This window comes from Helianthus annuus, chromosome 1, assembly GCF_002127325.2.
Source record: "Helianthus annuus cultivar XRQ/B chromosome 1, HanXRQr2.0-SUNRISE, whole genome shotgun sequence".
Taxonomy (NCBI): Eukaryota; Viridiplantae; Streptophyta; class Magnoliopsida; order Asterales; family Asteraceae; genus Helianthus; species Helianthus annuus.
In genome coordinates this window covers 1,709,014-1,781,102 of record NC_035433.2, presented here as the reverse complement: position 1 = coordinate 1,781,102, position 72,089 = coordinate 1,709,014, and the positions used below count along the sequence as shown (strand labels likewise).

The 72,089-nt window shown below is 40.8% G+C and overlaps 1 protein-coding gene and 1 non-coding gene across 2 annotated transcripts; one reads left to right on the top strand and one right to left on the bottom strand.

Moving 5' to 3' along the window:
• The first annotated feature begins 52,717 nt into the window (after window positions 1–52,717).
• LOC110942106 (protein SCARECROW) lies at window positions 52,718–56,050 on the top strand. Its single transcript, XM_022183828.2, has 2 exons — window positions 52,718–54,921; window positions 55,297–56,050. Exons 1-2 carry the CDS (start codon window positions 53,222–53,224, stop codon window positions 55,718–55,720), a joined length of 2,124 nt encoding a protein of 707 aa, XP_022039520.1. The 5' UTR covers window positions 52,718–53,221; the 3' UTR covers window positions 55,721–56,050.
• A 912-nt stretch (window positions 56,051–56,962) lies between these two features.
• On the bottom strand, window positions 56,963–57,068 carry LOC118483173. Its single transcript, XR_004869781.1, has one exon. It is a non-coding gene; the product is annotated as a U6 spliceosomal RNA (small nuclear RNA).
• Between the last annotated feature and the right edge of the window lie 15,021 nt (window positions 57,069–72,089).

The following is a 72,089-nucleotide window of genomic DNA, read 5'->3' as shown; positions in this document are numbered from 1 at the left end:
TTGGAATCCATTTTGTGTTTAAAAGATATAAAAGTTTTAGAGTTTTGGTGTTGGTTTGTTGTGAATGTGGTAAAAAATGGATCAAGATTGGTTAGTATATATATTGTTTTAAAAAAAAATTGATTTTTTTTTTTTTAAATTTCGACCGTTTGTAACGGTCAAATCTCGATCATCGTGCCATTTCTCAGCGGTAAGCCCACACCCATTTCCTTCCCCGATTCGGGACCCCGCGGGGATGGCGGCGGTGTTCCCGATCGGGGAAATGGTTCACCGACTGCCTCCCCGAATGCGCCCCGTATACCCTAAAGGTTAGTCCTGCTTGTTAAAATCAAAATGATGGTGCTTCCTTCATCTTCATTAATGTCAAATCATGTTTGCTCATTATTTATCGGGCTGCTTTGTTAAAGCCGTTTCAATGTTTTTGGAGGCCCTAAACGAAATACAAAGTGGGGGCCTTTAAATTTGTATAATTTCAAAAAAAAAGAACATGCATCTAAAAATATGAACTTAAATCACGGTAAGTCGTAATGGTCAGCGATTCGCTGGCAACACACAGATGAGAAATAAGAACGATAATGACGGCTCAAGTTGAAAGATTTTATAATGAACCTGACGGATATAAGACCATGTATTAAATACGAGTTTATTTAAAAAAATATCAAATTTTATGTCAATCACGATCTATTACCACATCCCTTCAATGGCTATCATATTTGTGTTTTGACTTAAAAAAAAAAAAAAAAAAAAAAAAAAAAAAAAAAAAACCCAAACCGTTATAAGGTATCTAATTATTATTCGCCTTTCTATAGGCGTGGGAAATAAGGCCAGATGTTCGCACTAGCAGGCCTGCTCTGTACTTAACTGGGCTTACTTACTTCCATCATTAACAATCTTCTCTTTTCTTCCAACTTTGTAGGCCTGTCCTTTTTCTTAACAGATAAAATTAAAAAAAAAAAAACATTGCCTTATGTTTAACCCGTATGAAACTTGTATTTTTTTTATCTCCTACATCAACCTAGCAATAGAAAATTTCCTGTTATGAAGATGGCTTGATTTATGACTCGTGAAATACACCAACATGAAGTAAGAATTATCGTCTGTGCCGCTCTTCATTTAACCGCACCTTGGTGCACCGACTTGAGAAAATTTGTAGGCATGGCCTCATATGAAAACTTGTAGAAGAGTAATTAATAATTTTCCTTTTGAGTTTTTTTACTAGGCCCTATCCAAAGTCTTGTCTTGTAACTAATGAGATCAAATAAAACACAACTTGCGTTGAACAGATGACCTGGGGTTAAAAACGAAAAGCTAGTAATAATTTATTTAAATGTGCTAAACTAGTATATTGTTAAACGAATAAAAAATCAACTAAGTCGGGTCACAAACTCTTACATAATTTTACTTACAGATTGAATTAGTTTATTATTTCACTTCATTTCATAATCATATATAGTTTATTAATTATTAATAGTTAAAAAAATGTGTAAGAGAATTTTGATTTGCAATAGATCAATGATCCATTTCCCCCATCTACCCACCTCTAGCTGTTAAAAAATACATCTTCCCACGGTTACTTTCCGAATGCATTCTCTTAGTTGCGTTTGGTTTGTCAGAATCCAATGCAGTTGATATATGAATTCCAACTCTTAAGATGTTCGTTTCACATAATTTATTGGAGCTGGAATCTTTGTTGATGTGTTTGGTTAGCAAAAAAATTAGAATTTGACTCTAATTCCTCCAAATTCCCTTTTAATTAAAGAATTCAGTATCCCTCTAAAATGTGAAGGAATTCAAGTTATTGGACCCTTGACCGGTAACCATTGTCGCCGACATGTTGGGTCAGGGGCGGACCTATGTGGCAGTTAGGGTTTGCCCGGGACACCCCTCAACTTTCTTGACGAAGTACAATTTATTTTTAAAATTTTCGTTTATATGTATCGGGATACCCTTAAACAAATATTAGGATACCCCTAAATGTAGATGAACTGAAATGAGACAATAATTTCCGGTCAACGGAAACGAAATCTCCGATGGAAAGTTGAAGTTGCAGTGTATAAACTATGAAGAAGATGAAGTTATAATATGAAGAAGATAAAGTTGTAACTTATTATAATAATATTTAGTATTGGAAAACTCAAAAGTAAAGCCTGCAAAGTGTTGAGTCAATTTAAAATATTCTTACAATTTAACTTTTTTTCCGTTCAAAAATGTTAATGCATATTAACTATTAACTTTTTATTTTATTACTGTAAGTTATCCGTTTGTTTTTTTACTTTTTTTGTTTATCATTTTATTAAGTATTATATTTACTTTATTAATAATTTTCGGTCTTTTTTGTTGTTAAAAGACATTTTTATTACAAGCAAAATATTATCTATAAAACTTCTAAATAACATTTAATGTTTTATAAAAAAATTTGACAACGTTCTCGTGTGTGTTTGATACACCCATTAATAAAAAATGATAATCAACGTATGTTCTAGAATATAAAAATAAATTTATATTTGGATCCTATAATTAATTAGTTTTCATTCTCCCATTTTATCAGAGAGTAAACTTAATTTGGTTAACAATTTTACTTTAAAAATAGTTTTATAACACACCTATCTATACCTAGTCAGTATGTAATTTTAATTATATCTTATCTCATAATATTATATTATAATTTCTAAATTTTATTACTAACTTTTAAATTTTTTTATTCGACGCTTGTAATACACGGGTTTGTTTCCTAATAATTGTATATATTAAAGCTCATTTTTACAAGCCACCCAGGTCTTCTAAAGGTTGTCGATCTCTCACGGACGGGCCTAGGTTAAAAAAGTAATAAGGGCCCATTTTTACTAGCCGCACCGGTATCTTGAATTTTCAAGGGCGGCCCAAGGTAAAAAAAATAAGGATACTCCTTAATTTTCCTTCTAGTTCCGCCACTGTGTTGGGTGGTAGCGCGGGTTGGGTTGGTTCAGCGGAGCGAGTCGGTTTGAATCTATGGACCGAGGACGGTTCCGCAGTCCAAGGTCGGTTTAGGAAGGCGGTGCGAGTCTGGGACGACAGGTCGGTCAGCAGTGTTGGATGGGTCAGCGATCCGGGTCGAGTCGGGGTTGAATCAGTAGGCCAGGTTTGGTCTGGGTCGGGTAATTGGTTATTGGTGTAGGGTCGGGGTCGGGGTCGAAGGTTCGGATTGGGGCGACCGTGGTCAAGGCAAACGGTTGGGTCATGTTGAGGCAGAGCGGCCGTGGTCGAGGCGGGCAGTTGGGTCAAGGTAATTGCGTGTGGTCGGGTCAGAGGTGGCAGTGGCTGGGGGTGGGGTGGGGGTGGCGGTCCGTGACCAGATCAATACTCGGGTCGGGTTGGCAGCAGGGTGGAGGATGAGAGCCGAGGTGATAAATTTCAATACATTTGCCAACCAAACACATAAAGAATAGAATTAAGATGTCAATTCCAACAAATTACAATTCATGTTAGAATGTTTAAATCATCTAATTCCTTCAATTTCAAATTTCTATGCAAATTCAATTCTAATTCCAAAACTTTCAGCAAACCAAACACACCCTTAAGTTTTTTTTTTTTTTGAGTAAACTGCCATTTTGGTCCCTGAGATTTGGGCAATTTTGCCACTTTAGTCCAAATCTCAAACCTTTTTCATCTGGGTCCTGTGGTTTCAGTTTTGTTGCCATTTTGGTCCAAAAGTGAAATCAGCTCAAATTCCTGAAATTAAATCCTGATGTTTTGTCCTTTTCCTCAGGGATAATTTGGTCATTACAAATTCTTCAAGTTGATAACTTTTAATTTTGACCCCCATTATAGTATTATTGACCAAAACCAAAGACATCATACTCCCATGATATTGCATTTGATTCTCAATAGCAATCAGAACACTATTATACCAGAACCCATAAAAGTGATGATTTTCTATTTTGACCCAGCTTACATCCATATCAATCCTGCAAAATTGAGTTTGACTTCCCAAATTCATGATCAAATTCAAAGCATTTCCATAATCATGATCTTCGACCTGGATTCCTGCTGTAGAAACATTGACCAATTTCAAAGCTTTGGACTCCCATTGCCTCATCCGAGTTTTATTCAGCAGCATCCAACTTCTAATTGTAATCAAACTCATTGACTTTGAATCTGTAATAACTTCATTAACCTGATAACATGCATCCTCTGGGCTCTGACCTTTTATAACCCCCATCCCAAACCAAAGCTCCTAATGACCCCGATAAACCAGTACATGTTTGACTCAAAAGGAGTAAAAAAAAAAAAAGATGACACTTTTTATTTTCAATGTTGACCTGAACCAAACCCAGCAACATGAATCCTTCAAAAACTCCATCGGCTGCAGCGTTTTAACCCCATCCTCTTTTCCAACGGATCTGCAATTTCACAAATCTGATTCAAACGCTTGAAAGGGTTTCAATGGCTGTTGAAATCGGGCGAAGGGGAATTATAACGATGGACAGTAGTGGTGGGTTTCAATCGGTATAGATCGTTGTAGAGAGGAGAGAACAAGAGAAGAACATACCTGAGGGAGACGATGAACGACGGTGGTGAAGTGTTTCAGAGGTGTGCGGCGAGGGTTTGTGGTGTGTGGTGGTTCCCGAATGGAGATGGTGGCAAACGATGGGTGAAGGGGTGACGAGTGAGGCGAGCGGCAGTGGTTCAGCTAGGGTGATGTGGCAAAGCTGATATTATTAGGGTTGTTGATTCAGAGGTGAAGATGGAAGATGAGGATGGTGTTTGGTGATGGAGGTGTTATTTAGTTTATTTATTTTAATTAATAATAGGTTATAATAAAATGGTAATGACTAATTTACCCATGAGGAAAATGAAAAAAATATCATAATTAAATTTGTGGAATATGAGCTGATTTATTTTTGGATCGAAATGGCAACAAAACTGAAACCACAGGGACCCAGATGCAAAAGGTTTGAAATTTGGACTAAAGTGGCAAAATTACCCAAACCTCAGGAACCAAAATGGCAGTTTACTCTTTTTTTTTTTCCAAGTTTGGACCTATACTTTCTAGAAAACTTCAAGATCATTAGTTTCATTAAGACTTTCTAAACGATTAAGAAAACTTCAAGATCATTAGTGAAGGGGTGTCATTAAGATGGAAAAACAGGTCATTCAGGATTTGGGTTGAAGAGGACTCCAAACCTTGGGTCCCGGATTGCTTGGGATCAGCCAATGAGAAGAAGTCGGAAGATGGGACGTCGGACGTGTCACCACCGGTCGTCAGCTCGCCGGGTCTGGTTGATCGGACAGTCGGAGGGTCTCAGTCGGCGGGTCTCGAAGGGGGAGCTATGGAGCCTCAACGAGTTAATGCTGTTTTTCCCCATGCAGTGCCAACCCCCATGCACGTGGAAAGAGAAACGGGCGGCGGAAATGATGTCAGGGGGGGAGATGAAGAGGCTCTTTTGTCGGTTAGGAATGTTCCTGGTTCCAAGGAGGTGGGGCCCGAGGTGGTTACCAGTTTCAAAAGTGGGTCAGGTGAAAAATGTGGTAGGCCCAAAAGGAGGTCGGCTGTGGGTCTAAAGTCCAGGAAAGCCCACCTGCCTTCCAAAGGAATCTCGGTTGGGGCCCAACCTGTGTTGAGGCCCAACAAAAGGTCCAGGAATTCATTTGAGGATGCCGATCCTGGCTTTGGCTTTGTGGGTTTTACTGATAATCCTAAGATGGACCTCAATACTTCGGCTCGATCCCCGGAGTCGGCGGTGGAGGCGGATCAGCCATCTGGGGACGGCGTTCCAGACTCGGCTAATGCAGGTCGGAACCATGGCGGTGATTCAGAAGGTGAACTTGAAGCTACGATCAACGTCGGAGCGCAGGTGGGGGTCGATTTCGGTATTAAGACAGACCAAATCAGCAGGCTTTTTGGAATTACAGGTATTAATGAGGTGGATCCATGAATATTTTATCTTTCAATGCTCGAGGTTTGGGGGGGCGGAGAAACAGAGGTGGGTTAGGGATTTGAAATCAAAACACGGGATTTGTTTTATGGCCTTTCAAGAGTCTAAGAGGGAGTTGGTTTCGGTAGAAGACGTTGCTGGGTTTTGGGGCAATAAGAATTTTGGCCTTGAAAGTGTTGGCTCGGTTGGCTTGTCAGGCGGGTTGGTGTGTATGTGGGACTTGTCCAGGTTTCAAATGTCTAGTGTCAACAAGAGTAGAAACTTTCTGTTAATAAGGGGGAAGATGGCAGGTAGTGGGTCGGTCATCAATCTTCTAAATGTGTATGCCCCTCAGAGTGTTCCGGCTAAAAAGCTTCTCTGGGACGAGTTAGCTTTGTTGGTAGCGTCTCTCGATGGGTTTTGGGTTGTGATGGGGGACTTCAATGCGGTTCGGTTCCGTGAAGAGAAGAAGAATTGTGGCTTTAAGCTGTCTTGTGCCTCTAATTTCAACAGTTTTATCTTTGAGGTCGGCTTAATCGAGTATAAGTTGAGCGGCCGGAAGTTTACGTATTCTTCGTCCGACGGTAGGAAATTAAGCAAGTTAGATAGATTCCTTGTCAACGCTGATTTCTTCAATGAGTGGCCTGACGCTTGTGTCGAAGCCGTTCCGACTTTCTTGTCGGATCATTGTCCGATTATTTTGAAGACGGTAGCCGTGAACTTTGGGCCTAAGCCCTTTCGGGTCTTCGACTCCTGGTTTGACCTGCCAGGTTTTAAAGAGGCTGTGTTCAAAGTGCTGGGTTCGGCCCCGGACTCGGGGTGGAGTGGCCCGCCGGACTCTAGGCTGCTAAAAAAGTTAACCGTTCTTAGGGCTGAGCTTAAGGTTTGGAGGGACGAGATGTTGAAAAGGAACTCGGAGGAGGTTAGTGCGGCTTTGGAGGATCTTGATTTGGTTCAGGCTGTCATGGAAGAAAGGGCTATTAATGAGGACGAAGAGTGGATTTTGTTGGAAAGCAAGAAGGTGTTATTCGAGGAGGAACAGCGGAAGAGTAGCGATATTAAACAGAGGTCAAGAATAAAATGGGCTAAACATGGCGACGAAAATTCCAAGTACTTCCACGCCATGGTGAATTGTAGGAAAGCATCTAACTCGATTCATGGTTTGGAGGTTGATGGTAATTGGGTTTCCAAGCCGTCCCTAATTAAGAAGGAGGTGATGAGGTTCTTTAAGAATAAGTTCGTTGAAGAATGTGATGCTCGGCCCCGGCTTGTTTGCTCCAATGTTAAAAGGCTGTCGGATTCGGAGTCTTTATCTCTGGACTCCCGCTTCTCTAGGGAGGAAATCAAAGCTGCTGTTTTCGCTTGTGGTGATGATAGGGCCCCGGGTCCCGACGGTATTAATTTTCGGTTTGTTAAACGTTTCTGGGATTTGCTTGAAAATGATTTTGCAGATATTATGGCTGGGTTCTACTCGAGCGGGTCGATTAGCATGGGCTGCGGTTCTACGTTTATTACCTTAATTCCTAAGGTGATAGATCCGGTTGGGCTGAATGACTTCCGGCCAATTAGCTTGGTGGGAATTATTAATAAGGTTATATCCAAGATTTTGGCAAATAGGCTCAAAAGCGTGCTGAACCGTTTAATTTCGCCGAGCCAATCGGCTTTCATCAGCGGGCGTTATATTCTGGACGGCCCCCTCATTGTGAACGAAATTCTAAACTGGGCCAAAAAAACGAAGAAAAGGTTTTTTATGCTGAAGATTGACTTTGAAAAGGCCTACGACAACATTAATTGGAATTTTGTGTTGGACATTCTCGGTCAAATGGGCTTTTCGGGCAAATGGTGCTCTTGGATTAAGGGTGTCTTGTCGTCGGCTAGGGCTTCGGTTCTGATCAACGGCTCTCCCACCTTTGAATTCAAGTGTAATAAGGGTATGCGTCAAGGAGATCCCATTTCTCCTTTTCTGTTCATCATTGCGATGGAAGCTCTTTCCTGCATGATAAACAAAGCATGTGGTTTGGAGATTATCAAGGGGGTCATTCTTCCTAATGGAGGTTCTACCATCTCGCATTTATTCTATGCGGACGACGCAATTATCATGGGGGAGTGGAGTAGGGAGAACCTAAAAAATGTGGTGAGAATTTTGAGATGTTTCCACGTGTGTTCGGGTCTCAAAATAAATCTGGGTAAATCTAACCTTTTTGGGGTGGGAGTGCAGCCGGCTGAGGTGGAAGATATGGCTGAGCTGGTTGGGTGTAAAGCGGATGCCTTTCCGTTCAAGTTTTTGGGCCTTCCTGTCGGGGCCAACATGAACCGTATCTCTAACTGGAGACCCGTGTTTGACGTGTTTGAGAAACGCCTCTCGCTATGGAAAGCTTCTACTCTCTCGCTCGGAGGAAGGGTTACCCTGATTCGTTCTGTCCTAGAAAGTCTTCCGACCTATTTTTTTTCTCTTTACCGTGCCCCGGCCAAGGTGTTGAAGGATTTGGAGAGTTTAATTAGAAAATTTTTATGGGGGGGTGCTTCGGAGGTAAATAAAATCCATTGGGTGGCTTGGGAGAGGGTTGCCTCGCCAGTTAAGTCAGGAGGTTTGGGGTTGCAAAATCTTAAAGATGTTAATTTAGCCTTGTTATCCAAATGGGGATGGAGGTATAAAAACGATCTCGACAGCTTGTGGGTGAACGTTATAAACGCTTTTCATGTTGGTTCTAATGATTGGAATTTTCTCCCGGCGAAGAAGGCTTTAGGCGGGGTTTGGAGCAGTTTAGCGTCGGTCGTTAACCGGCCTATATGCGACGGGGTTCTTATCCGAAGTATGTTCAGAGGAGAGATCGGTAATGGGGACGCGATTTTATTCTGGCTCGATCCTTGGCTGTTCGACATCCCGTTAAAGGAAAAATATCCCGCTCTTTTTCAGCTCGAGGTGGTTAAAATCTGCAGTGTGCGGGACCGGCTTGAAGATAATGGGGTGTGGCTGTGGAAACATGACCCGGCGACGGATGATGAGTTAGCAGAATTACATGATTTACAAGCTGCAGTGGCTTCGGTTCTCTTATCTGAAGGCCCGGACAGGTGGAGGTGGAGGGGGTGCGGGTCTAGTGAATTCTCGGTTGCGGCTGTGAAGCTCCTTTTGGCGTCCAGACACGATTTCAGCAGCCGATACGTTATGGATCAGTGCAAATGGGTTCCTAAAAAGTGCAACTTGCTTGCTTGGCGGGCGGAGTTAAATAGGGTGCCAACGGTCGATGCCCTTGCCAGAAGGGGTGTGACTGTCATTGATGATATGTGTAATCTCTGTTGCGAAGGTTTAGACTCGGTGACTCACATTTTCACAGCTTGCCCGATGGCTTTGGGCGTTTGGGAGAAAATTAGTTTCTGGTGCAAGATTCAGAATTTTTTCGTTTTCTCGTTTAGAGATCTGCTAGAGATCCACAATCTTGGAGACAAAGGTAAGACGGAGAGGGAAGCGGTCCACGGCATCATTCTTACCGCGTGTTGGGTTCTGTGGAAGGCAAGGAACGATCAGAGGTTTAATGGTAAAAAGAGTAGTGTCGATGAAATTTTTTGTGAAATTAGAGTCGTTAGTTTCTTTTGGTATAAACATAGAGCTAGGAAAGGATCTCTGGATTGGAGGGATTGGTGTAGATTTGTGAATATGTAAGTTCGTTTTGTTTCCGGCCCGGTTTTCGGGTTCGGGGTTGTTAATGAAGTTCTCGTTTCAAAAAAAAATATATTTTATCGGGAAACAAAAAAGACTTAATAAATAGAAGGGTTAAAGGTTAGTTTAGTTTACACATCTGGTTTTACGTTTCAAACTATAGCTCATACTGTTAAAATATCAAACCAGTAAAATCGAACTGTAAATTAAATCGTATAGATCTAAAATCGGCCAACTTGCTTAAGTTTGAGCGTCTCGGTCGTTTATCAACAATTTTTGAACAACTTACATTAGATGTAATAAGATAGAGAAAGAGAGTGAATCATTCGGTTACATAATTATTTTTTATATCATGTGTGGAATATTTATGTACATGTTATACAGTCTTACATTTTTCTACTTAAAACTTATTTTATATGAGACAAATTTTCATGGATACACAATGGTTCTTGGCATTAACCGACATTAAAACTTATGTTAAGTTTTATGAAATTACAATTTTACCTTATTGAAATTCCTCTTCTTTGTCTTCTTCATCGGCTCCTTCTCCTTCGTCATGGTAGTGTACAAAATCCACTAGCATATGTTCTCGGTGGCCAGAGGTGGTGCAACGGTGCGGTCGATGGATTGTATAACCACTTTAAGTCATGGAGATCATATGAGCAGTAGTCGGACCCACATAAAAATCATTCAAATTTGACGCATACCTGCCATAGTGGCCCCTATTACGCAAGGAAAATGACACCCTTAGATGATAACATTTGATACGTGTTAAATCATTTCCCTATAACTATGCCCAACTCTACGACATCACCTTTTGCGAGACTGTCCAAAAGCTTTGTCGTAGATTTGATGACACTTTCAACCAAAAACTCAATAACAAAGTTCCTGAAAAAACTGATTTTTTTCTCGTGAGATATGATTTTTCTTGTTTCATTAAACTTCATGTTTAAATCATTAAAAACATGGAGAGATGAAGTGAGGACCAACAAAGGATAATGCTATGATACGAGTGAACAATTGAAACCAAAAGTTTAATTTTAATATTAAATTGTAGCATGATAACCACATGTATAAATAACTCTTAACTAAAGAATCCAGTTCTTAATAAATATTTTCATAAAATCTGTAGGAAGGAAATAAAAAAGGAAGTGAGATTGTGACATGACTAGGCAGGACTGGCAACAAAAACAAAAAGACGTTTAACTTTTCACGCCAGCACAGCAAAGCCCCCCCTCTGCACACTAAACTCTAAAATTCGTGTACGCTTTCTTCCAGAACTTTAACCATTTCTTCCTCAATAATTTCTCTAAGAAAGCTGATTTTACTTTATGTAATAATAGTTTTCACATTTATAGCTTTATACATATATCACCTTTTTTTAAATTACACATTGTTTTTCAAAAAAAAGCCATTGTTTTTAAAATCAGAGAATTTGATCCCATGCTATTTGAAGAAGCAAAGCCTTATTCGGGTAAGGAACGTTAGACCAAACGACATTTAAATTGGATTTAAATAATTCTAATTTTTCTAATTTACCCGATAATAATCTCAACTCAGTTATTTGTCGATAATAATTCGAACCCGTCCACTTTTGGCCGATAATAGTCTACGTTAAAAATAACTTAACCAAGTTAAGTTTTTTTTTTCGAATTACAAACCGATATTTTAGGGCTTTTGTTTAGAACGAGAATACGAGTTGATTGATATAAAATTTACCTAGAAATACTGCCTCAAACGACAATAACGGTGTTTGAATTCGTGTGTTTAAACTTTAAATTAACAAAAATCAAGTCGTTTGGAGCACCGTTTCGAGGTAAGTTTTACATAAATCGACTCGTATCCTCATTCTGATCAAAATCCCTAAAACATCGGTTTGTAATTCGGAAAAAAACTTAAGCTATTTTTAACGGCGGACTATTATCGGCCAAAAGTGGATCAGTTCGGATTATTATTGGCAAATAACTGAGTTGGGATTATTATCGAGCAAATTAAGAAAGTTGGGATTATTTAAATCCAATTTGCCTTATATATATCATCTATTGTTTTAAACTAGTAAGTGTACTCGTCGCGCGTTGTGGTGACGTTGGAACGTAAAATAACTCGAATTTATATCGTCAAATGAAAAAGTATTACATTTCACCCAACTCGTTTCGGAACAAAATTTACATCAAAACGTAGATTAACTGAAACGTAGATAGAAAAATAAGCACGAAAACGTATTATATTTGACCTAATCCATTTCCCAAAAAAAAATACGTTACAACGTAAATCAACTTGAATCTATATCGACAAATACTAAAATAAGCATGTATGAAAATAGTATTTTATAAGTTAATAAATTATATCCTTGAAACTTTAGAAACTTAGGAAGATTAAAATAACATTCTACATATCTTTTAAAAAGTAAAAAAAAGTGTAAGCGTCAATCTGAGAGTTAAGACCATGGGGTATGGTGGGGCTTGGGTTGGACATTGGTTGACACGTGGACTTTCAAAACTCAAGGGTTCAACCCACTTTTGAAGGTGGTATGGTGGGCGTGGCTTGGCTGGCGTGGCCAAGCCACATCAGCTTTATATATATATATATATATATATATATATATATATATATATATATTTATTTATAACCAAAAACTACTAAACATACAACATAATTATTAAAAAAACATACAAAATAATTATCAAAATAAAAACCTATCATTCTTCGTCGTCTTCGTCGGTTTCGAACCCAGGAATCGTTGAAACATGTTCCACCAAATCAGCTCGAAGGTTTTGATGTATATCCCTTAACTTTATTAAAAATTGATTTGCCGCTTTATCTTCGTCTGTTACGTTACCTGGTTGGGGGTCATCATCATCATAGTAGGTGACGACCGCTCTACCTTCATCCTCCAAAATCATGTTGTGAAGAATAATACATGTGTACATCACGTTTCCAATTTAATCCTTGTCCCATAGTCGACAAGGCATTGCCAATATTCGCCACCTTTTCTTCAAAACACCGAATGCTCGCTCGACGTCTTTACGTGCAGCCATCTGGACCCTGTTAAACTTTAATCTCTTTGGATCTGAGGTACCGTGCCTTGTGAACGATTTTACGAAAACCCCCCACTCTGGGTAAATCCCATCAACTAGGTAGTACCCGTACACGTACTCAACCCCGTTTATAAAGAAAGTTCCTTTGGGTCCTCTACCATTTACCCGATCATTGAAAAGAGGCGAGTGGTTTATGATGGTAATATCATTATGTGAACCTGGCATACCGAAAAACGCATGCCATATCCAAAGATCTTGGGACGCAACCACTTCAAGCATGATGGCTGGCACCCCGTGAAATCCACTAGTGTGAGCGCCTTGCCATTGGGTAGGACAAAGTTCCCAAGGCCATTTCATACAATCTAAACTACCTAGCATCCCGGGTAGCCCATGATAATCTGCGTGATGTTCCAATATTTGTTACATGTCACTGAAGGAGGGCTTTCTCAAATATCTTTTCCAATAAAGTTCTAGAATACACGAACAAAAGTTGTGAAGAGTTTCTCTAGCTACACGTGCAGACATTTTTAAATAGTCATCCATAATGTCCGAACTATTGCCGTACGCTAACTGCCTAAGTGCGGTCGTGACCTTTTGCCACGTACTAAATCCTAATTGCCCGGTTACATCGGGTTTTTGTTGGAAATAAACATATTTCTCCTCAAGATCTCTAGATATTCTTGAAAATAAGTTTCTACTCATACGAAAACGACGCCTAAACATTTTTTCATCATACTTAGGTTCCGCTGAGAAGTAATCGCTTACCAACAAATCGTTAGCGGTGTGTCGTTCACGAGCGATGTACCTTCTCCTCCGTTTAGGTTGTTGAGTCTCTTCCTCATCGTCTTCGTCTTCCACGATAGCTTTCACCACCGCCGCGATCGTTTGTAGAAATATTTCCGCACCATCGTCAGATGATGATGACGATTCACTATAACTTAAAGAACTCATGACAAGATTGTGTTTTATGTGTTTGATTTTGTGTGAGAAAAATGTTAAATGTGGTAAGTATTTATAAAGGAAAAAAGATTTTTTTTTTTAAGTAGCCCCCAACGGCTAGCCCAACGGCTAGTTTGAATGGCCCATTCACAAACCGCCATGTCACCTTGCTCCCCCGCCCCACGCCCGGCTTGAAACCCAAGCCCCAAGGGTTACGCCCCCAACCCAAGCCCACCCGGGGTGGTGCCTTGGACGTTTTTCCCCAACCCACGCCCCAACCCAAACCCCATACCCCATGGCCTAAGGAGGACGAAAACACAAACAAAAAAACAACCTTACTAAAAGACAAAATATATATTGTATGTTACACTTCAAGAATTGTTATATATAATAACTAGATTAGAGACATGTGTATTATACAGGTTAGATAGATGTTTCTTTTTAAATATTAATTTAAAATAACATGTCATATAGTTATTAAAATCTATAGTTCATTAGAAGTTGACGCGTGACATCGATTATTTAATATAAGAAAGAGACGGTAAACCCAAATTTTAGATGACTTACATAGCTAACGCATGACTTCCATTATATAAAAGATGACACCTGCGATACTAGATTGAACATATGTTGAACTTACCCTCTTGAAAATTAAATTATAACTACCATATATTATTTGTACATAAATGATGAAAATTGAATAATTATAATAGATAATTAAATTATTTGAACATTTAGTTATAACAATGATATGTATTTGTACATAAAGATTGTATATTGAATGCATACTATATAATTTTGAAAATGTATAATTTTACATACTAAGTAAATAAAAAAAGTTATATCTTTAAAAAAAACATGTGTTGGCACGGGTTAAATGTAATGTAATCGGTTAACACATATAGTCGTCAAGACATGTATTTAAAAAAATGAACTTTAAGTTAGGTTATTATTTGTGTATCTTATATTTAACATTTTAACAGATGGTTAAATTATTTGAAAATATAGTAATAACAATAATAAGTATTTATACATAAATGTTATAAATTGAATGCATAGTGTATAATTTTGAATACGTGTAATTTCTAAGTAAATAAAATAAGAAAGCCACATGAACTCAAATAAATAATTTACGCTTAAAATTGCAAAACACATGTGCCTACATTTTGTTTAATTAAAGGTTAAAAAATCAAGTACTATGAATACTAAAAGTTAAGTATTAATAATTATAAGATTTGGAATATTTTTAAAAGTTAAGTATTTTATTATTTTCAAAATGATTTGTCTTTTAAAGTATTAATGAATATTAATAGGTAAGTTTTTAAATATTTTTTAAAATGTTTTAGTTTCTTATTTCTCATACATTTTTTGAAAAACGTTAATCACAAGACAAGATTAACATATTCTTGCGTACACAATACACATTGCTAGTTGCTCGCTGATGAAACACCGATTAACACAAGGTTTATCGATGGGGTTATTTCGTCTGTGGGGTTCAATCTCTTTTCTTGCTCGTAACAATGGCTTGAGATCTGCAAAACAGTAAACATCGTCAGTCTCGTTAAGAGGGGGAGAATGGGGATTTCCCTCTTAACCAGGCTCCGGCGTGAGAATAAGTACTTTTCTGAGAGAAATAAACAGTGTGTGTATAGAGTGAGTATGGAGAGTAAAAGATCCTGAACCTGAATGATGAAGGGTCCTATTTATAGCCGGAGGGTGAAGAAAGGAGGAGCAGCTGTGCCAGCTGTGGGCGCGTGCCAGCTGTCCGACCAAGGGGAATATCCTCTTGGTGTTACACCCTTATATTTATACTAGAATTTAATTACTATTTTATACCCAAAAGACGTTAGATTACATAAGTTTCAAAACTATTACACCTTTAGCCTACTAAGACAAAAGTAGAACGTAATATGTTGTTTAAGAAGTTGTTTACAACAAAAGAAACACTGATTAACAAGTTCAAACATAGCGGAAGCTTCGAAGTGGAGTGTTCGGTTCATCATCTTGTCGCTTGATCGCCTTCCATGACCACCTAATTACCTTAGTGCACGCCCTTCAAACGAGAATCACCACCGGCTTGTCCGCTCGACGTCCCGGTATCTTTTCCTTGGAATCCTCTCGCGATGAGGATCACTAATCTATGTTTAGATTTCGTTTTTGAAGAGATTTGAGCCTTCAATTTGATTGTTTTGTGAGTTTTAGGGTTTTGGAATGGGGGTGTCGCCCCTGCTGCTTGTCTGGTCGACCAACACTCCAAATTTTGGAGTGTTTGGTTACTAATTGTAACCTAGTTTTGTTTTTTGACAATTCAGGCCCCTCTACTTTATTCTACACACTATTTAGTAGGTTTTAACCCTTCATGTGATATTTCTAGACTATTAACTAACTAGGTTAGAAGTTTCTAGTTAGTAAATTTCCGTTTATTTATAATTTATAATCTTAACATAAAGTTTTATATTCTCGGGGTGTTACAAGTCCACCCCCCTTAAGAAGGGTTTCGTCCCCGAAACCGAATTACATACCAAATAATGTAGGGTGGAGTCGCCGCATTTCTTCCTCGGACTCCCATGTAGTGTCTGACCCTTTTCGGTGCTCCCATTTGACTTTGACTTGGCTTATTATCTTGTTCCTCAAACTTTTCTCCTTACGATCTAAAATCGAAATTGGTTTTACCGCATAGTTGAGGCTGTTATCCACCTCGATGTCGTCGTAGTGGATATGAGCAGTTTCGTCGGCCAAACATTTTCGAAGATGTGATACGTGGAATGTGCTATGAATTCCACTCAATTCTTCGGGTAATTCAAGTCGATAAGCCACTTTACCAACCCGTTCAGTGATTTTAAATGGCCCAATAAATATCGGGCTTAATTTTCCCCTTTTTCTGAATCTAATGATACCCTTCCATGGGGAAACCTTTAGCATGACCATATCGCCAACCTGAAACTCAATCGGTCTATTTCTTTTATCTGCGTATGCCTTTTGCCGGTCTTGAGCCGCTTTCAAGTGTGCCCGAACTATGTCGATTTTTGCATTTGTAGCTCGGATTATATCAGTTGGTGCTAGCCCTCGCGGACCCACTTCTCCCCAACATACTGGAGTCCGACACTTTCTGCCATATGATAGCTCATACGGGGCCATTTTAATGCTCGCGTGATAGCTATTGTTATATGCAAATTCGACCAAGGGTAGATGAACATCCCAACTACCCCCAAAGTCAATAATGCAAGCCCGTAGCATATCTCCCAATGTTTGTATTGTTCTTTCGCTCTGCCCATCCGTTTGTGGATGGTAAGCAGTGCTAAGGAACAATTTAGTTCCCATCTGCTCTTGGAATTCACGCCAGAATTTCGAAGTAAACCGGGTATCTCTGTCTGACACAATGGAGATCGGTACCCCATGCCTTGCTATGATTTCATTGGTGTAAACCTCCGACATTTTCTCTGATGTATAAGTCTCACGAATGGGAATAAAGTGAGCGCTTTTAGTTAACCTATCCACGACTACCCAAATAGCATCAAAACCACGACTTGTTTTAGGCAGTTTGGTCAATAGGTCCATCGTAATTTGCTCCCATTTCCAAACCGGAATTTCTAACGGTTGGAGTTTACCATATGGTTTTTGGTGTTCCGCCTTGACTTGTAGGCACGTCAAACACTTTTCCACGTATTTCACGGTGTCCCGCTTCATTCCGGGCCACCAATAGTTTTGCTTCAAATCATGATACATCTTGGTCGCTCCCGGGTGAATGGAATAACGGGATTTATGAGCTTCATCAAGTAGAAGCTTTTTAACCCCACATGTGTTAGGGACCCAGATTCTATTAAAACGAGTCTTCAGGCCGTGACTGCCTACCTCTAGGTCTTTAACTTGGCCGATAATTCTTTCTTTTTTTTCCAGTTTTCTGCCTTTACAGCTTCATCTTGTGCTTCTCGAATTCGTTCTAGCAAGCTTGAAGTCACAACCAGTTGCATTGATCGTACCCGTATTGGGGTATAATCCATTTTGCGGCTCAGCGCATCGGCCACTACATTAGCCTTTCCTGGGTGATAACGTATTTCACAATCGTAATCCTTCACCGTTTCCAGCCACCGCCTTTGTCGCATATTTAACTCCTTCTGATCGAAGAAGTATTTCAAACTCTTGTGGTCGGTGAATATGGTGCACTTTACTCCGTACAAGTAGTGCCTTCATATTTTTAATGCAAACACTACCGCCGCCAACTCGAGATCGTGCGTAGGATATTTCCGTTCGTGTATCTTTAATTGCCTCGAGGCATAGGCTATCACCTTGCCCCGTTGCATCAATACACATCCGAGTCCCGATAGTGAAGCATCCGAATAAACCTCCATGTCTTCAACTCCGTCCGGTAGTGTTAGTACCGGAGCTTGAGTTAATTTTTCTTTTAGCGTTTGAAACGCTTTCTCTTGTTCAACGCCCCAGATGAATCTTTCTGTCTTTCGGGTCAGCTTGGTTAGTGGTGACGCAATCTTGGAGAAATCTTGAATAAATCTCCTATAATATCCCGCAAGTCCCAAAAAGCTTCTAATTTCAGAAGGGTTCCTTGGGGAATTCCACTTTGCCACCACCTCAATCTTTGACGGATCCACCAGTACTCCGTCGGCACTTATAATGTGGCCAAGAAATTGTACCTCTCGTAACCAAAAGGCACATTTAGAGAATTTTGCGTATAGCTTCTCTCGTCTAAGGGCTTCTAACACTTCTTGTAGGTGATGTGCGTGTTCAGCTTCACTTTTTGAATATACCAATATATCATCGATAAACACGATGACCGACTTATCCAGCATTGGTTTGCAAACCCGGTTCATGAGGTCCATGAAAGCCGCGGGTGCGTTTGTTAGCCCGAATGACATCACAAGGAATTCGTAATGTCCGTATCTCGTGCGGAAAGCCGTCTTCGGCACATCTTCTTCTTTGACCCTTAATTGGTGATACACTGATCTAAGGTCAATTTTGGAAAACCAGTTCGCACCTTGTAGCTGGTCGAATAAATCGTCTATCCTCGGGAGCGGGTATCGATTCTTTACCGTGAGTTTGTTCAACTCCCGGTAATCGATACAAATGCGCATACTCCCGTCTTTCTTTCTCACGAATAATACCGGTGCGCCCCAAGGAGACACACTCGGCCTTATGAATCCCTTGTCAAGCAGGTCTTGGATTTGGGACATCAATTCTTGCAATTCTGACGGCGCAAGTCGGTACGGGGCTTTTGCTACGGGTTTCGCGCCCGGAATCAATTCGATCCCGAACTCTACTTCCCGTTCGGGCGGTATCCCCGGCAAATCTTCCGGAAAAACATCTTCATAATCTCGTACTACCGGTACATCCCCAATCTTTCGTGATTCTTTTTCGGGTTCATTTGCGTATATCATAAATGCTTTGCATCCTTGCTTCATTAGCTTGTGTGCTTTCAACATTGAGCATACAATGGGATTGCCTCCTTTCTCACCATAAATGGTGACGTGTTTCCCGCTCGGAGATGTCAGTTTTATCTCTTTATGGAAACACACGACCTTTGCATGGTGTCGAGATAGCCAATCCATCCCAACAACGACTTGAAATTCTCCCATCGACATCGGGATTAGATTTATCAAATATTCTTCATCGTCAATGCTCAGTTTGCAATTTTCAAATACATCGCAAACAATAAAACTTTTATTATTACCTATCTCTACTTCTAAGGGCACAGGTAATTTAGTTAGAATAAATGAAGGATGTCGAATAAATCCATATGAAACAAAGGATTTATTCGCACCCGTATCAAATAACACACGTGCAGGAATCGAGTTTACAATAAATATACCTGAGACCACGTCAGGTTCAATCTTTGCTTCTGCGACGGTTAGTTGAAAAGATCTTGCCTTTGCTTTAGGGGCTTCACCCTTCTGTTCCTGCCCACTCTTCTTTTCAACCAATTCCGGGCATTCAGATTTCTTATGACCCGTTCGATAACAATTGTAACAAACTGTTTCCTTCTCCGGTCATGATAAGGCTATATGTCCCGTTTTCTTGCATATAGGACAAGGCTTATCCTTGTAATGACATTCGCCTCTATGGCCCTTCCCGCAAATTTTGCAACTCGGTGACCCGCCTTTCGTATCAGATTTCCTTGAGCTCTCACTTGTTCGTGCCTTTTTAGTAGGGCTGGGATTTACATCAGGTGCTCTCCGTTCACCCCTTTCGATACTCTTTTTCAGCTCTATTTCCCTCTCCCGAGCAGCATTTATAATCTCGGTAAGGGTCTCGTATTTGGAAGGGGTGATAAACTCCCTATACTCGGCATTCAACATGTTATGATAGTAGTATATCCTTTGTTCTTCGTTTGTCACAAGATCATCACAAAACTTCATTTTATCCATAAACGTTGCCGTGATCTTGTCTCTGGTCTCGTTTTTGTGCCTGAGCTGCATGAATTCTTGCTTGATTTTATTCATAACCGCTTTGGGGCTATGATGCTTCAGAAATGGCGTCTTGAATTCATCCCAAGTCATGACCTTAACAGCTTCAATACCGATCTCTCTCTTCTTGTTATCCCACCAATCTTTTGCTTGATTTCTTAGTTGACCCGTACCATAGGCTACATAGTCATTTACATCACAATGGGTTCTCTCGAATACCCCTTCGATATCACTTAGCCATCTTTGGCACACTATTGGGTCAACCTCCCCATTGTATATCGGTGGTTTACAAGCCATGAATTCCTTGTATGAACAAGGTTTCCGTCCTCCATGTTTTTCCTTTTCAAGTTTTGAGTCGTCTTCTAATTTCTTGATTCTATCTTCTACCATTGATAGAACTGTGTTTTGAATTCTATCAATGAAGCCTGTCAGACTGTTTTCGATTGCCTTTCCAACCTCTTCGGCAATCGCCTCCCTGACTTGTTCGGTGACTCTTGGCACCGCATCATCATTACCTTTATCAGCCATCTTCGTTTCTGAAATGTTTACACAAGTTGTTAAAACATTCCATTTATAACACATGCTGTTCTTGTTTGATTCTATCAAGTTCATAACTTGATTTAGTCGTTCTTGCTTTTGATTCAATCAAGTTCACAACTTGATTTGATCGTTCTTGCTATTGATTCAATCAAGTTCACAACTTGATTTGATCGTTCTTGCTGTTGATTCAATCAAGTTCACAACTTGATTTGATCGTTCTTGCTGTTGATTCAATCAAGTTCACAACTTGATTTGATCGTTCTTGCTGTTGATTCAATCAAGTTCACAACTTGATTTGATCGTTCTTGCTGTTGATTGAGCTTACTTGCTCTTTTCATGCATATTTGTTCATTTCTCATTCTTTACGTAATATAAAATTTATTAACTGAAATTAGTTCTTACCGGATGGTCGATCAAGCTTGAACCGAACACTTATTAACAACCCGGGGCTCTGATTACCAACTTGTTACACCCTTATATTTATACTAGAATTTAATTACTATTTTATACCCAAAAGACGTTAGATTACATAAGTTTCAAAACTATTACACCTTTAGCCTACTAAGACAAAAGTAGAACGTAATATGTTGTTTAAGAAGTTGTTTACAACAAAAGAAACACTGATTAACAAGTTCAAACATAGCGGAAGCTTCGAAATGGAGTGTTCGGTTCATCATCTTGTCGCTTGATCGCCTTCCATGACCACCTAATTACCTTAGTGCACGCCCTTCAAACGAGAATCACCACCGGCTTGTCCGCTCGACGTCCCGGTATCTTTTCCTTGGAATCCTCTCGCGATGAGGATCACTAATCTATGTTTAGATTTCGTTTTTGAAGAGATTTGAGCCTTCAATTTGATTGTTTTGTGAGTTTTAGGGTTTTGGAATGGGGGTGTCGCCCCTGCTGCTTGTCTGGTCGACCAACACTCCAAATTTTGGAGTGTATGGTTACTAATTGTAACCTAGTTTTGTTTCTTGACAATTCAGGCCCCTCTACTTTATTCTACACACTATTTAGTAGGTTTTAACCCTTCATGTGATATTTCTAGACTATTAACTAACTAGGTTAGAAGTTTCTAGTTAGTAAATTTCCGTTTATTTATAATTTATAATCTTAACATAAAGTTTTATATTCTCGGGGTGTTACACTTGGTCTGCTCTGTCACGGCAGGTGTAGTGGTACACGTGGCGTTCTTACATTTGCCCACGCTGGATACCTCGTACTGGCGTTGTCAGCCCTGCTCCCTGATTTGTCGCAGGCCTACGTGGCGTTCTGCGAGTGGTGACACGTGTTGTCCTTTATGTCGGATAGCTGCAAGTCTTACAGAAGTTTCTAGAAGCTTCTGGATTGCTTCGCTGATGTGGACGCCTTGTGTGCTCAAAAGTGGTGTGGTCCCTGCCATGTAGGCAGGGAATTGGGACCATATCTCTTCAAGTCCCCCCAGTCCAGTGTGCCTTCTAGTTGAGTTAATCGTCTAGGAGGGATTCTGGACTTATGAGAGTAGTGGGTTTTTGCGGCGCGTGGAGTTTGGTGGTTTGGAAGAAAGATTTGAACCAAACGGACGCGCCGCGCGTGGGTTTTTTGGCCCTCTATAAAAAATGAGCCAAGTAGATGCATGGCGCATGGGTCTTGGCCTTTTGTAAAAAAATGAGCCAAGTGGACGCACGGCGCGTGGGTCTTGGCACTTTGTTAAAACTGAGCCAAGTGGACGCACGGCGCGTGGGTCTTGGCACCTTGTTAAAATTGAGCCAAGTGTACGCACGGCGCGTGGGTCTTGGCCCCTTGTAAAAAATTGAGCCAAGTGGATGCACGGCGCGTGGGTCTTGGCCCTTTGTAAAAAGTTGAGCCAAATGGACGCATGGCGCATGGGTTTTGGCCCTTTGTGAAAAGTAAACCAAATGGACGCATGGCGCATGGGTTTTGGCTCCTTTGTTGTTTCCTTCTGATGGAAGTTTGGTGGGCATGGGGAAGTGTTTGATGTGACTATCTGACGTCCCTGTCTTATCGGAGATGAACAGTTGCTTTTGTAGTTACTTTCTGTCACGTCAGCCGTTTCTGTTCCCCATGTTTTCCGAAAAAAGAGCCGACGTCTTCTCTCTCTTCTGACGTGTCATTCCATGATTGGCTCCTTTTTCTGCATTCTGACGGTCCACTACCCATCGCATTAAATGCGATGGGTATAAATAGGAGGCGGTTACCTATTCATCTTCACTTTTTCAAATTTCAAGTGTTCTTTCCTTCTATCTTCCCCCTTCATTCTCCGTTGTTTTCGATAGCTTTCTTTGAGTTCTTCCTTCATTCTTCTTTGTATTTGCACCATGTCTAGTACGAATCCTACCCAACGGAAAAGAAAATATAAGGGGAGGGCTCCTCCCGGTCCTGACCAGGCGGTCATTAGTTGGAAAGAGGAGGAGTTCAATAATCTTGTTGGGGGTATGGGTTTCCGTCCCGAGTGGGGAGCCCAGTATCCTCCTGTTGGTTCTACTGCCTTGGACGCCCCTCCGGGTCATATTACGTTGTATGCTACGTTTTTCCGGGAAGGATTACCTATTACAAAGTTCACCGCTGCTGTGTTGAGGGGGTATGGGCTTCATATTTCACAGCTTAATGCTATTGGGCTTCCACGGATTACTCACTTTGAGTATGTCTGTAGGGCTTATCGTATTGAGCCTACATTTCAGATGTTCAATGTATTTTATAGTGTGACGTATGCTAGTGGTTTCTATTCGTTTCAAGCACGATCAGGTGTTGCTCCGGTGTGTTCTGTGCCCTTAAAGAGTCTTCATGATTGGAAACAGAAATTTTTCTACATCCGTCGTGATGTAATCCCGATAGAGATGCCTTACCGGCAGGTGAGTCAAGGAGTTCCGAGGGTAGACGTTATGGAGGACTATGCTGCCCAGGATTGGTACAAGAGGATAACCCAGAAGGCGACTGCTATTTCTCAACTGGAGGAGATGGCCCTGGTTGGTGCTGGGATGAGTTTGTTGTGGGTGCCCAAGAATCCATTGGGTCAACCCGTGTACAGTTATCAGGGCAAATGTATATTTCTTTCATAAGTTACCGCTGAATCATTCTACTTTATGTTTGTTATGTTTTCTTATCTTCTTGCCTTTTTGCAGTTGGTTACAGCTTGTTGAATGTCCTGAACCCTAAGGCGGCGGGTGCCATGGTTGAAGCTATCCAAGCGGAAGGGAACCCGACGTGGTTAGACCAGATCCGGGGTCGTTTTTTGCATCCAACTGATGAGAGCTTTAGTAGATATGCTAGCGAGGTTCTAGGTGACGATGTTTTGAATGACTCTGTCGACTCGGGTCGAGAGGATGTTATTGTCCTTTCAAGTGGAAGTTCTGACCAAAACTTTGAAGATCTAACCTCTCGTTGCGCGCGTGCAGGTACCGCGCAGGGTGATGTTGCTGAACCCGTGCACGAGGTTGTCGGTGATGATGATGTAGAGGTGCCTGTTGACTCTTCTGCTCAATTGGAGTCGAGGAAAAAAGCGAGAACTGATAAGTCTGGGAAGAGAGAGGGGAAAGCTGAGGGTAAAGCTGCTGGTTCTTCTCGTAAGCAACCCTCTACTCTTCCTTGTCTAGATTATGTGATAGTTTCTGACACGTTGTCTGGCCTAGGGGCTGGTGAGAGGAGTCGAGAATCAGATCCTGATGATAGTGCTACTCTGACTGAGCACATGAGGAAAAAAGCCATCGAGGATCACAAGCGCAGGCTTGATAAGCAGTCTGCTGCTCTTTTTGCTGCTAAAAAAGCGAAACTTCATAAAGAGGTCCCCCCCAGCACCTTCTGAATCTGAGATTGATTTTGGTGTTTTTAGTGGAGGACGCGGGAATCTTTTGGAGGAGCTATATGCTGCATCTGCCCCTCCTACTGGTAATTGGCCTTTAATCGCGTATTGTTTTTTCGTTTTCTTCGAGTTGTTTTTAACTCCTGTTTTATGACAGCGGCCAAGTTTGGCAAGAAACCTCGTATGGTTGATATTTCTCAGATCACACCGCCCACTTCCCCACCGTCGAGGACAGTTGATTTGACCCCTCCTCGTGATGATGCTGGGACAGGTGAAAAGGGTGGAGAAAGGGTTGCTGAAGATGTGGGTGAAGGCGGTGGTGATGCTGGGGTTGTTGGTGGTGATGCTGGGGCTGTTAAGGGTAAGGGTGTTGAGGTGGAGGGTGAATCTAGTGAAACTACTCCTCACCAAACCATTTACACTAAGCGTCCTCCCGGTGGAGGTGGAGGTACTTCTGGGGTTGTGCGCAGCCCGCAATTTGAGCATAACCCTGCTGATTCTTGGGGCAATCCTGCTTGTGACGACCTACCACACGCCCCTCGCTGGAACCTTACTCAGGGTTCCAGGATGGATGATGTGAACAACTGCCATGAATTTTTTGCTATGTCTCTTCCCCCGGCTGAGAGGATGTTCCAGAAAAACCGCAACCGATTTGCCTTGTTGGACGACCATGTTCGTGCCGGGGTTAATTTCTTTGCCACTTCTCAGGAGATTCTTCGTGAGTGGCGGTCAATGGGAGAAGAGACTCTCGAGTTTGAGGAGTCAAAGAAGTTGTTTGCTGAAGAGAGGGAGAGATTTAATGCAGAGAAGAAGGGCTTGCAGTGGAGGGTTGCTGATGCAGAAAAGAAGCTTGAAGAGCAAAAACTGTTGAATGATCAGAAACAGAAGGATTGGGAAGCTGCGTGCGCGCGCACGAATGTTGAGATGCAATCTCAGCGTGATGCGATCGTGCGGTTATCCGGTGAAAAAACAGAACTTGCTGAAGAGGCGCAGCGGGCGCGGGTTGCGTCCGAAAAAAAAGAGAAAGAGTATGTCGATCGGATTGACAAGTTAGAGGTTCTTGTCCAGCAGAAGGTGGCTGAGTGTGAGGCTGCACAACGCCTTCTTGCTGAAAAGACCGCTGAAAGCCAAGCAGCAGAACTCCTTGCTGAGGAAACATCTGCCGACACCCGATGGTTGCTTTCTCGTGGTGTACCCTTGTTAATTTCTTTTGCTCTTTCGTGTTCTTTTATTTTTGTGATTTTTTATTTGGTTGCCTTGTTTTGTGCAGCTTGCTGACCGTATTGTAAACTCGACTGAGCTTGCCACGTATATGTTTGAATTGGGCCAAGCGGGTTATAATAGCGGTCGTAAGTTTGGATATGCTGAAGGCAAGGCTGCAGCTGTCAGCAAAGAGAAAGACTTCCATTTTGAGTTGTATAAGGAGGATTGTGACGGTGCTTACGCTGCTAAGCGCAAGGCGTTTTCAACCCTTGACTTTGGTGTCGTCCGGGCGGCGCAGAAGTTGTCTCGGAAACCAGATGGGGTTGCTCTTCTGAAGAAAGCTCTTGGGGATGATGCCGACGCGGCAGGAGGTGCTAGCACTAGTCAAACTTGATCGATGAATTCCGGCCTGTGTGCCGTGTATGGCCTTGGACGGGTCTGTAATGTTGACTGTTTTGGACAATTTATTTACCTTTTGTGGATATGTGCACTTGGTTTTCTTTGTTGATGCATATTTTATCGCTTGTTTGTGTTTATGCGAATTTTGTTATCGTCATAATATGTGCATGTTTAATTACTTTGATTAGGTGTCACGAATGAATTATGGCGCTGGCAGGTGATGTGTTTGTACAACATTTTATTCTGTTGTTTGAATGCGCGCGTTTGCGTGTGACTTACGAAGTGATCGAGTTGCAGGTTATTGTGTGAGCTCAGCTGTGTTCAGCCTTGGGAGCATTACAATGTTTAGCTACCTTGTTATCGACTTTTTCGTGTTTGAGTGGGCACGAAGTTTTTTTTGGCGTTTCGTAGGCTTTGGTTGTGTTTCTGACCCGGCTGTGCACTTGGTTGTGACGAGCCTTGGAGGTCTACAACGTTTCCTATGGTCGAGCCATTGATGTTTTCGTGTACGCCCAAAGTAATAAATGCAGTTGTGACAAGAAATTTGCATGAAATAAAAGGTAGCCAAACACTTCTTGTATTATAGTAAATGTGTTGGCAGTACGCCCTTTACGATTACATAGCTGTTTTACATGTAGCACTTTCGGAGTTGTTGAGCGTTCCAGGTTCGTGGAACCTCTTTGTCGTTGATGGTGCACAGTTTGTAAGCTCCTTTGCCGAGTACTGCATCGATTACGTATGGGCCTTCCCATTTGGGCGCCAGTTTTCCGGGCTTTTCTGCGTTGGACGCTTCATTGTCCCTTAGGACATATTCTCCCGGGTTAAAAGTGCACACTCGGACTCTGGAGTTGTAGTATTTTTCGAGCTTTGTTTTGTATTTGGCCTCGTTGATTGCTGCCATCTCTCTCCGTTCTTCTAGGAGGTCTAGGTCGATCCTCCTTTCTTCTTCATTGTTGATTAGGTTCATTGAGAGCATTCGCGGAGATGGTAGCCCGATTTCTGCTGGGATGACTGCCTCGGACCCGTAGACCAGGTTGAATGGTGTCTCGCCGTTGCTTGTCTTCGGCATTGTCCTATAGGCCCATAGTATGCTGGGCAGTTCGTCTACCCATCCTCTACTCTTTTCGCCTAGCCTTGCCTTGATACCATCAACGATAATTTTGTTGACTGCCTCTACTTGACCATTCCCTTTCGGGTGCGCAACCGAAGAGAAGGTATGCTCGATGTGTAGTTATTTGAACCATCGTTCGAGGTCTTCTGCTGCAAAGTTAGTTCCGTTATCGGTGATGATTCTGAGAGGTAGGCCAAAGTGGCATATGATTTGCTCCCATATGAATCGTTTGACGACTGCCGATGTAGTGGATGCAAGTGCTTTCGCCTCCACCCATTTCGTGAAATAGTCGACTGCGACTATTATGAATTTGACTGCCCCTGGTGCTTCTGGGAAAGGACCTACCATGTCTATGCCCCATTGTTGAAAAGGCCATGCGGTGGTGACTGGTACTAGTTCATTTTTGGGGCGCATGGTCTTTGGCGCATGTCTCTGGCAGCCACTGCACTTCCTTAATTCTTTCACGGCATCGAGATGCATCCCGGGCCAGTAGTATCCGGCATTCATCACTTTTGCCACCACCATTCGAGGCCCGGCATGAATACCACAAATTCCTTCATGCACTTCCCGGATTAGGTAATTTGCGTCATCGGCATCAACACATCTCAGCAGCGGGCCGAGATATGACTTTCGGTACAGTATCCCATCTGCCATCTGATAGTGTTCTGATTTATATTGTATCTTTCGCGCCTCGGCTTTGTTTTCGGGAAGTATCCCCGGCTGCAAGTACATGATTATCGGTGTCATCCAGGACGTTGTTCCTGTCTGGATGACATTTACTTCTCTGAGTGGAACGGATGGGTTGCTCAAAACCTCTATGTGCACATCCTTTGCTAGGTGCTAGAAGCTTGTTGATGAGAGCTTACTCAACGCGTCTGCCGGCTTGTTCTCGCTTCTGTTTATGTGATGCACCTTATAGGAATAGAAGGTTTGTAGCAATGTTTTTGCTTGACTGAGATAGAGTGCCATAACGTCCCCTTTGGCTTCGTATTGGCCGTTTATTTGCCCTGCGACAAGCATGGAGTCCACATGCGCTTCGATGTGTCGAACCCCCATTTTGATTGCCAATCGTAAGCCAGCCAGGAAAGCTTCGTACTCTGCTTCGTTGTTCGTGCTTTTAAAATCGAGGCGTATGGCGTACGTGAACTCGTGTTTATCGGGGCTTACCAGCCTTAGCCCTGCGCCTGCTCCATCTTCGTTAGATGCTCCATCGGTATATAACAGCCATGGCTTTTCTGTTTGCTCTTTCTCAGCCTTTTCCATGGCTTTGCACTCTCTTTCCTTGTCATCTGGAACTTCTGTCATAAAATCTGCCAAGACTTGGCCTTTGATTGATGGTCGTGGTCTGAAAACCACGTTGTGACCTCCCAGTCTATTGCCAATTTGGCTAATCTTCCTGATACTTCTGGCCTTGCAAGGATGTTGCCGATGTTGTAGTTTGTTAGCACGTGGATGACGTGATTGGCGAAGTATCTGCGCAGCCGCCTTGAAACATGGATTAGTGCAAGAACTAACTTCTCCATGATTGCATATCGGGTTTCTGAATCGGTCAAGGTTCTTGACACGTAGTAAACAGGTGTCTGGACACCTTGACGATCGACAAGCAACACAGCTCCAACTGCCCTGTCGGAAGCTGAAAGGTAAAGTACCAAAGGTTCCCCCTTGTTTGGTGCGGTTAGGGTTAGTAATTTGATGAGGCAATCTTTCATCTCGCGGAACGCATTCTCTGCTTCCGGAGTCCACTGTAACTGGCTTTTCTTCATACAATTGCGTAAGGTTTTGATGAACGGAAAGGATTTTGCAGCATGATTAGCTAGGAAACGATTGAGCGCGGCTAGTCGTCCTGCTAACTTTTGCATGTCTTTGATGTTTGATGGTGAGGGCATCCTCTCTATAGCTTGGACCTTTTCCGGATTCACCTTAAAGCCATCTTTTGTGACGATGAAGCCTAAGAACTTTCCTTCCTCCATACCAAATGAGCATTTCGCTGGGTTTAGCTTGATACTCACGCTGCGCAGCGTGTTGAAAGTTTTCTGGATATTTGCCAGCATCATGCTCTCTTCCTTGCTCATAATTACCAGATCATCCATGTACACTTCTATGTACTTGCCGATGGCATCACTGAACGTTTCGTTCATCAATCTTTGGTACGTCGCACCCGCATTCTTTAGGCTAAAAGGCATTTTGGTGTAGCAATACAGCCCCGTCGGCGTGTGGAATGCTGTCTTATCTTCGTCTTGGACGGCCATTTGAACTTGGTGATACCCCTTGTAGCAATCAAGAAAGCATTTCCACCTGAATGTTGCCAAAGAATCGATTTTCTCGTCTATGTCTGGTAAGGCGTAGCAGTCGCGCGGGCATGCCTTGTTTAAATCTTTGTAGTCGACGCACATTCTCCAGCTGCCATTTGGTTTCTTTACCATCACTGGGCTTGCTACCCAAGTTTGGTATCTGACTTCTCTGATGATGCCTGCATTTAGTAGTTCTAGTACCTGCTCTTTCATGGCGTCATGCTTTATATCACCCAGGTGGCGTTTGGCGTGCACCACTGGTTTTGCGTCTTCTGAGACATTCAGATGGTGCTCGGCAATGTGCCGTGGAACACCAACCATGTCAGCTGGTTTCCAGGCGAACACGTCCATATTCTCATGTAACAACTTCTTGAGCGCTGCGCGTGTAAGATCGGACATCGCTGGTCCCAGGGTGACTGTTTGTTCTGGGTGAGCACTGTTCAACACCCATTTTTCTGCCTCTGCGCATGGCGCTGGTTTACTTGCTTTTGTGGGCCTCATTTCATCTGTTGCTAAGACTTCCTTGCTTGCGTATATCAGAGCGATGCCCGTTTCCGTTGGGAATCCGATGGCCGAGTGTGGTGCAGAGCAAATCATGCTGAAGTCTCCCTGTGATTCTCTCCCTAGGAGGATGTCGTGCCGTGAGTGTGCAGGCAGCACCATGAAAGTGACTTCTTCTGTTCTTGAATTTCGCCCGTCCGAGAGTAACACCGGGAATGATATCTGTCCCAGGGGAAAGACGGCTTCGTTGCAGAAACCAGTTAGTGGGTAGTCTACTGGCTCCAAGCGCGCCTTGTCCTCCTGGTCAAATTGATTGAAGCATTGTTCGTAAATGATGTCCGCAGTGCTCCCTGGATCGATGAAGATGTAGTCTGTCTGGTAATGACCAATCACTCCTGGGATGACTATTGGTCGCTTTTCCCTTGGGCCTCCTCTAACAACTGGGAAGATGACTTGCCTCTCGCGCCACGAATCATCTTGTGTACGCTTGTTGTAATTTTTCTTAGGTCTTCGTGGGCCTCCCTGCACCATGTGTGTCTCCAACTTCCTGAGTTTTTTTTTATCCGGCCCTTCGTCTCTTCTTTGGATTTGGCGATAGTCGCGCTTTCCGCCTTTGACCAGGTGAGTGAGCTTTCCATCCCTTAGGGCTCTTTCAATTTCTTGCTTCAGGCTGAAACAATCGTCGGTGAGGTGACCCGTATCTTTATGGAATTCACAGTAGAGATTGGGATCTTGACCCCTTTTGTTGCGCAACTGTAGGGGTGGTTTGAATTGACGGTTTTCAGTGGCCAAGACTTCCGACGGGGTCTTGGTTAATGGCGTCCACTGTTTCTCTCTGTTTTCTCTATTTACTGTTTCTCTCTGTTTTCTCTATTTACTTCTTTTCAGTGGCCAAGACTTCCGACGGGGTCTTGGTTAATGGCGTCCACTGTTTCTCTCTGTCTCCAACTTACCCTCTTGAAAATTAAATTATAACTACCATATATTATTTGTACATAAATGATGAAAATTGAATAATTATAATAGATAATTAAATTATTTGAACATTTAGTTATAACAATGATATGTATTTGTACATAAAGATTGTATATTGAATGCATACTATATAATTTTGAAAATGTATAATTTTACATACTAAGTAAATAAAAAAAGTTATATCTTTAAAAAAAACATGTGTTGGTACGGGTTAAATATAATGTAATCGGTTAATACATATAGTCGTCAAGACATGTATTTAAAAAAATGAACTTTAAGTTAGGTTATTATTTGTGTATCTTACATTTAACATTTTAACAGATGGTTAAATTATTTGAAAATATAGTAATAACAATAATAAGTATTTATACATAAATGTTATAAATTGAATGCATAGTGTATAATTTTGAATACGTGTAATTTCTAAGTAAATAAAATAAGAAAGCCACATGAACTCAAATAAATAATTTACGCTTAAAATTGCAAAACACATGTGCCTACATTTTGTTTAATTAAAGGTTAAAAAATCAAGTACTATGAATACTAAAAGTTAAGTATTAATAATTATAAGATTTGGAATATTTTTAAAAGTTAAGTATTTTATTATTTTCAAAATGATTTGTCTTTTTAAAGTATTAATGAATATTAATAGGCAAGTTTTTAAATATTTTTTAAAATGTTTTAGTTTCTTATTTCTCATACATTTTTTGAAAAACGTTAATCACAAGACAAGATTAACATATTCTTGCGTACACAATACACATTGCTAGTTGCTCGCTGATGAAACACCGATTAACACAAGGTTTGTTGATGGGGTTATTTCGTCTGTGGGGTTCAACCTCTTTTCTTGCTCGTAACAATGGCTTGAGATCTGCAAAACAGTAAACATCGTCAGTCTCGTTAAGAGGGGGAGAAGGGGGATTTCCCTCTTAACCAGGCTCCGACGTGAGAATAAGTACTGTTCTGAGAGAAATAAACAGTGTGTGTATAGAGTGAGTATGGAGAGTAAAAGATCCTGAACCTGAATGATGAAGGGCCCTATTTATAGCCGGAGGGTGAAGAAAGGAGGAGCAGCTGTGCCAGCTGTGGGCGCGTGCCAGCTGTCCGACCAAGGGGAATATCCTCTTGGTCTGCTCTGTCACGGCAGGTGTAGTGGTACACGTGGCGTTCTTGCATTTGCCCACGCTGGATACCCCGTACTGGCGTTGTCAGCCCTGCTCTCTGATTTGTCGCAGGCCTACGTGGCGTTCTGCGAGTGGTGACACGTGTTGTCCTTTATGTCGGATAGAGCATCTTTGGCGCCAGCTGCAAGTCTTTCAGAAGTTTTTAGAAGCTTCTGGATTGCTTCGCTGATGTGGACGCCTTGTGTGCTCAAAAGTGGTATGGTCCCTGCCATGTAGGCAGGGAACTGGAACCATACCTCTTCACTCGCAAAATCAATATATTCTTGAACCAACGTGGCACAAGACCTAAAAAGCTAGACACATGCCATTGTTTTATTGGATGAATTATTTTGTAAAGTTAATTTATTTTGAATAGGAATAACAAATCGTGTCTTGTCGGGTTTAACAGGTATCTGACGACGCATATAACACAAGTATTAAATATAAATACAACTCCTTTAACTACTTGATATCTCATGTCTATAACAGAGTTTTATGTTTTATGTACCAAGAAAATGAAATGATGGATCCAGACCTCATAATTTTATTTATTTTTAAAAAAGTAAAAAATGATATTGTGTACTTTTTGAGTAAACATGTTCAATCGTGTCTTATACAAATATCTATTGCCAACCCTAGTTTTGAACGGATTTCGTAAAGTTAGATGACCATGATTATATTTATAAAATGTGTTGGTTAATTGGTTCTTAGAATATATTTCTATAAGATCGCGCAATAGGGGAAGGTTCAAATGAAAACCACTAGTTAACGCGAAAACTCGAAAACTAATTAAAAAAAGCCAAAAAAACATGCAAAAAAATTTTTTTTATAAAAATTTTTTTTTTCAATCAAATTTTCGCAGGTTTTTTTATTAAAAAAAAAAAATTCAAAAAAAAAAAAAAAAAAAAATTTTTTGTGTAGTGCACATGTGTAATACTGCACATGTGTCTGTGTACTACACATGTGTATTATTACACATGTGCACTACACAAATTTTTTTTTTTTTTTTTTTTTTTTGAAAAAAAGTTTTTTTTTATATATAAAAACTAGCGATTTTTATTAAAAAAATTGAAAAAAAAAAAAAAAAATTTTGTGTGTTTTTTAGGCTTTTTTTAGTTAGTTTTCGAGTTTTCGCGTTAAAAGTGGTTTTCATTTGAACCATCCCCTCGCGCAATATTACCACAAGAGTTAATAGCATATAATAGAATTAAAAAATATAACATATAAAGAATATGAACTTTCTACTTATGAAAAAAAAAAAAAAAAAACTAAAATGGTCTCTGAGGTTTGTTCACTTTTACCACTTTAGTCTAAAATTCAATTTTTTTTAAATCTGGGTCCTTGAGGTTTGCATTTTGTTGCCATTTTAGTCCAAATTTCAAAAAAGTCTAATTTTGTCAGGATTTCTTACTGAATTTTGTCTTCTTCCTCATTTCTCATAAGGACAAAATTGTCATTATAGATTATTATAAACTAATTTATATTAAAAAAATAAAAAAACCTCAAGGAACTTTAAATAATCCTAATCGATCAAAAACCTCTCAACTTCCCCCATCATCTTCTTCCCCCATCAGGTCTGAGGAAGAAGATGATGGGGGAAGGTGAGAGGTTTTGATCGATTAGGGTAATTTAAAGTTCTTTGAGGCTTTTTTTTATTTTTTTATAATACAAATTAGTTTATAATAATCTATAATGACAATTTTGCATTTATGAGAAATGAGAAAGAAGACAAAATTCAGTAAGAAATTCTGATAAAATTAGACTTTTTTGAAATTTGGACTAAAATGACAACAACATACAAACCTCAGGGACCCAGATTTAAAAAGATTTAGATTTTGGACTAAAATGGCAAAAGTGAGCAAACCTCAGGGACCATTTTGGCTATTAACTCTTACCACAATTTATGTGTTTATAGTGACGTGTCTGTTGGCAATTGGTGTATTATTTCATAATCTATTAATTTTAAAGTAGAAAGTAGTAGAGGATTTACTTTTTGTTGGAAGAAGCATATGATTATTTAAGTGTGGAGGAGTCAAAAGGTGGGGGTGAGAAAGTACGTAAAATAATGAAGTGAAAAAAGCTGAATTGAGTTGATTGATGCTCCTTGAAAACAAAATGTCAAACACTAGCATTTGTAATTGGGACATGGACCTCTCGTGTTCTTACCGAACCCCACTTTTCTTCTTCGCCCCACCTTCTCCTCTTTGTCGCATTGTTAGACGAAATTTAGCCCCAATAACGCCTAATCTCGTCCCTCGACTGTCTCCTGGGCGTGTTTGCTCAAAAAAAGTGTTTTAGCGTGTTTTGAATCACGCGGTTGGAGCGAGAGCTTGACCAATAACATTTCATCTTCATAGTGTTTATCCAATAAGATTTTTTATGGTTTTTTGTTTTATTTAAGAGTTAATTACTGTTTTCGTCCCTGTGTTTCGTCAAAAATCACTATTTCAGTCCATTAGTTTAAAAATTGCGATTTCAGTCCCTGTGGTTTCACTTTTGTAACCATTTCCGTCCACCTCGTAACCATTTCAGTCCTTGTACTAACAAAATAAATGGATTGAAATGGTTACGAAAGTGAAACCACAGGGACTGAAATGGTTACGAAAGTGAAACCACAGGGACTGAAATCGCAATTTTTAAACTAATGGACTGAAATAGTGATTTTTGACAAACCAGAAGGACGAAAACAGTAATTAACTCTTTATTTAATTATATTACATGTCATTTAACATAATGCCCCACAATCCCACTACACCCATTTTGTAAAAAAACGCCCAATAATGCCCCATTGCCGACTGGACTACCACATGGCGCAAAACGCCCTAGGGTGGGGCATTATTCACTCAAACGACTACGCATGGTCTTATACTTTTTTTTAAACGGTTAACTGCTTTTCACGTGTAAACCCACCCTTTCGGAGCTATGTCCAAAGGCCGACTACTCGACCACCGCTAGAAAGCGTAGCACACCCCAAATGCGTGGAAACTCCGTGGAATAGGTAAAACCGCGCCCCCCTCAGACTCGAACCTGGGTAAAACCCCGTACCAAGCCCTCACCGCGATGTGTACAACCACTGCGCTGCAATGGAAGACACATCCCATTCTTATACATAACCACATTTTTTAACCTCACATTTAGTTAAGTTTTGATTTGGCAATTGCGGGCTAGCACATTTGATAGAGATATTTGCCTTTTAAAGGAGAGATCTGATGTTCAAATCTAGATAATAGGAGTATTTAAGGATTATAACATTTGCTGTTAAAAAAAGTTGAGTTTTGATTCATATATACAAATTGTAGTTGTTTATAGGATACAAGATTTGTTTAAAGATACTTTTTATAAGACCATTCACAACCCTGTCGCTAGTGGGCATCAATGGACATACGTGGAGGATGTGGCAACTCATGTGGAGGAGTCATGAAAAAGGAAGAGGGTGCGCCTGTCTACAAGGACGACATTCACGAACATTGTGAGAGGATGAAAAGAGGTGGGAGCAAGCAGCAACTCAACTTGGAGAGTTGGAGGGGGAAAAAGAGGTGCTCGTATCCTCGTTGGAGATGGTCTAGACTCTAAGTTAATTCAAGTCATTCAATGATATCTAATACGGATTCACATTTTCTATTAGTCCGTTGTATAATTTTCAAGAGTCTTGAGTACGGTTGTTTTGTGTCGTCAAACTTAAATTAGTATATAATTTGAATAAAAATATTTTGTATTAAATTTTGAATTAATTACATAATTTAATATAATACAAATACTTAAACATTGGATGGTTTTATCTTTTTTCCTATAAACATGATTATTTGTGGATCTAATATACATAATGCAAATGATTAAAGTATTAATTTTAAAACTTCTAATGTCTAGTAGAAATTATAAACAATATAACAATTGTATAGTTTTCTTCTAATTGGAAAGAGAGGGAGAAAGGAAAACAGACTTGGAGAACATGGCAAGGAGAGAGAGATGGAACATGTTAGAACGGACGGGTCTGATTAGAAATGTGAGAGGGGAGAAAAGAGAGACTACGCGTTGCTTGGATAGACGTAAAGAAGACCGGTGTGTGTCTGTGGTGTGATAGATGGAGATGCTCTGATAAATAACAATAGTTTCTAAAATCCGGCTTGATCACGTTCTTACTTTCTAGTTTCTACTAGGGGCAGATCTAGCATGCCCCGAGGGGTAGCCCGCGCTACCCCTCGACTTTTTGACGAATTATAATTTTAGTATACTTTTTTTTCCTTTGTTTTACGTTTCGGCTACAACTGAACATTTTTTTTAACCAACGCTACCCCACAACTTTTCTTCTAAACACGTCACTGATTTCCACCCAAGTCAAAATATGCGACTGAGTTCGGTCCATCAATTTCTAAAATTCCCCTCATTCATATTTTCTGATTTCTTATAACCTATTTTTTTCTTAATTTGCGTTCTACCAAACTAGAGTGTATAATATTTAAAACTAAAAGATATTTGAAAATTCAAGAAGTATATAAATATGCAAATATAGACATCCAAGCTCTATCATATGTCTCTTTAACAACTGCCCCACACACACATACTATAACAACAAGTAATCATCTCTCTCTCGGTTCTTCATTCATCGTCACCTACGTGGTGTGGTAATCGAAGGTGTTAATTTCTTAATCAGTGTGCTTTTTAGCGAGGAAATGGAGTATCGATTACGCAGGTTTGCATGTTTGGTAGTCTATGTTTTTTTTTTTGAAAGGAGAACTTCATTAAACACCACCGAACCCGAAAACCGGGACGGGAAAACAAACAAAAATTACAGATTTACAAACTTACACCAATCCCCCCATTCAAAAACCCCTTTCTTCGCTCTATGCTTAAACCAAAAATAACTAACGACTCTAACTTCACTAAAAATCTCCTCTACGCTACTTCTAATGCCGTTGAATCTCCGCTTATTTCTGGCCTTCCATAACACCCAACATGTCGAGATTACAACGCCATGCAGAGCCTCACGAGACGCCTTATCTCTATCTCCCACACTATACAATTCAAGAAGGTCTCTAAACGAAAAAATGAGAAACCTCGGAATACGACACCAAAGGCTAACCTTTTCCCATACCCCCAATGAGAACGGGCAGGCTGAAAACAGATGTGAGACCGACTCGACATCCTCCTCGCAGCAGCAACACATGTCATCGAGAATCGTCACTCCCCTGATGTTAAGGGCGTCCACCGTAGGAATCCTATTCATTTCTGCACGCCAAGCGAATATATTACACTTTTTGGGGACCCATTTGCACCATTTCATCACGTATCGGCTACTAAAATCCCGCGAGGAACTGATTAGCTGCTTAACAGCCCCTACCGAGAAGACCTTCGACCCGTTGCCAAGCCACAGCCATTTATCCACGCCCGGAGATAAGGACACCGAGGCCAAAGCCGCGACGAGAGTCTGCCATTCAGATAGTTCCTCGGTAGACTCCGGTTCATGTCTCCAAAGCCAAAGTCCTTCATCTTGAAGACGATCATGCACACTACACGTTTTCACCACTTCGAGCTTAAAAAGATTTGGGAATTTCTCTTTTAATGGAATATCGAACAACCACGGATCCAACCAAAAGAGGATCCTAACTCCATTGTTAACCTCGCCTTTAAAAAAGTTCCGAAGCGGAACATTACCAACTGTCGGCCGCTTAATCGCTGAAACAATGTTGTGCCAAACACCACCGATGGATTTTTTCAAAGGAAGGAAGTCCCATGCCGACCCCCCGTCATGAATAGCATTCACAACCTTCACCCATAAATTATCGAACTCAATCTTATATCTCCACCCCCATTTGGACAAGAGAGCAAAGTTCACGTCTCTTAAATGTTGGAGCCCTAGCCCCCCCGAATCAATAGGCGAAGCCACCCTATCCCACGCGACCCAGTGAACCTTTTTACAATCCGAAGACCCTCCCCAAAGAAATTTTCTTATCAACGCTTCCAAATCCTTTACAACCTTAACCGGGGCTCTATACAATGAGAAGTAGTAGTTAGGAAGACTTTCGAGGACCGAACGAATCAAAGTAACCCTCCCGCCAATAGAAAGTAACGAGGCCTTCCATAAGGTAAGCCGTTTTTCCATAGCGTCAAAAACCGGTCTCCAGTTTTCATAGCGATTCATGTTGGCCCCCACTTTCAACCCTAGGAACTTGAACGGGAAAGCATCAGCATTGCACCCGATAATGTCTGCCAACTCAGCCACTTCATTGAGAGAAGGACCGGCCCCATACAGATTTGACTTCGCGAGATTAATCTTTAGCCCTGAACAAAGATGAAAGCATCTCAAAATTCTAACCACGTTTATAATATTATCCCTGGACCACTCTCCCAAAATGACCGCATCGTCCGCATAGAATAAGTGAGAAACGACTGGGCCCCCATTCGGAAGAGAAACCCCTTTAACGATCTCCAAATTACAAGCCCTCCTAATCATGCTCGAAAGGGCTTCCATCACTATAACAAAGAGAAAAGGAGATAGAGGGTCACCTTGACGCATTCCTTTAAAACACTCAAATTCAAAAGTGGGAGCTCCGTTCACCAATACCGAAGCCCTAGCGGACGAAAGCACACCCTTGACCCAAGACCGCCACTTGGCCGAGAAACCCATCTGTGAGAGCATATCGAGAACGAAATTCCAATTAATATTATCATACGCCTTCTCAAAATCGATCTTGAGAAAGAATATGTTTTTTTTAGATCGTTTAGCCCAATTTAAAACTTCATTAACAATAAGCGGGCCGTCGAGAATCAGTCTATCGCTAATGAAGGCCGACTGAGAAGACGAGATAACTTTGTTGAGCACCGGCTTGAGTCTGTTCGCCAAAATTTTAGAGATAACTTTGTTGATAATGCCCACCAAGCTAATAGGCCGGAAGTCTTTAAGACCGATCGGATCAATAACTTTTGGAATCAAAGCGATGAACGATGAACCACACCCCATACTGATAGATCCGGACGCATAGAACTCATCCATAATATCGACAAAGTCTGATTCGAGCAGATGCCAAAAGCGTTTAACGAACCGGAAATTAACCCCATCGGGACCCGGGGCCCGGTCATCACCGCACCCGAAGACGGCTGTTTTTATTTCCTCAAGACTGAACCGGGCGTCCAACGTCGGACTGAACGAATCTGGAACTAAATTAAGGTCTGCACATACCAGCCGGGGCCGGTCCGCACACTCTTCGACAAACTTAGACCTGAAAAATCTGAAAACCTCCTTTTTCACTAATGAAGGCTTAGAAACCCAAGAGCCGTTGATATCCAAACCATGCAGAGAGTTAGAAGCTTTTCTGCAGTTGATCATAGCGTGGAAAAAGCTCGAATTTTCATCCCCGTCCTTGGCCCATTTTATCCTAGATCTCTGTCTGGAATCGCTAGATTTCCGCTCCTCCTCCTCTTTCAGAATCTTTTTGCATTCCAGAAGAGACCATTCCTCATCTTCCGATAAATCCCTGACCTCCATCACAGCCTGAATAGACTCGAGATCCGATTGAGCCATAGACACCGCTTCCGAGCCTTTAGCGAGCATATCGTCTCTCCAAATTTTGAGATCGGCTCTCAGAATACCCAACTTCCGCATGAGACGAACATCCGGAGGCCCAGGACACCCCGGGTCCTTTCCCAGAGCTTTGACCACCGTCTCTTGAAATCCATGCCGATCGAACCACGAGTCAAAAATACGAAACGGCTTGGGGCCAAAATTCACCAAGGAAGTCTTTAGGATAATCGGGCTGTGGTCCGACAAGAACGTTGGCACCACATCCACACTTGCTTCGGGCCAGGTGTTGAAAAAACCCATGTTCACCAAGAACCTATCAAGCTTGCTCTGCTTCCTACCGTCGGCCGTAGAGTATGTAAATTTCCTGCCTCGCATGTTGTACTCGATAAGCCCTGTGTCAAAAATAAATCTGTTGAAATTATTAGCACAAGTCTGTTTGAAGCCACAGTTCCTCTTCTCCTCTCGGCATCGAACCGCGTTGAAATCCCCGGTGACAACCCACAACCCGTCAGAACCAGAAATAAGCTGGCCGATCTCAACCCACAAAGCTTGTTTGCCCGAAATACTCTGGGGGGCATATACGTTGACGAAATTAAGAACCAGACCGCTGCCCACAAGATTCCCACTAATGCACAACAGATTCCTGGTTTTAATAACATTTGATACCCTGAAAGCAGACAGATCCCAGATACAAACCAACCCACCCGAAAGGCCAATCGAACCAACCGACTCAAAACCAAACTTCTTGTTACCCCAGAAACCCATAACATCCTCTACTCTAACAGTCTCTTTTTTCGTTTCTTGAAATGCCATAAAACCAATTCCGTTTTTTGATTTCAACTCTTTCACCCATCTCTGCTTCTCCAAACCCCCGAGACCACGCAAATTAAACGATAAAAAATTCATATTTCCACCACATTAATACCTGAAGATCCAAGGATATTGCGAACCTGTTCTGACTTTTCACCGATTTCCAACCCTACACGAGCACCTAACTCGATCGTCGCCTCAATTTCTTCCTCCAAAGCAGACCTCTGAGCATGTTGATTGACGTCGATCCGAGCCTCCACAGTCTTCGAGACCTCCGCCTGAGACTCCGAAACCTGGGCATTGACGTTCAAATCCAATGGGACATGCGGGGATGGAGCAAACCCCACGAATCCGAAGCCTGGTTCCTCCACCTCATCGGAACTCCTAGGTCTTTTTTTTGGCCTACCCACTCCCGGCGAAACAGAGTTACTTCTGGGTAAGGACTGGGCTCGCAAACAGGGTTGGCCCAAAACCTTCCTCCTATTGGGCCTCTTGATACCACATAACCCAACATTAAAACCCCCACTACCTCCTGGTCCCACCAGCGTGGACCCCAGCCGACCATCAACATCTCGAGCAGACTTATCCTCGTCCTCCTCAAAGCCGACAGAAGACTCCTTTTCTCTCTCCTCGTTTCTAGGAGAATTAAATAAATGAAAAAACGGACCGTCATCATGCGGTGACTCTTCAACTGGCTTTCCCATTTCCGACGACTGAAGATCCTCCGTCTCCCCAGTGCCGGATCCGAACATGTCACCTGCCGGGGAACCAACCGGCGACGGGGCACCATCCGATACAGATTCATCATCCCTGTCCAAACAATCTGGGACCCAAACATCGGAGTCCTCCTCTACCCAGATTCTGTATATTCTATCCTTCCATTTCAATGACACCCCCTCTTTAATCCTGCCCGAAAAGCCAACAAGGACACCAACCCTAACAGTCGACAGATCCAGGTCAACCTTGCTGAGCTTAGGTATATGTAGTAGCCTCCCAAAAGACTCTCCAACCAACCCTAACACGTCTGGGTCCAGCAGATGAAGGGGGATCCCACACAATTTCAACCATGCAACACGTTCAAAAGAAAGAGACTGGCCTGACCAATAATCCAACCTGGAAAACCACGGTCCCCACACATCCTTAGCATCCATGAAGAGCTTAGCCGAATCCGCGTCATGAAAGGAAATAAGTAACGATAAACCGCCCAGGTATTGAAGATTCGCGGCGGAAAACTTAGCAATCCTCAACAGCTTATCGAAATCTACAAGGGTCTCGAGGTCCACCGTCCTACCCACAAGCGCCATACCGACCAAATCGTTGAAAGCTCCCGTTCTATCCGGTATCACAATAGATTTTTCTTTAAGCTTAGTGACTTCCACCCGACACCCGCCTTGATCAAAAGATGAACCTGCCGCATAGTTGGAAGCCCCCACCGCCTCTCTATAGCTTCTCGAATCCCTGAGGTTGAAAGTCCCACCTGGGGCCTGCTGACCAGCCCCCAAGTCCTTCTTCTTCATCTCCGGCAGATTAACGTGACCACCCAAGTTCTCCGCCGCGAACCTGGCCACGTTAATCTTAAGCTTAAAATTACCCATTTTAGTTCCCCCGAGACTTTTCAGCAGTTCAGCCCTATCCCTAACACCTTTGAACGAAACGAAACCAAACCTGCAGCCATTCTTGTCCCTCTTTTTTGCGACATACGATCCCACAATATTCCCGAACACTTCCAAGCATTTTCTAAGCTCCCACGGAGTACACCCGTCCGGCAAATTGGTGACGAACAGCTTGACAAAACCGTCATGCTGCCCCATGTTCCCAGCCATGGCCAACTCCCCTAGCACCTCGACAAGAACAAGCGAAGCAATGACAACTCGGCTCTAAGGGTGTTAATGGGATTCGAATTGATCAAGCGAAACTATACACGGATAGATGCAATCAATATCAGACCCACTAAGCCCCGAAGAAGCACCAGGAGCCACTGCGGGAAGAGAGGTTAGAGGAGAAGAAGCAGAAACGGGGCCACGGACGACTCATTTGGTAGTCTATGTGTGTTTGAAGTTTAATCATTTATATGTTTTAATCTATAAAAAACAGTATGGAATAATATTATGTTTTACTCTATATAAAAAACAGTGTGGAATAATATAATGAAACGATATATTGTTAGATATGGTTTTGTTTTTATACAATATACTAAATGTAAAATTTAGTTGTTACGTTCAGAAAGAGTTTTGATCATGTTAATAAAATGGTCCCTGAGTTTATGTCACTTGTGTGATTGTGTCACTTTAATCAGAAAATGAAACTTTTTGTATTTGGGTCCCTGAGATTTCATTTTTGTTGTCATTTCCATCTTATTGGCAAACTCGGTTAGAAATCATAAAGTTCAGTTTAAAGAAAAAGTAGATGAACATGTTATTATCCTATATTAAGAAAAAAGTTAGTTTTGGTGTCAATATAGAGAATATGCAAAGGTGTTGGTTGATCATCTATTTATCAGTGTAGACATAATTAATGTAAACCAAGTTTTCAGAACCGGACTAGACGGGAAGGCTGAATTGAAAACCAAACGTATAACTTGCCATGTTCTGTGCATTTGAACCGTTTCAGGTGAACCGACTAGATATTGATTGGACCGTGAACCGAAGATGGTGGTGAAACCGGATTACACTTGTTTTTTTTTTCTTTACAAGAGTTATTTATGATCTCACTCGGTTCTTAAAGGTTTCCCACGAATGAAATGTAATTGGAAGTTGCCTCGGTTTACATGGCTGATGAGTAGGTGCAAGTAAATGACCATGAATGATCATTAGTAAATAGGGCTGTGAGTTTTTGATACAACATGAAAACACGACTTGAATATTACATGAAATTCGAGTGTTTAGATTAAGCATAAATGAGTTCTGGTTAGTTTCAGATGAAACTCACAAACCCATTTACCAAATGGGGTGGATTCATGTCAACCCAATGGATTCACGAATTGGCATGGTTAACTCATTTTCAATCTTTTTTCTATACTCATTTTAATTCATAAATTGAATTGGATGACCTTATACCATAATTTGAAGCTTAAAAGATAAATAATTTTAAATACACTAATATTAATGTTATAAAATTGTAAATTTGAAGTATTAATATGCGAATAAAATAAAAATAGTAAAAAAGAAATTTAGGTTAAGCGTGTAGTGTTTATGTCAACCGGTGAATATATGTCTTGTGTTTGGATTTGTATGTCCAACATGATTATCGGGTTCATGACGTCATCGGATTAGTGTAAATTTTTTCGGGTTCATGAAGGGTTGTATAATTAATAGAAGAAGTTATAAATTAAATATTGTTTATCATTATGCTCTTTATCTTTTTTCTTTTCGTTTTTTACTTTTTTTCTGTATAATCATCTATCCATTCTATATTACTTTCGATTCATAATTTTGAACCGAATAATAAATTTATAGCGATCATACTTAATGTTTACTACTAATATATTAGACTATTATTGTCTTAGTTACAATTGTATTTATAAATAAATAAAATAAAGATATAAAAATATAACATGCATAAAACGGTCAAAGCTGATAAAATGATTATTTTTGAACCTTTTAAAACTAAAATTATATTGTACTAAAAGCCTTCTGTATATGTTTTTCTTATGTATATAAAATTTTTGTTTCCTTAATTTAAACCTTTTAAAACTGTTTATATTGTATTAAAAGCCATTTCTATATGTTTTTCTTATGTATATAAATTTTTTGACTCCTTAAACATGTATATTCTAAATGTATATATATTCAAAAGTACGTTTAACTTTTTTTCAGTTAGGTTCAGTTAACATTTGGATGTGGGAAACCTTTAACCATAATCATAACCGGTTAATCTGATAGCCTTAACCATTACCGTCGTTAATCTTGGTTATCGGTTGATTCGGTTCGGTTATCAATTAATTTTCCTGGGAATACTTGGATTCCTCTTAAGCTAAATATTTTTGGTTGGAGAGCGATTCAAGATAGATTGCCGACCATGGTCCATGGATGCACTTTGTATAAGAAATATTATCCAAAGCCCTTTATGGTTTTGTATGTGTAGAAGCGATTCGGAGTCATCTGAACACATTTTCTCTTCTTGCGCCACACTAGTTTAGTATCATGTTAGTGTGTGGTGCAAGGTTCCACAAATATACGTGTTCTCCAATGATGATGTTTTCAAGATTCACGAGTTTATGCCAGGTAGTGAGAAGCGAAGGAGATTGTAACAAGCTATCGTCTTCGTGTCATGTTGGAGGACGAGAAATAGGTGCATCGTCTCAAATGCTCCAGTCAAGATTCAAGATATAGTGGGAGATATCAAGACCCTTAGTTTTCTTTGGATTACTAATCGGTCTAAAGCGTTTGGAGTCGATTGGGATAAATGGAAGAAATTCGATGTAGCCATGTAATGTCATTTTTTTTTTTTGTGTTGTTGTGTGTTTGTTGTATGGCCTCACTAGCAGCTTGCTAGTTTTCTGTTAAACGAAAGTTGTTGTAAAAAAAACTTAACACAAGAGATCAACATCTCTTATATCAAAGCTATATCTTAATATTGAATGTGAGATGGAGTCATCAATTCTTTATAGGAAAAATTACAAGTTTTGTCCTTTACCCATATACCATTTTTTCAAGCGGTGTCATTTTCAATGAATTTTGACAGGTTTTGCCCTTTATAGGGAATTTTGTTGCAAGTTACGTCTTTTAGGCCTAACCCAGTTAAATTTTTCAGTTAAATCTTATTAACACATGGGTAATTTAGTCTTTTTACTTATTTAAAGGACAAAACTTGTAATTTATTCTTTAAAAGCTTCATCAAATTAGTCTTCACCACCACCATATGTTGCCACCACCACCGTGTTCACCAACACCACCATATGCCGCCGCCACCACCGTCTTCACCCTCCAATAAGTACATCGTATGTTACCAAACTCGGATCACACCCGTTCTCCCCCATTTCAATGAAAACCCGTTTTGCCTCACTCACCTTCCCATCTTTACATAAACGCGCTAATCAAGTTTCGCCATGTCATCAACCATGGGGTGGGTGGGTGGTGATCACCAATCACTCACAACATCCAATTAAGTTTCGCCATGTCATCAACCATTATTCCATCACTCACAACGTTTTTTAGTGGAAATGTCTATCACTCACAACACCCAACAATAAACCCTCACATTCCCTCACAATCTTCATTCTTCACGCCATGATAATTTCCACGCGTTATAACTATCACGCGTAATAAAGTATGCTGACGGTGGTGTTTGGTATTGTTTCACTTGTTATAAGTTTCCATCACGTGCAAAAGTTGTTCCACCTCGCTTGCCCTAATAGTCAAGTTACACAAAAACAAGTTCAAATGAATAGTGACTTGATGCAATAATAGCCAAGTAGACTTGATGCAATAATAGCCAAGTTTAATAGTAGTTTTAAAACAAGTTCAAGTTGTAAAATTGGTATGATAAACAGATAAACTCAAGAACAACAAAGGAATAGCGACAAAACGGTGACAAAACTTTTATTATTTACCCAAACCAGAAAATACCCACCAGAAACCCTAGATCTCACCAATAGTGAGATCTTTAACAAATACAAGAAAGGAAATGATCAACTGATGAATATCAGTTGATCTATACAAAACAATACAACAGGATCTCACACGAGATCAAACAATAAACCACAAATCACAAACGATCTGTAACAAAACTCAAACCCTAATCGCCTGATGAGAGAGAGAGAGAAGATGCTTCCGGAACAACTGAACTCCTCAACTGTTGAACATGCTTATATATTAAGCCAAAAAACAATCTTTCATCTAAACCATTCAAGTTTTAACCACATATCACTTTAACACCAAATGTTACACTAACACCCCTTGAACAAAATATCCTGCACACAACCTTCACAAAAGTTGTTACACAGTTAAAAACAGACCAAACAACTATATTGATTTCACAATGTAGCAACATGAATTAACATATTGCCAATAACTTATTTTAACATGCCCCCATAATTCATGTTGCGAACATGTTATAAAGACCCAGTTTTTCACAAAGAATTTGATGTTGTTTAGCATTCAAACCCTTTGTAAAAACATCAGCTACCTGCAAATCTGTACTTACTTTTTCAGGATCTATAATTCCTGCTGCTATTTTTCCCCTCAAAAAATGCAAGTCCAATTCAAAATGCTTAGTTCTTTCATGAAACACAGGATTTTGAGAGATTGAAATAGCAGATTTACTATCACAGTACAGTTTAACAGGCAATTGACAAGTAATTTTCAACTCAGACAAAACATTTCTAATCCACATTATCTCACAGGTAGCTGAGCACATTGCTCTATACTCAGCTTCCGCAGTTGACCTAGACACAACACTTTGTTTCTTGCTTTTCCAAGAAACAAGTGTTCCCCCCAAAAATATACCATAACCAGTAACAGACCTTCTGGTCTTAAGACACTTACCCCAGTCTGAGTCCACAAACCCAGAAACCTTTAAGTCACTGGACTTATTAAAGCTAATTCCTTTTCCAGGAGAAAGCTTTAAATATCTCAGCAATCTTAAAGCAATGTCAAGATGAGACTGATAAGGACTATGCATATATTGGCTCAAGAACTGAACAGCATAACTAATATCAGGTTTGGTTAAAGACAAATATAACAGTTTACCCACCAATCTTTGAAAGCCATTCACATTTTCTAGAACAGTTGTGTTTTTATCACACTTACTAGAAACTAAAAAGCTTTGTTCAATTGGTGTTGTAACTGGTTTACAGCCCAATAACCCAAACTCATGCAACAATTCAAGGCAATATTTTCTCTGTGACAAACAAATGCAATCATCAGAGTACAACACCTCAATTCCTAAAAAATATCTAAGTAACCCAAGATCTTTAATTTGAAAACTTTCTCTTAAATTTCTTTTAACCTTTTCAATCTCAACTTTATCATTTCCTATTATCACTATATCATCTACATACACAAGCAGTATGACAAACACATCCTGTTTAGACATCACAAACAAAGAGTAATCACAAACACTTTGAACAAAACCCATAGAAGTTAACACAGTTGTTAACTTTTCATTCCACTGCCTTGGGGCTTGTTTAAGGCCATATAAAGATTTTATCAATTTGCACACCTTATTATCATTTGAACTATAACCCTGAGGTTGTGTCATATAAACATCCTCACATAATGTTCCATACAAAAAAGCATTATTAATATCCATTTGATAAAGTGGCCAATTATTGTTCACAGCAAGTTTTAACACAACCCTAACAGTTACCATTTTGACAACTGGTGAAAAAGTCTCACCAAAGTCAATACCTTCTCTCTGATTAAAACCCTTAGCCACTAACCTGGCCTTATATCTTTCAACCTCACCATTTGCTTTGTATTTAATCTTATACACCCATTTACACCCTATAGGCTTTCTGCCTTTTGGGAGATCAACCAAGACCCAAGTGTTATTCCTATACAAAGCTTCCATCTCATTGTTCATAGCTTCAACCCACTTATCATCACTAGAAGCTTCATTATAACATGTTGGTTCTAAAGTTTTATTTAAAGAAGCAACAAAACATTTATTCTCATATGACAGGTTAGAATAGTTAATGACCTTTTCTATACCATATTTAACTCTACCCTCAACAACAAAATCATCAAATCTTTTAGGCATACCAGTATTCCTGGAAGACTTCCTAACATCTACATTGCCCTCAGATTGGTTATGATCAACATCAGATCTCATGGTGTCCTCTGCCCTCTCATTCGAACCCTGTCTACTACTGCTCACCTGTTCAGTATGTTGAGCCATCTCAACTCCTGAATCAGGGGCTGATGTAGAGGGAAACAGTGGTTGCTGATCATCACCATGAAGATCTTGTGCACCATTAATACCCTCTTCATCATAGGGCATGTTAGAAACTTCAGGTATACTAACATCAAAGAAATTTGCATGATTCAGTTGTTTATCAACCACAGACTCTTGATTATCAAAGACTTTAATTTTAAAAGGATATACATTCTCATAGAATTTTACATCTCTTGAGAAAAAAACCTTTTTATTGTCTAAACTCCACAACTTATACCCTTTTTTAAAGCTTGAATATCCAAGAAACACACATTTTTCAGCATTATATGAAAACTTATCAGAATCATGCAAAATTGTACTAAAACATAAGCACCCAAAGTTTCTAAGATGTGACAATGAGGGTTTAAATTCAAACATCATCTCAAAAGGACTCTTACCACTCAACACATAAGAAGGCAACCTGTTAATAAGATAAACAGCAGTCAACACACAATCTGACCAAAACCTTAAAGGTAGGCCACCCTGAAACATCAAGGCTCTAGCAGTATTCAACAAATGCCTATGTTTCCTTTCCATCACACCATTTTGTTGTGGTGTATAGGAACATGAGGTTTGATGTAAAATTCCCTTTGTTTTACACAAGTTATCCATTTGATTATTAACAAATTCTGATCCATTATCACTTCTTATAACCTTAATTTTCCTTTTAAACTGAGTTAACACAAGTTCATAAAACATTTTAAAATTTTCAAAGACTTCACTTTTGCTAGACATAAAATAACACCATACAACTCTAGAGAAATCATCAACCACAGTTAGAAAATATTTATAACCATCATAACTGGTTACTCTATAAGGACCCCATATATCTAAATGTATGAGATCACCCAAAGACTTTGACTTGTGTTCACTCAAAGGAAAAGGTACCCTAACTTGCTTAGCCCTATGACAAACATCACAGGGATCATGTTCACTTGACTGAATTTTAAGCCTCTCTTTTAATACTGCTAAAACCTGATCTGAAGGGTGACCCAACCTACTATGCCAAGTAAAAGTCTTTACAGAACTATTAAAGCAAGCATTAATCAAATTACCAGAATTGCCTACAAAATACAGACCACAATCTTGACTACCACTCATCAGGATTCTCTTTGAACTGGAATCCTGAAACACACAACTTGTTTCATTAAACACAACATTCACATTGTTATCTTTAGACAACCTATATACAGACAACAAGTTAACACTATATCCTGGAACAAAGAAAACATCTTTTAAAATTATTTCATCAGTTAACTTTAAATCACCTATCTTTAAAACCTTAACACTTGTTCCATTAGGATGACCAACAGTGATATCAAACTCAGACACATCAACAACATTTATTAAGTTCTTATCAGTTCTAACCATATGTTGACTAGCTCCGGAGTCAACAATCCACCCATTCATACTAAAACTAACAGAACTGGAACAACTAACAAAGTTAGATACACAGAAATTCTCACCTCCTACATTCTGGTTCTGAACATCTGATCCATTTTTTCCCCTACTAAACTCAGCAGTTTAGCAATCTGCTCAGAAGTAAAAGGTAAACCAGAATTCCCAACAGAAGAAGATGCACCATTTACAGAATTAGTTTTATTATTATTAGCTAAGTTTACTTTATTTGACTGACTAGGATTATTACCCCTTCTTCTAAACCCAGGAGGATACCCAATAATCTCAAAGCATCTATCAACAGTATGCCCTAGCATATTACAGTGTGTACACTTTAAAGGAGAATTAGAACCTCTATTATTTTTCTTTCTTTGATCAAACACCTGATTTGCCTTAGAAACAAATGACACACTCTGAGTTTTTGACCCACTACTAGACAACCTGTGTGACTCTTCTCTAGAAATTATAGAGAAAGCCACTTTTACAGTAGGTAATGGTTCCCTTATTAATAGATTTGTTCTAACTGACTGATAAACATCATCCAGTCCCATTAAAAACTGCATCAATTTTATTAGGGTTGAAAAATCATTATAATCCTTTGCAGCTTGACAAGAACATGTTGGCAGATGAAGCATTGCATCAAACTGCTTCCACATTGTTGTAAGCTTGTTATAGTATTCAGCAACAGATGTACCATTTTGAGAAACACAATTAATTTTCTTGTACAAATCATAAACAATTGAACCCTCCACTCTGTAAAAAGACTCTTTGAGGTCTGTCCAAACCTCAGATGCACCTGTCCCACTGGCTAGCCAACATAGCATCACTCTCAGAACGCACACATTTACCATCAATAAAACCATGTTTATTTTTGGCTTCTAAAGCCAACTTCATAGCACTGGACCATACAGAATAATTTTCTGTACCTTTTAACTTTACACTAACAATAGTCAAAGCACTAGAATCACTCGGATGCAGATACAATGGATCACTTATATCAAGTTTACTAATTAATGTCTGAGATGAACTACTAGTATCACCAGTATCACCCATTTTTAATCAACAGATAAAACAATATCACAACAAGCAAAAACAGATCAAAGAGAGTTATCAAAAAGATAACAGATATGAAAACAAGCAAACAATGACACACACAACTACAGGCGAAACTGGGCCAGTGTCAAGATTCCAGGTTCATCACTCAAAGGTGCCTGGACATGTCTTAACCCAGAAGCCACAACCAATGAACAAAAAACAAAACACAACACTCACAAAAAACAGATAATACAAACCAAGAAAAACAATCAAAGGTGCCGGTCCTCACTACCCCGACTTCAACTAATCAACCAACAAGAAAAAATACTAAAGATAGAATGAAACGGTCTTACAGGTTTTGCGATCCAAGCAAGTGTGACTCTGTAACCTTCTAGGGTTACAGATCATACAAGAATAGCAAATATCAAGAAACAACACTGGTCAGTTTGCTTTGAAATCTTCTAGGATTTCAAAGACCAACACAGCTTTCGATCAACAAGATCCAGATGATCTAACCCTTTAACCAAGCCCCTTGTATGCTCTGGAACACCAGAAACCAACAGATCTGAAAAGGCACACTTCCCAAGATCTTCTCTCTCCTTTGATAACCGGAGAAAAAACCTGAAAGAAACCCTAACACATAGTGGAAGAACAGAAATCAGTAGACAAGAGCTAGATCTAGCTCTGATACCATGTAAAAATGGTATGATAAACAGATAAACTCAAGAACAACAAAGGAATAGCGACAAAACGGTGACAAAACTTTTATTATTTACCCAAACCAGAAAATACCCACCAGAAACCTTAGATCTCACCAATAGTGAGATCTTTAACAAATACAAGAAAGGAAATGATCAACTGATGTATATCAGTTGATCTATACAAAACAATACAACAGGATCTCACACGAGATCAAACAATAAACCACAGATCACAAACGATCTGTAACAAAACTCAAACCCTAATCGCCTGATCGCCTGATGAGAGAGAGAGAAGATGCTTCCGGAACAACTGAACTCCTCAACTATTGAACATGCTTATATATTAAGCCAAAAAACAATCTTTCATCTAAACCCTTCAAGTTTTAACCACATATCACTTTAACACCAAATGTTACACTAACACCCCTTGAACAAAATATCCTGCACACAACCTTCACAAAAGTTGTTACACAGTTAAAACAGACCAAACAACTATATTGATTTCACAATGTAGCAACATGAATTAACATATTGCCAATAACTTATTTTAACACAAGTGACCAGTGGCTTGATGCAAAAATAGCCAAGTTTTAATAGTTTTTTTTTAACTGAATGGGGTTTATGTTTTTTGGGTTTTTAATTTTTTTGTTGCGGGTTTTTTTATATTGTTTATGTTTATTTCAATGGTAATTTTAATATTTTATCGTTGAGGCAGCTTTTATGTGACGCCTTTATTTTTTAACTTTTCTTTTTTATTTGTTGTAACATATGCTAGTATCATAACAAATCGAGCCGATACCATTAAAATTCCCCTCACGTTCACGTAACAACGTGCGAGTTGAATCATCTAGTATAGTGTAAAACTTAAGCACACAATGAACACCTGTGCAATGCTTGTGTCTAGAAGCTATTTCACTAAAGGTGATATGCTAATTCACTAGAGATAATACAAGTCTTGAAATGTATACAATCTAAATCAACTTCTACACACATCTAGATGTAATGTTGATTATTGAACATATAGTTGTATAGATATAGATATAAATCTAAATCTATACATGTGATTATCCCCCACTTCTTATTAAGGCTGGCAAATCGTGTCTTAACAGGTTTAACAGGTTTCTGACGGCGCGCACAACCTAAGTTTCAAACATGATTACGACTCGTTTAACTACTTTCTACCTCATGTTTATAAAACAGTTTTATGTTTTATATACAAAGATGAATAAACGATAGATCCTAACATTGTAATTTTAATTATTTTAAAAATTAAAAAAGTCAAAGGGTGTATTTTTCAGTCAAACAGGTCTAATCGTGTCCTAACAGGTACCCAATTGCCAGCCCTACTTCTTATATAAATCTTGATTCACAAGATTTGGGACACTAATTTTTATTTAACAACTTTTTATGTGAAAAAGGTTACATGATAATGAATAAAAAAGATCTAGAGGGCGAAAAGAGAACGAAAAGCTCGATATGAGTTGGGAACGGAGAATGTAGGAACCGAGGCTCATTGGGAACCTCGCTACACCTCCAATGCAAACAAGTCAAACACTTGCAGACACCCACCTTTCACTCGACAAACACATATCACCAAAAACCCACCCCTTCTCAACTACTCCCACCACCGCATTGTCCGGCTCCGGCCCAGCTAACCAACCCTTGTTCCATCACGCCACCTTTCACCACCATATCAGACTACCATATCATTCCAATCTCCCTGTTCATCTTCACAAAAAATAATCTTATTTTATTTATTATTTAAAGAGAAGTTGTAAAAGAAGAAGCAACAAGTGGGGTGGGGTGTATGGAGAACACAACAAATGCACACAGAATCCCAATGCCCTCCTGTTCTAGCGCTTACGGCCGTTACCTCTTGGCCCCGTTTTCAACTTCACATTACTTAACCAGTTAACTAGTTAACCACTTTACCTTATCTCATTCAATTCACACTGTATGAAAATGGTGAGAAAAAGGACAGCTTCCGATATGGAGCTCCAACCAGATACCGGAAACTACCACCACCACCACAGGATGTTACGTAGACCACCCGGGTCGAATCCACTCGACATTGCGGGTATCCACGGGTTATTATCTTCTACATCAACAGATACTTCTCATAATAATCTTGCTAATGTGGATGTTACTGGTATTGGTAGTGGTACTGGTATTATAAGTACTAGTATTAACCACCCACCTAACTACTCCACTATGACGCTGCCGTCATCATCGTCTACAAACACGGCGAATCTGATGTCATCATCCACGGCAACAAACTACTTAACTAACAAAAACACTTCTCCTCCGTTATGTGTCTTTTCCGGCCTCCCCATGTTTCCACCTGACAAGAGTTATAACAGCAACAGCAGCAACACCGTCAATTCTAACACCGGTATGAGCTTCTTAACCGGTGGTGGTAACGGTAACGGTAATGGTAACGGTAACGGCATCGTCATGCCGAATGATGACTCCATGACGGCGACGGTGTGGGTAGATAACATCATAAAAGACTTGATTAACAGTTCAAGTGACGTGTCCATACCTCATCTTATTCATAACGTTAGAGAAATCATTCACCCGTGTAACCCTAATTTGGCCACTTTACTCGAATACAGGCTTCGTTCGTTAACAGATCCACCGAGTTTGGTAGACCAGCAGCCTGTTAATAATGATAGTTTTCAACCTAGGGTTCCGGTGAGAGGAAAACAGACGCAAACGACGTCGTTTCCACTTCCTCCAGCTGATTTACATTGTCAGTTAGATTGGACCGGTGAGGGCTTCAACGCCGGTGAAGCTACTCCTGAAACTATTATTACATCCATCAATCAACAACAGCAGCAGCAACAGCAACAACAACGAGAAGAAAATGAATCTCCACCGTCACAACCACCGCCAGCAACAGATCAAAACACACAAGCGGCGGCAATGGCGTTACGAGAGAAGAAACGAGAGGAGCTTCGACAGCAGAAACGAGATGAAGAAGGTTTACATCTTCTTACTTTGCTGTTACAATGTGCTGAAGCGGTTGCAGCTGACAACTTTGAAGAAGCAAATAAGATGCTACTCGAAATCTCCGAGCTGTCAACGCCGTACGGCACCGCAGCACAGCGCGTTGCAGCATACTTCTCCGAAGCAATGTCTGCCAGACTGATGAGTTCATGTCTAGGAATATACACAACACTCCCTCCGAATGTTGCGGTTTCTCAAACCCTAAAAAAGATGACGTCAGCTTTCCAAGTGTTCAATGGTATCAGTCCGTTTGTTAAGTTCTCGCATTTTACGGCGAATCAAGCGATACAGGAAGCGTTCGAGAGGGAAGATAGGGTGCACATTATTGATTTGGATATCATGCAAGGGTTGCAGTGGCCTGGGCTTTTTCATATTTTGGCGTCCAGGCCCGGTGGGCCGCCGTTTGTGCGGCTCACCGGATTGGGGAACTCGTTGGATGCGCTCGAGGCGACTGGAAAACGGTTGTCGGATTTTGCGGATAAGTTGGGACTTCCGTTTGAGTTCTCGGCTGTCGCGGAGAAAGTTGGGAATTTGAACCCGGAGAGATTGAAGGTGAGCAAGAGGGAAGCGGTTGCGGTTCATTGGTTACAGCATTCGTTGTATGATGTCACTGGATCCGACACCAATACGTTATGGTTTCTTCAGAGGTATATTTATATATGTGTTGTATATTTTATGCAAGGGTGTGGCTAAACGTACTCTCATTGTGTACTAAACGTACTCCATATGAATAAAAGTAGAGATAATGTGGCTAAACGTACTCTCATTGTGTACTAAACGTACTCCATATGAATAAAAGTAGAGATAATGTGACTGATTTAGTAGGGGATGCGTGGGTACGTTTAGCACAACCCTTCGTATAATCAACGTAAAGATCAGTTTGTTATCTAATTTGCTTAGGTTTAAGAGTCTCTAAGGCAAGTAACAAATAGAAAGTTCATTTCTTGATGGATCTTTTATACTGATAGTTTGTTTGTATTTATATCCGCTTAATAAAACTTTGACTGTAATACTTGTCTCAGATTGGCTCCAAAAGTCGTGACGGTGGTCGAGCAGGATCTGAGCCATGCGGGTTCGTTTCTGGGAAGATTTGTAGAGGCTATACACTACTACTCAGCATTGTTCGACTCGTTGGGGTCAAGCTATGGGGAAGAGAGTGAAGAAAGGCATGTGGTGGAACAACAGTTGCTGTCGAAGGAGATTAGGAACGTGTTGGCGATAGGGGGCCCGTCGAGGAGTGGGGAGGTGAAGTTTAATAATTGGAGGGAGAAGCTGGAACAATGTGGGTTCAAGGGTATATCTTTAGCTGGAAATGCTGCAGCCCAAGCAACACTTTTGTTAGGGATGTTTCCGTCAAATGGCTACACGCTGGTAGAGGACAAGGGCACGCTTAAGCTTGGATGGAAAGACCTTTGTTTGCTTACTGCCTCTGCATGGAGACCTTAGTACGGCAGATCATGATCCATGGTTCACGGTCCACATGCCCCCAACTTGTTTAAAGAGGCAATAGATGAAAAACCATGAAGTGGTCGAAAACTGAAACGAAAGGCAGAGATCAATTGGTTGCAATGGGGGAAAAAAGAAAAAGAAAAGGAAAGCAGCAAGTGCAACAAGTTTTGAAGGATGGTTGTCAATGGTTATGAACAATGTTCTTAGTCGAGTTATGTTCATAATCTGTTGTTAATTTTGATTATTATGATAATGTGTTGTTAAATGACCTTATTGTTCTTTCATTCTATGGTAAATTGTATAGATGTTGAACTGTCGCGTCGGTAATGAATGTTTTCACTAGGGAGATCTAGACGATTCTACGGCTGGTAGCAAGTTTTAAAGGTGTGATACTTTGGAAGATGAAGGGTGCATGCAACACCATGGAAGCAAAATGTGGTTAGGTTTGAGGAGATTCAGAGATCAATAATAGATCACTAAAGTATGCAACACATTGAGCTGGTTCTTGCATATGGATCTCTGGTTGCCTAACAATCCAAAATAGAAAATTGAGAAAATTGCCATTTTAGTCCCTGATGTTTGACCAAACTTACCACTTTAGTCCAAATAGTTTTTTTCTTGCCATTTTAGTCCAAATAGTTTTGTTTTCTGTCATTTTAGTCCCTGACTTTTGTCATTTTTTGCCATTTTCATCGACCACCACCACCACCCACCACCCACCCTATCGCAACCTTCTATCATCGCCACCACCTGCCTGCACCATCACCACCCACCCCACCAGCATCACCACCCACCATTTCCACCACCACCGGCCACTTTTTCGCCACCCACGTCATCAACCAACACCACCGCCATCATCGTAAAACCAACAACCACCGCCATCATCTTCACTGTAAACCGGCACAACATCATCCCCATACCATCACACTTGCAAAAAAAGAAAGAAAAATGTGATTTGACCAAAATTCACCTAAGTTATCTAAATTTTTTGAATGGAGTTAGTGGGTTGGATGAAAATGGCAAAAAATGACAAAAGTGAGGGACTAAAATGGCAGAAAACAAAACTATTTGGATTAAAATGGCAAGAAAAAAACTATTTGGACCAAAGTGACAATTTTGGTCAAACCTCAGGGACTAAAATGCCAATTTACTCTAGAAAATTTGAATGGATGGTAGCAAAGGAAAACGGTCAAAAAGTAGCATGTTGGTGGTGTATCAAAGTTGGGCACAACTATGGGATAGCTACCACTTTAATTCTCGATTTGTGCGTTTCATCCTTGCGGAGGGGCCTTACTAATCTTCTCTGTATCGTTCCAATTTTATCGGTTTGGAGGGGAAATATCTAGCCTTTAGTTTTTACGTAGCTAATATGAGAATTGATCTAGTCATATGAGGAGTGACTAGGTTAAAATTTAAATTAAAACAAACATAACTATGGTTCATTTGGATTTAGGAGCTCATAAAATATAAATGAAGGCAAAACGGATTGGCATTTGGCGTTGTGATCAACAACAATAGGCGATTTGCATGACTCTCGGGCATAGATTTCTTCGTTTGGAGCCATGATTCTAATGTCGACCGATTTAGTGAGTTTAACGATTTTGCTTTATTTCGTATTGATGGTAAAAACGCGTGAATATTTGAATTTACTATTTATTTAGGCTTTTTAAATTTCAAGACTTAACTCTTGTATTTGTCAATACCTACTAAAGTTAGAATTTCATTATAAAGGCCCTAAAGACTTTCGGAATTATTATTCGTCCTTCCGTTATGTGTAAGTTTCGGGTTGCAATACGTTAGTTAGAGTAATTGTATAAGCCTCTCAAATTTTAATAACTTAGGGTACAATGGCTTAGATTGGTTTTGCAGTTGTTGACTTAGGTAGAAGACATTAGTTTTAGGATAAAAGACATGTTTGGGTTAAAAGATGTTTGTGACAACAATGGTGGGACCCACTTATGGTGGACATACACACACTTTTATTCGAAATTAGTATGTCACGTATACTATCAAAAGTTGATTCATACAGACTTTTTCGAACATTGCCCTCATATAAATATTTGATGAAATATAAAAAGTAAAACCTAACACGGGTGTAGTGGTTAACCCAAGGTTTAGGTTCAAAGTTCAAACCCCTTTTGGATTATTGTTGCGGATATTACTGATGTGGTTCTAACGGTTTCGTTGGCCAAAGAAAATAGAGAGGAACCAGAAAGCAATTTAGAGAGAATTTTAGACTAATTTTCATTCATACTTTTCTACATAAACATTCTGCCTTATATAAAGGCTTACAAACTGAATAAAAATAGATAATGGACTTAATGGGTTAAACCCCACTAACCCTTACACTTGCAAAAAGAAAACAAACAAAATAAGAACTATAATAGGAATCGTGGGTTGCATGAACATGAGTAGTGGGCACGTATCAATTACTATGATTGTTAATGTATATTTCATCAAAGTAGATGCCTATGGTGTTACTAGACAAATAGTGAAATGGTTAATCGTGTTTTCACTTAAGATTATGTGTTAAAAGCCTATTTGGGGTGTTTTTTTGCTTCTATTAAGTAATTACAAGCCTCTTTAGGACTAACTCAAAATTTTCTTTGTGCGAATCTTTTAAATAAAAGTCGACGAAAAGATTAGCTGATAATCTTTTTGTCTACATGTCCTCGTAAAAATGGAGAATGAAAAATTTACTACCTCAGTAAAAAAAGATTACGAGTATGTCATTTTGTGGGAGGAAAGCCAAAAGCAAAGATGGGACTACGTTTGGAATGATGAAGAAACTTTTAGAGCTTAAAAGAAAAGGATTCAACAGTCAACACATGGGACATACTTTTGATTCCATATACAATGGAGTTGTCTTGTCAAGATACGAGGAGTTAGGCTAAAAGGTATGGTCATGACTCTTATGACTATCATGATCCTTAATGTCAGCGTCATGTCACCCACCTCTAATTCACCATTCAAAATCACTACCCGAAGGTTGTTGTCATGACTCAAACCACTATCCCTTATTTATTTTTGTATAAAGAAAAAGAAAAGAGAATCTTGGAAAATGGAAAAGAGGATCATAGTTGTCATTTTAATCCATGCGAACTATGGTGGATCAGGCTAGTGGCGGAGCTTGACCAAAAGTTTCAACTGGACGTAAAGTGATGGGACCCAAATTTTTTTTTTCCTATCGTTATGTTTCAGGGATCGGGTTGACTATTCGATTCAAGCCGGGTCAAATAATAATAGTTCCAAATAAAACAAAGTGTATGTTTAGCAAACTACCCATTATTTATATACAAAGTTTATAAATATTTAGGATATACAATTTAGGAAAAATAATCAGGAGGGCGATCCTATATAATTTTAAAATTTTCGGACGAAAAATCGAAACTTATACACTTCTAACTGAAACATTGGGGTGGGCGGGTGCACCCCCGGGTACCCACTATACTTCGCCCCTGGATCAGGCAAGGGGGTGTTGTAGCCTTCCATTCATGTTCCTACGTGACGAATCATGTCCCACCTATGACCCCTTCACCCTTCAGCCTTATTTTCAGTAAAAAATTCAAATAGATTTTAAAAAGTGTAATTTAAGTAGTGAATCGGCAAAGCATGGTGATAGAAATTCCAAGATGTTTCATTTGGCAACTCACATTTGAAAGAACAAGATGAATTAGACAAAAGGTTTGTGTGTCTTTGTGATGGTGAAATGGCACCTAACCCACATGGCTTCTCAATAGTTTTCATCAAAAAGTTATGGCTAGTGAGATTGAAGTATTACTCTACGCATGCCTCATCAAGGGTTTTAACAACTATTCTCTAATCCGAAAATATAATAAACAAAAGGATTTTAAGGATCTTGGGCTTGAGCCGTGCTAAATATTAGCCTAGTTATTAGCAACATGACTTGAAAGTGCCTTTCAAATAGCGTAGAAAGTAGCAAACTTGGTTGATTCCATGTTTGATCATGGTATCAATATTCTACTACCTAGATATTTGTATCTCTGAATGCTTGATCTTGTGTGTATGAGGACCAAGGTGTCTCTTAATGATGTTAAGAGGTTTAAGTCTTATTGTGGATTAAGTTTACTATTTAATATATATATATATATATATATATATATATAGGGTAAGGATACTGTAAAAAGTGCTCAAAGTGTGAGAAGTGTAAGAAGTGTATTATAACACTATATATAATACTATATAACACCATATAAACACCGTATAACAATATGTAACACCATATAATACCATATAACACTATGTAACACTATATATCATTATATAACAAATATAACACTATACATCTATCATAGACATGCTATCAGACAACCTATAGTGTTATATTTGTTATATAATGATATATAGTGTTACATAGTGTTATATGGTATTATATGGTGTTACATATTGTTATACGGTGTTTATATGGTGTTATATAGTATTATATATAGTGTTATAATACACTTCTTACACTTCTCACACTTTGAGCACTTTTTACAGGATCCTCTACCTATATATATATATATATAGACTTCGGTTCAATTAAGAACCACCACGAGTTGTGAGAACCATGAGAACTCCTAATTCTTGCGCGAGTTGGGTCACAATTTTTTGCTCAAACGTAGATGAAAATATTATAAACATATCTGTAAAAAAATTAAAAAAAATTGTCGAGTCGATAGTTACGCCTGATGTAAGTGTTGTTTACGCGCTGATGTAAATTTTGTTACGGCAATGAATTTTTTTTTACACGTGATGTAAATTTTTGGATGCTAACATTTTTTTTTTGAGTGAATTGCAAATTTTGTCCTTTATCTTTATACCTGTTTGCAAGGATTGTCTTTTATCTTTAAAGTTGACGAGTTTTGTACTTTATGTTTCTAAATCCTACACGTTTTGTCCTTTAGGCCTAACCTGGTTAATTTTTTCAGTTAAATCTGATCATGTGCAAGGCACATGAGGGCAATTTTGTCATTTTACCTTCTAGGGACTAAATACGTATAATCTGTTATATATATGGGTTGTTGTGTATAAAACAAAACTCATCAAATCATCATCATCACAGCCTCTTAAATTCATCAGATCATCAGCATCATCTTCAACTTAAAAAACCTGCTTCTCTCTCTACCTCTCTCTCTCTCTCTCTCTAACTCTTCTCTTAACCCCTGCTTCTCTCTCTACCCCTCTCTCTCTCTGTCGCCACCATTAACCACCAACAATCATCTCTACAACGCTGCCTTCATCATCGCCGCCGCCATCATCATCGCCGCCGCCATCACACCTCCCCCACACCACAACTGTCGGATCCGACCTCCATACTCCGGCGGCAGGTAAGCTTTGATATGTAAAATCGGTCCAACTCCCCCATCGTTTTTTAGATCTGTTTTGGGACTAGGGTTTATATGTGCTCAGGGTGGGTTGCAGGTGGTAAAGAGAGGGCGGTGGGTTGTATTTTCAGATGTTTGGGGTTGAGGTGGTCGGCGGCAGGTGGAGGTGGCAGGTTGCAGGTAGAGAGTGAGGAGAGAGATAGAGAGGAGAGAGAGAGAGAGGTGGTGGTGGTAAGTTGCAGGTAGAGAGAGAGAGAGAGAGAGAGGTGGTGGTGGTAGGTTAGGGTTTAGTTGTGATCGGTGATGGTGGTGGTGCCGTGGTGGTGATAGGTGGTTCTTGAGAGTGGTGGCGGTGGTAGATGTTAGGTGGTGTGATGGCGGTGCTTCTGCGAGGGTGATAGGTGGTTCTTGAGTGGTGGTGTCGTGGTGGTGATAGGTGGTTCCTGAGAAAGGTGCTTGTGAGTTGTACTGTATTATTTAAAGGGATATGGAAGATAATTAAATGGGGAAATCACGAAAATAGCCAAGTCAACGCCGTTTTTTCAGTTTTGGCCAACTGAAACGGCTCCCCAAGCCTTTACACGAATTCCGACACGGCTCAAGACATAACTTAAGAGCTTTCCTCATCAGCCACTCACTGTCACACCCCAACCGATGGCGGAATCATCGGGGCGCGGCACTGAGCGGAGCAGATTGTTCAGAAGTTTCCATAACAATTATCATACAATTCAGTTATATAACACGTCCCATACCGTGTCCCAAATAATAACAAGTTATCATAGAAATCAACTAAACAATATGGGAACTGTTCCGACAACTCAAATTCTTAATTATTACAGACCGAATTAAATATTGTTTTAAGACTTCTAGACGGCTAACTGTAGATCTTACTGACTACAGGTGCCAGTACAAGATCTACAGAGAATTATGGCCCTGGAGCAGGTATGTGGACACTGTCCTAAGGTCACAGGCTCCTAGAAGCTTATTATTGCCTCGCTTCCCTAGCACGCTAGTAGCTTAAACACCTGTCACATACGTTAAAATAAAAGTCAATACATATAATGTAAAGGTGAGTACACAAGTTTGATATAGCATATAAAGTTCGAATAGTTTACGCATAACCAAGCACGTACACAAGGGCAAACGATGCATGTAAATTATCAACATGGGACCATCGATACCAACGACTTCGAGTTGACTGTCCGAGACAGTTCGCAATACATGATTACCACTGTAATCCATGCAAGTAATTGTCCTTAGCAACCCCCGTGTGAACGGGTGCTGAGTCCAAACTATAGTACTACGTTGCTAAAGCAGGCAGATAGCACTCCACGTGTAAACATAATAAACAGCAATCATTTAGTCAAGTAATACATGCAAGTAGGTTAGCGTTCAAATAGTTTGTGTCGTTTGTGAATTTGATAGATTACGTATGTAACACCCAAAAGTGCTGAAAGCAAAAAGGGATCGAGTATACTCACAGTGGTTGGTTGTGGATTGAGAGGAGCACTGAGAATAGGTTAGCCTGAATAGTTCGATAACAATACCATGAGTAATGCGGAAAAAGTGAACAGTGGAACTGGATCGGATAGACCATTCGATCGGACGGCTGTTCGATCGAGTGGGCTGTTCGATTGGGTTAAAGTCCGTTCGAACGTCCCGTTCGATCGGCCGGCTGGCTCGATCGGCTGGTTCTTTCAAGTGGATTGTTTCTTCCTTTGATGTGAAGGATGTGTTTGTGTATGATGGTTTGAACCTTTGAGGTTTTTGCAGCATTACCTTTCAAGTTGGCCGATCGAACGGTCTGTTCGATCGGTTGGTCCAACCGATCGGTTAGCAGCTGAGGTTTGGCAAAGTGTCACTCGATCGGGTGGCATGCTCGATCGGGTGACATTCCAATGTTTCGAAAAGGTTAAGTGTTGAAGTATAGTATCTCATGATTCGAGCAGTAATGTTCAATCGAGTGGCGTAGTCGATCGAACAGTACCTCGTCAATACTACACTTTTGTGAATTGGTGGGTCTAAGTGCTAGTCGATCGGTTAGCCCGGTCGATCGGCTGGTGTTGCTCGATCGGTTGGGCTGTCCGATCGGACAGCCTAACCGTTCGGCCAGCATTCTGACCTGGTTAGCCTATCTCTTAACACTTGGTTATTTCCGTTACTTGGTGTGATTTGGAGATAGTTTGACTACGAGTTGAACCACAAAACTGAAGTCCCCACTTAGCCCACTGACTCGAGCAGGAATCACCCAAACCCGGTCAGAGACGGTTTGGGACCTAAGTTTAACATTTAACCCGAAATCGGTATATCTCTCGGTAGAACCCGAATCTTGAACCATGTGTTCGTTTAGATTGATTTATAAATCGGTTCAAGTCTCGTTTTCACCGTTTTGAGTGTAAAAGAGTTGAAAGATAGATGAAAACCCATCTTCCAATCCTTTTCCACCGTGAAATGTTAAGATCTTTGGTAGATTTTAGGTTATTTATGTGGAAATCGGTTAGATCTAAGCTATTCATGGTGGAATGATGTCAAAACTTAGTGTTCTTGAAGAACACCATGATGACATCATCCAAGAACACCTAGATCTTGGTGATTTCGCGGTTGAAATCCAAGTTTTGAAAGATAGAAAGATGGAGAATCGATTAATGAACAAAAACGTACAAGGATTAGAGCGAAATACTTACCGGTTTGAGAGAAATCTGAGAAATGGCGAGAATAGAAGGCTGGTCGGTCAGAGCTTTTCCAAAAGTGGAAAGCTTGACAAGGACAGCCCTATTTATAGGCTTCCAAAAGTGGAAAGGGTTGGCTGATCGAACAGCATCCCTGATCGAGCGGCTGCCCGATCGAACAGCCTGTTCGATCGGCTAGCCTGTTCGATCAGGTTGCCCTGTTCGATCGGCTTGCCTGGTTTTGAGTGTTTCGCGACGATTTTTGATATTTCGAGTTCGATAGTTGAGGAGTAGAGTAGGATAGAGTTTCTATTCAAATTACTTTCAGTCCCAACTACTATATCTGACATACAAGCATCCTTACAACCTATTTTCAAAGTCGGTTTCGATTGTGTTTGATTATCCTTCGATTCTTGATTGATTTTGATTGATTCACCACACACTTTAACATAAAGTAAGCATGCACAAGTAACACGTAAGGCACACACACACGTATAAAAGCATTAAAATTATCCACACTTGAGTTCGATGATTGATTTGATTAGCTTGGTTATTGATTGACTAGCTTTATTGCATTGTTACTTCCTATCATTCACAGTCGGTCGTTGATTCACAGTTCGATTATCGGCCGATTAGTTTGATTATACAACACTTACTCCAAATAATATGAAAATCAAAATGAAACTAAAATGAAATTAATCTTTATTGATCTTTAATTCCAATAACAGTCAACTCTTGACTTTGACTTTGACTTTTGGGAAAACACGGGGTGTTACAGTCTCCCCTCCTTTAGGGAATTTCGTCCCGAAATTAGGCCGAGAACCGTACATCGCCGTGTGATTTTACCAATTTGATGCTTCAGATCTATCTGAATAACTGCGGGTACTTGGCCTTCATGTCACTTTCGAGTTCCCAAGTGAACTCCGCGCCTCGTTTGCCTTCCCATCGTACTTTTACAATAGGAATGCGAGAGCGTCTGAGTTGCTTGGTCTGTCGGTCCATGATTTCGACAGGCTTTTCCACGAAGTGTAGCGTCTCGTTGACCTGAAGATCGTCGAGTGGTATTATTGCGTCGTGGTCGGCTACGCATTTTCGAAGGTTTGAAATATGGAAAGTCGGGTGGACATTGCTGAGTTCCTCCGGTAATTCGAGTTTGTAGGCAACTTTACCGATCCTTTCCAGAATCTTAAAAGGTCCAACAAATCGAGGCGCAAGTTTCCCTCTTTTGCCGAATCGGACTACTCCCTTCCAAGGTGATACCTTTAGGAGTACGTAGTCGCCAACTGCAAATTCGCGGGGCTTGCGTCGTTTATCGGCGTACATCTTTTGTCTGTCCCGGGCCTTCACCAAGTTTTCCCTTATCTGGTGGATCTTGTCAGTCGTTTCTTGCAGAATCTCGGGCCCAGTCAATTGTGAATGACCGACCTCGTGCCATACAATAGGCGAGCGACATCTCCTACCATACAAGGCTTCGAAAGGTGCCATTTCGATGCTGGAGTGATAGCTATTATTGTACGAAAATTCGACCAACGGTAGGTGTTTGCTCCAACTACCACCAAAATCGATAACACACGCACGGAGCATGTCTTCAATAGTACGAATCGTTCTTTCAGTCTGCCCGTCGGTTTGCGGGTGGAATGCGGTACTCAAATTCAGCGTCGTACCAAGAGCTGCTTGAAAAGTTTCCCACAATCTCGATGTAAACCGAGCATCGCGATCAGAAATGATGTCTCGAGGCGTACCATGATTCTTAATGATCTCGTCGGTGTAGATTTGGGCTAACTTGGCCACCTTATAGTCTTCTCGTATTGGCAGAAAGTGGGCTGATTTGGTTAGACGGTCGACTATAACCCAAATACTGTCGTGACCTGATGGTGTGGTCGGAAGCTTAGTTATGAAATCCATAGCTATGCTCTCCCACTTCCATACGGGTATCGGCGGTTGTTCGAGTAAGCCTGAAGGTCTTTGGTGTTCAGCCTTGACTCTTGCACAAGTTAAACAGCTACCAACATATAGAGCAATATCCCTTTTCATCCCAGGCCACCAGTACTTGTAGCGAAGGTCCTGGTACATTTTGTCCGCACCGGGATGAATGGAATATCGGGATTTGTGGGCTTCGTTCATGATAATCTTTCGCAAATCTGTCCTCCTCGGAACCCAGATTCGGTCCAGATAATAGAATATCCCGTTGGCTTTGCTCACGAGCTGAGTTCCATCGTGATAGATTCGTTCTTTCTTCAACGTACGCTCGTTAAAGCAAGCGTGTTGTGCTTCGCGGATGAGAGCTTCGAGGTTATACTGAGCCTGGATGTTTCGAACACCTATCACGTAATTCTTTCTGCTGAGGGCGTCTGCAACTACATTCGCCTTGCCTGGGTGATAACGGATCTCACAGTCGTAATCGTTGAGAAGTTCTACCCATCGGCGTTGACGCATATTGAGTTCTCTCTGGTTAAAGATATGTTGTAGGCTCTTGTGATCGGTGAAGATCGTACACCTTGTACCATACAGGTAGTGTCGCCAAATCTTTAAGGCAAAGACAACTGCGCCTAGCTCAAGGTCATGGGTTGTGTAGTTCTTCTCGTGGATTTTGAGCTGTCGAGATGCGTAAGCTATAACCTTGTCTCGTTGCATGAGAACACAGCCAAGTCCAAGGTTTGAAGCATCACAATAGACAACGAAGTCATCGCTTCCGTCCGGCAGTGTAAGAACTGGTGCATGGCACAGCATGTGTTTGAGGGTTTGGAAAGCAGTCTCCTGCGCGGTTCCCCACACAAAAGGCTTGTCTTTATGAGTAAGGGAGGTAAGCGGTACAGCAATCTTTGAGAATCCTTCGATGAATCGCCGGTAGTAACCAGCTAATCCGAGAAAAGAGCGAACTTCTGACGGATTCTTTGGCGTAACCCATCCCTTGACTGCCTCAATCTTTGCAGGATCAACGTGTATACCCCGGCTATTCACAATATGACCCAGAAATTGAACCTCCTCCAACCAGAACTCACACTTGGAGAATTTGGCGTAGAGTTGGTTTCCCTGAAGCAACTCGAGAACCAATCGCAAATGCTGCGCATGTTCGGCCCTCGATCTGGAATAGATCAGGACATCGTCGATAAATACAATGACGAAACGGTCTAAGAACGGTTTACACACGCGATTCATCAGATCCATAAAGACCGCGGGTGCGTTGGTCAAACCAAAAGGCATGACAACAAATTCGTAGTGGCCGTATCGGGTTCGAAAAGCAGTTTTGGGTATGTCTTCCTCTTGAATCCGCAACTGATGGTAGCCTGAACGTAGATCAATCTTGGAGAAACACTGAGCACCTTGTAGTTGGTCAAACAGATCATCGATTCTTGGTAAGGGGTATCGGTTCTTGATGGTCAGCTTGTTCAATTCCCGGTAATCGATGCACATTCGGAACGACCCGTCCTTCTTTTTGACGAAAAGGACTGGTGCGCCCCATGGAGAAGTGCTCGGGCGAATGAAGCCTTTTTCAAGTAACTCTTGGAGTTGGTTTGAGAGTTCTCGCATCTCAGATGGAGCGAGTCGATACGGAGCTTTGGCCACTGGGTTGGCTCCTGGAATAAGGTCGATTCGAAAGTCGATATCACGACTTGGAGGTAATCCAGGAAGATCATCAGGGAACACCTGAGGAAATTCTCGGACAACGGGAACATCCTTGACTTCAACTTTCCTTTTCTTGTCCGTCTCTGCTACAACAACGTTGGCCAAGAAGGCTCGATATTCCTTGCGGAGATATTTGCGAGCTTGAAGACATGACATGAGCTTGAGGTCTTTTGCAGTAGTTTCACCATAAACACATAGAATATCACCACTAGCTAGCACAAAACGAATCATCTTATCGGAACACACAACTTCAGCATGGTTTTCACGAAGAAAGTCCATGCCTACTATGACATCGAAACTTCCGAGCTGCATTGGAATGAGATTAATCGGAAATATATGATTGTTGAGCTCGAGAGTACAATCACGGAGCACAGAATTGACAGCAATGGTTCTTCCGGTAGCGACTTCTACTTCGAAGGGTGACGAAAGATAAGAGCGCTTACGCCTAAGAAGCTTCTCAAATTCAAATGACACAAAGCAGTTATCGGCTCCAGTATCAAACAAACATGATGCATATATACCATTCACGAGGAACGTACCATTGACCACGTTGTTGTCAGCTTGAGCCTGGCGTGCGTTGATGTTGAAAGTTCTGGCGTGAGCGGCTTGTTGTTGAGGCTGCTGTTGTTGTTGCTGGGGTTGTTGAGCTTCTTGTTTCACCACTCTGTTCGGGCACCGGTTTGCGAAGTGGTTAGGGTCACCACATACAAAGCAGGTCCGAACATTGTTTGCCGGGGCCTGTGCAGCTTGAGGAGCTTGAGGAGCTTGAGGAGCAGGTAGCAGGGCTTGGTTAACAGCGGCTTGAGCTTGCGTTTGACGAGGACCATAGCGGCAGTTCGCAGTGAAATGCCCGTAAACGTTGCAGTGGGCACAGTAACGGCAGGCCACACCCACCGGGTGATGATAAGAACATGTAGCACAGAGTGGGTGGGGGCCGGTGTACGCATGCTTAGCCGGCGGCGCATTGATCACTGGCGCAGTGCGCTGTGGTTGTTGCTGTTGTGGCGGTACTGACTGAAGAGGAGCATCATTGGTTGCGGTGGCGCAACTCTTGTTCTTCTTTCTTCTTCTCGAGGACTTGGAGGCTTGAGCAGTAGGGTTGTCGGTTGATGCGGTAGTAACTTGATGCAACGACTTGGATGGCTTATCCCAGACACCAGCCTTAACTCGCTTGTCGTTAATCTCGGCAGCGAGTAGGTAGGTTTCCTCGATCGATGCGGGTTTGGCGGCGAACACAAAATCTGCAACACAATCCGGAAGAGCACGGATGTATTTCTTGATGGTCATCTCGGGAGTCTTGACCTGGTCTGGACAGATAATACTCAGTTGTTTGAAACGGGCGGTGAGACCAGCGTTGTCGCCCTCCTTCTGCTTGATGGTCCAGAACTCATCCTCCAACTTTTGGCGTTCGTGGGGAGGACAGAACTCGTCCAGCATGATAGCCTTCAGTTCCTCCCACGTCAGCTCGTAGGCAGCGTCGTTCCCGCGCTTATTCCTTTCGGCTGTCCACCAGTCCAATGCCCGCGACTGGAAGACACCGGTAGCATTGAGAGTTCGAAGATGATCCGGGCATCCGCTTTGACGAAGGGTAACTTCCACTGAGTCAAACCAGTGAAATAAGCCTGTAGGGCCCTCTTCACCGGTGAACTCCTTCGGTCCACACGCCTTAAATTGCTTGAAACTGAACGGAGCTTTGCTGGATTCAGTGAGGGTTCGGGATTCTTCCGATGACTTGCTTGTGTTTTCGTACACCTCGCTGACAGCTTTCGCTACAGACCTTGAGATGAGCTTGGCGAGACGTCGGTCTCTCTTTTCCTGACGGGAAAGGTTTTGGCGAGTTCTTGATGATGACGACATGGTCTGCAATAGACATCGCCATAGGGCTCAACACAACGAATTCGAATCTCGCACGTCTTAGTTTACTAAAGCTTAGAATCACGTCGCATCTCACGTCACGTAACACATATAAACACATAAGCACATCATCATAGAGGCACATAAGCACAGAAGCAATTAGGGCACATAAGCAATTAAGCAAATAGAGCACTTAATTCCCTAAACACGTACGAAATTTTATCACAGAGGCTGTCAGAAAACAGAAACCTATAACCACAAGTCGAGTGTCGTTCGTTTTGCATATCGGATAGCATCACATGGTATCGTCTAACTTAGTCGTATAGCGTAGCATAGCACACTGGTTTCGTTTAGATCACATCAACAGGGGTTTGAATCGAGATAGGATAGCAACAAAAGTCACGCAGATTGATAACAAATGGAGCAATCAACGAATCTTTAAAACACGTAAACAGGTAAATCATATAAAATCAACGAAGCAACACTCAAAATCGGAAAATGGATTGTCTGCGGCTACTAGACTTTGACTAACCATGGCAACTTAACTATTCACAGTTGACTTGTCGTCACTTTCGACTCTAGGGGACATGTTTCTGCCTCGCTTCTTGGGCATTATGCACGCGCATTCTAGGCCATACTCGTGAGTTCAGGTCGTTGGAGTCCGTCAATTGCCTTGGCGAGATAAAATAAAGTTGGAATAACTGCCAAGGTTAGGGTTTCACCCCTAGCTCAGCAATTTCTTCCTTGTTTTAAGAAAATTTAGAGGAAAGTTTTCATCAAATTACGGGTTTCAGCCCTGTTTTGGTATAATTCTCCCCCGTTTGTTGTTAGAAAATCGCACAAAATAATTGGCAAAAATTTGTAATTTAGGCAGGAATTTGCGGATTTCACTCCTAATCCCGTCCAAACTACAAAATTTGGCTCGGAGTTCGGATGTAATGATAGAATAGAAGGAAACAACATAAAATAAGCATATAAACTTGGTCTCTTGGTTCCTAGCTATAGTCTAGGTCTCTAAGACAGCGATCCGGACTAGATCGTGTCTAACCTAATTCCCTATAGTTATGGCTCTGATACCAATCTGTCACACCCCAACCGATGGCGGAATCATCGGGGCGCGGCACTGAGCGGAGCAGATTGTTCAGAAGTTTCCATAACAACTATCATACAATTCAGTTATATAACACGTCCCATACCGTGTCCCAAATAATAACAAGTTATCATAGAAATCAACTAAACAATATGGGAACTGTTCCGACAACTCAAATTCTTAATTATTACAGACCGAATTAAATATTGTTTTAAGACTTCTAGACGGCTAACTGTAGATCTTACTGACTACAGGTGCCAGTACAAGATCTACAGAGAATTATGGCCCTGGAGCAGGTATGTGGACACTGTCCTAAGGTCACAGGCTCCTAGAAGCTTATTATTGCCTCGCTTCCCTAGCACGCTAGTAGCTTAAACACCTGTCACATACGTTAAAATAAAAGTCAATACATATAATGTAAAGGTGAGTACACAAGTTTGATATAGCATATAAAGTTCGAATAGTTTACGCATAACCAAGCACGTACACAAGGGCAAACGATGCATGTAAATTATCAACATGGGACCATCGATACCAACGACTTCGAGTTGACTGTCCGAGACAGTTCGCAATACATGATTACCACTGTAATCCATGCAAGTAATTGTCCTTAGCAACCCCCGTGTGAACGGGTGCTGAGTCCAAACTATAGTACTACGTTGCTAAAGCAGGCAGATAGCACTCCACGTGTAAACATAATAAACAGCAATCATTTAGTCAAGTAATACATGCAAGTAGGTTAGCGTTCAAATAGTTTGTGTCGTTTGTGAATTTGATAGATTACGTATGTAACACCCAAAAGTGCTGAAAGCAAAAAGGGATCGAGTATACTCACAGTGGTTGGTTGTGGATTGAGAGGAGCACTGAGAATAGGTTAGCCTGAATAGTTCGATAACAATACCATGAGTAATGCGGAAAAAGTGAACAGTGGAACTGGATCGGATAGACCATTCGATCGGACGGCTGTTCGATCGAGTGGGCTGTTCGATTGGGTTAAAGTCCGTTCGAACGTCCCGTTCGATCGGCCGGCTGGCTCGATCGGCTGGTTCTTTCAAGTGGATTGTTTCTTCCTTTGATGTGAAGGATGTGTTTGTGTATGATGGTTTGAACCTTTGAGGTTTTTGCAGCATTACCTTTCAAGTTGGCCGATCGAACGGTCTGTTCGATCGGTTGGTCCAACCGATCGGTTAGCAGCTGAGGTTTGGCAAAGTGTCACTCGATCGGGTGGCATGCTCGATCGGGTGACATTCCAATGTTTCGAAAAGGTTAAGTGTTGAAGTATAGTATCTCATGATTCGAGCAGTAATGTTCAATCGAGTGGCGTAGTCGATCGAACAGTACCTCGTCAATACTACACTTTTGTGAATTGGTGGGTCTAAGTGCTAGTCGATCGGTTAGCCCGGTCGATCGGCTGGTGTTGCTCGATCGGTTGGGCTGTCCGATCGGACAGCCTAACCGTTCGGCCAGCATTCTGACCTGGTTAGCCTATCTCTTAACACTTGGTTATTTCCGTTACTTGGTGTGATTTGGAGATAGTTTGACTACGAGTTGAACCACAAAACTGAAGTCCCCACTTAGCCCACTGACTCGAGCAGGAATCACCCAAACCCGGTCAGAGACGGTTTGGGACCTAAGTTTAACATTTAACCCGAAATCGGTATATCTCTCGGTAGAACCCGAATCTTGAACCATGTGTTCGTTTAGATTGATTTATAAATCGGTTCAAGTCTCGTTTTCACCGTTTTGAGTGTAAAAGAGTTGAAAGATAGATGAAAACCCATCTTCCAATCCTTTTCCAC

Coding starts and splice junctions, on each gene's coding strand:
- LOC110942106 (XM_022183828.2), top strand. CDS start 53,222: ATGAAAATGGTGAGAAAAAGGACAGCTTCCGATATGGAGCTCCAACCA. Junction 54,922..55,296: donor ACGTTATGGTTTCTTCAGAG/GTATATTTATAT, acceptor TACTTGTCTCAG/ATTGGCTCCAAAAGTCGTGA.